The sequence below is a fragment of the Perognathus longimembris genome, chromosome 12, assembly GCF_023159225.1.
Source record: "Perognathus longimembris pacificus isolate PPM17 chromosome 12, ASM2315922v1, whole genome shotgun sequence".
NCBI lineage: Eukaryota > Metazoa > Chordata > Mammalia > Rodentia > Heteromyidae > Perognathus > Perognathus longimembris.
Window position 1 is genome coordinate 27,416,639 of NC_063172.1, and position 72,089 is coordinate 27,488,727.

Sequence of the window (72,089 nt, forward strand, 5' to 3'; positions counted from 1 at the left end):
GTGTGTGTGTGTGTCCTGGGGCTTGAACTCAGTGCCTGGGCTCTGTCCTTGAGCCTTTGTGCTCAAGGCTAGTGCTCTACCCCAGCTCCACTTCTGGTTTTTTGGTGGTGGAGATGAAAGTCTCCCAGACTTTCCTCCCTGGGCTGGCTTTGAACTTCAGTCCTCAAATAACATCCTCTGGAATAACTAAGATTACAGCCATGAGCCAAATGTCCAGCAACTTTCTTCACTTTTACAATACGACAATAGAAAGATATAAAGGACATCCAAATTAGGAAGAAGTCAAATAATCTTGATTTGTGGATTATAGTATCCCACGCTAGAAAACCCTACAGATTTCATCAAAGACCTCCTAGACTTGTTGAACACTTTGGCAGTGTAGTAGGATTGAATACTCTCTCTCTCTCTCTCTCTCTCTCTCTCTCTCTCTCTCTCAGTTGTGGGGCTTAGACTCAAGGCCTGAGTGCTGTCCTTGAGATTTTTCACTTAAGGTACTAGTTTTCTGGTGAATAATTGGAGGTAAGAGTCTTATGGACTGGGCTGGCTTGGAACTGTGATCCTCAGATCTCAACGTCCTGAGTAGCTAGGATTATAGGCAATAGCCACTGGTACCCAGCTTGAGTACATTCTTGAAAATGGGGTTGGGAATGGGGCTTAGTGGTAGAGTTCTTGCCTAGCACGCATGAGACCCTAGGTTCAATTCCTCAGTACCACATAAGTAAAAAATGATAATCAAATAGGTTAGAGTCAAATTGTGGGGGATGGGGTAGGGAGTAAACTTCACCCTGAGCAGGGTGCAATGGGAAGGCACTCAGTGTCACTTGTGGCTATAACAAGATCAGGGTGGTCGTGATATCAGAGGGACAGAGGGGAAGAGGAGAGAAGCAGAGAAGTCTTAAGTTTTAAATTCTCAAGATGAGAGAGAGCTGGGTAGTTGTCTCTCTATCTCTATGCCTGGTTGTTATGATTAGCCTCACTCTGCCTGGTACTGACCTTGGAGGAGGGGAGTAAATCTGGCACCAGAATATTCCATGGACAAGGATTCCTTAGACAAGTTGGAGTTGCTAATAAGGATGATGAGCCCACATGCCTGAAGGAGATCTATTAATTCAGTTATTTCTGGCAAACCTTCCAAAGGATTTATTCTGGAGGGTTCTGTAGGAAGCCTGTGATCACTCAGAATTAGGTAGCCAGAAGAAAGTTTCGTGAGGGATTGTGAACACGGGCGGGCCGAGTGAGGTTCCTGGTCATGCCAGGGTGCCCCGAAAGGATGATGGAGATGAAGTTTCTGGAGCAGCTCTGGGAGGCAGTTGAATGGAAAAGGCTGTGGGCAGGAATTGTGCCCCACAGCTGAGGAAGGCTGCTCTTCTCAAGCTGTGACCTGGCAGGGGGTCTTGCAGGTTTGCAGGTTGAGGAGGTCCCTAGCCACTCACTCTTCCTCTCACCCTGAGAGTACCACCCTCTTCTCCTACTAGTGCTTCCCCAGTGCTCAAAGTCACAAGTATATGTCACCTCTATTCTGGGGCTAGACGGAGCCTCCACCTTCCGTGCAACCAGAAGGTGCTGCTTTAGAACTCGGTTTCCATTCCCAGCTTGTGAAGCTTGCCACTGCCAGTCAGAGATGAGGGGGAAGGCTGCATTTGTTTCCAGTGGCCTCTGTAAGCAGCTGTCACTAACTCGGTGGCTTGATCCAGCAGGAACCTGTTCTGTCATGATTTTGAAGGCTTGGTGTCCAAGACAGAGGAGTTGGCTGTGACCTACTTTCTCTCAAAGCTCCAGGGAAGAAATCTCTCTTTCTTCCTCCCTCTTTCCTTCCCTTCCTCCCTCCCTCTCACCCACCCTCCATCCTTCCTTATCTATCTATCTATCTATCTATCTATCTATCTATCTATCTATCTATCTATCTATCTAATATTCTCTCTCTCTCTCTCTCTCTCTCTCTCTCTCTCTCTCTCCCTCTCTCCCTCTCCTGGGTCTCTATATTGCTCAGGCTGGTCTTGAGCTTTTAGACCCAAGCAATCCTCCTGTCTCACAATCCCAAGCTGGGCATCAAGCATGAACTTCCTTCCTTTGGCTTCTTGTCTCTTAGCTCCCAATGGCTGCCGGCATTAAGGCTGTATTGTTTTCAACTTCTACTCCATGATGGGATCACCACCTCTTCTTCTCTGTACATCTCTCCTCTGTATATATTTTCTAGGGACACTTGTCATTGAATTTAGGGCCTACTTACATAATCCATGATGATCTTATTTCACAGTTCCTCACGTACTTGCATCTGCAGACTCTTTTTGTAAGAAATAACAATTCTGTGACTCCAGAGTTTGGGACTTGGACATTTGGGGAGGAGGAGTGAGAGCATCATTCATTGCAATATAAGACTCAGGAGAGCTGGGGATATGGCCTAGTGGCAAGAGTGCTTGCCTTGTATACATGAGGCCCTAGGTTCAATTCCCCAGCACCACATATATAGAAAATGGCCAGAAGTGGCGCTGTGGCTCAAGTAGTAGAATGCTAGCCTTGAGCAAAAAGAAACCAGGGACGGTGCTCAGGCCCTGAGTTCAAGGCCCAGGACTGGCCAAAAAAAAAAAAAAAAAAGACTTAGGAGTGTACCCTAAAACTCTTGATTCTCTGCTTCCATTTTCTTTTGGTGGCACTGGGATTTGGATTTAGGCCCTTTTCCTTGCTAGGCAGACACTCTACCACTTGAGCCATGCTTCCAGCTCTGCTTCCATTTTGATGTCTGTAGATTTTATTCCTCTCCTGGATTCTAGTTTCCTAGTTACCATAGAGATTTTGGGTAAATGCTTTTGGGTTGACCTTTTGAAATTCTCTTTTAACTTTAAATAATAAAACAACAAATATTTAACGTTTACTATTCTTTATTTCTAAAGAAGGTGGGTGCTAGTGGTTCACCCATATAATCCTAGCTACTGAGGATTGGGGTTCAAAGCCAGTCTGGGAAGGAAAGTTCAGGGAACTCATCCCCATTTGACCACCAAAGAGCTGGAAATGGAGCTGTTGTTCAGGTGATGGAGTACTAGCTTTGAGCAAAAACAAACAAACAGACAAAACTCAAGGACAGTGCATAGGTTCTAAATTCAATCCCAGGCACTGGCACAAAATAAATAAATAAAATAAAAAGTAGAGGAACTGAAAGCAGCTGGAAGCTGATTGGCTCTTTACCCTCTATGAAAGTTTGCTGTATGTGGCTTTGCTTGGTTTTCTTGTCTTGGTTTTCTTCTGGGGCCTTGCCAAATGTTCTCATACATATACTCACTTAGAGGAAGGCTGAAGATGGAGTCTTCCAGGAAGGGCTGCAGAAGCAGTAAATGCACATTTCTAGGCTCTTAGAAGGCACTGGTTCTGAAAGAGTTTTTACAGATGCCGTTAGCCTTTTGCTCATGAAGTTTGAGTGCTGATTCCTAACTTGGGACCTATGTGTACCTGGAATGCCAGTGAGGTACAGGGAGCTCTGCCTATTTCCATGATTGTAGTCAATTTGATGACTGTAGTCCAGCAAATGGGATACTGTATAGCAGGAGAGTCCACTGCAGGGCATGAATTATTCTGTTTGGTTGTCTGCATTGATCATGTTAACTGGGGAAGAGCCCAAACCCATTCAGTGTGTGCTCTGGAGAGGCAGTTATAATTAAGGCTGGTTTCTCTGTAGGGGGCAGGGCCTTTTGGTTTCTCATCCACTTTGCAGTTTCACTTCAAACGACAGAAAGGAAAGAGAATAGAAAGGGTAAAGATGCCCCGGTAGCGTTTCATGTTCCATAATCTCCCGTGTCATTATTACTCTGGTTAATGTTACATCAGGATCATTTTACTTTGAAGAGGTGCATCTGGAATACTGTGATACTACACAGAATTCAGTCTCACCAGTTGAGGAAGAGGGTTTATCTCCCAGAGGACCAATAATGTAATTTGTAGAGGGCTGGGAGAAAAATGAAGACATGAAGCCCTTTGTTAAGGAAATATGAAGCACCCCAAGATGGCGATGGCAGAGCAGTGAGCCCAGAGCAGCTCTGTGCATGGGGCTCTGAGAGGGCCCAGGTGGTTCCTCTGCGCCGCTGGCTCAGCCTCACAGAAATGCTTCTCATCTCTCACAGAGATCCAAGGCCAGCTTGTTTGCTTCTGTGAGAGCACAGGTCCTCTGCAGGGGTAAGTGCAGCAAGGCCTCCGATGCCCCCACCTCACCCCAGCCCCTCCAACAGCTTCTTGTCCACTGGGATCTGGGCCTGAGAGATGACCTCTAGTCATTGCTAGCAGTGACCATGTTTGTTTCCAACTCTGGAGAATAATTTGGCTAATAGTCTGGCTGGAGGTGGAGGGTGGAAAGAGAGTGAGGGAGGCTGTTTCTCCACTCCCTCTGTTGGGTGGCATGCTGGGTTGGTTGTGGCTATGGTCAGAAACCACAGCTCTTGCCTCTGTTCCTTCCACACAGCCTTGCTCGACAAGTCCCAGCAGCCATTTCCTTCCCTAGTGCCTTCAGGTCCAAGGCTGGTCATGGCTTCCTGCCATGGGTAGCCTTTGAGTCTTGCACCATCTTCATCCTGAACCTTTTATTGGTTTCTTCTAATTATTTCCTCTCTAGGACTGTCAGTAGGACTAAAGAATAGCCTCTATGATTTCCTGATTGAGCCATCATCAACTCGGTGACTCTGTGCCAGGGTTTGATGCCACACTGAGCTGTTTGCAAGGAAGAAAGGGAAGGTGATGGATATGATAACAAGAAACTGGGAGAGATTGTCACCTAGATGGGTTGTGCCATTAGATCCCATTTTGTGTCACTGTCACAAAGTATCTGTGCTAACCAACTTATGAAGAAGAAAGTATTTTGGTTCATGAGTTTTGGAGCAGTGGTTTTCTGGCTTCATTGCTTTTGGGCCCATGGTGAGACATCTCAGGAAGCAAAGAGAGAGGAGAAATGAGCTGGGTCTCAATATCTCCTTCAAGAGCATGACCTAGTGCTTGGCTTTACTAATCTAATTTCTTTTTTTTTTTTTTTTGGCCAGTCCTGGGGCTTGGACTCAGGGCCTGAGCACTGTCCCTGGCTTCTTCTTGCTCAAGCCTAGCACTCTGCCACTTGAGCCACAGTGCCACTTCTGGCCATTTTCTGTATATGTGGTGCTGGGGAATCGAACCTAGGGCCTCATGTATACGAGGCAAGCACTCTTGCCACTAGGCCATATCCCCAGCCCCTAATATAATTTCTTGACCTAATAATGAGAACATCATAAGTAATGAAGAATATTTCTTGGCTAAATATAAGGTACTTATTCTTTTTTTTGGCAGTACTGAAGTATGAAGTCAGGGCCTAATTCTTGCTAAGCAGTTGCTCTGTCGTTTGAGCCATGCCCCCAGCCCTTTCATGCTTTAGTTGTTTTTCAGATAGATCTGTTTGTCTCGGTTAGCCTCAGACCACAGTTCTACCTGTGCTTTCCATAACATAATCCCAGGGGATGACAAGAGTGTCATTTTGGGCTACAAAAGAGCACTTTGTTTTTCTTTTTCACTTCTTTTTGCATTGTCATGTCTTACTTATACTGAAGAGTTTCATTGTGCTATTTTCTTAATTTATTTTATTTTTCCCTGGTCACGGGGCTTGAACTCAGGGTCTGGCTGCCATTCCTGAGCTTTTCTGCTCAAGGCTAACACACTGTCACTTTGAACCACAGCACCACTTTTGGTTTTGTGGTAGGTAATTGGAGATCAGAGTCTCACAAAATTTCCTGCCCTAGCTGTCTTCAAACTGTGATCTTCAGATCTCAGCCTCCTGTGTAGGTAGGATTACAAGTGTGAGCCAAGGGTACCTGGCTCATTGTGCTATTTTCATATACAATGTATTCTGATTCAGTTCACCCTCTCTATTATACATGGTAGTTCAACTGTTTCCCCCCATTTTTTTTTCAAACCATACATCATGGGGCTCCTTATACTTGCTGTCTTTATATATACAATATACTTCCAACCTCTTCACTCCCAGTACTCTTTCTTTTCTTCCTATCTTTCTCAATATCCAGTGCCCAGGTAGTTCTGCTTTTATTCTCATGTCCTATTATTATGGTTGTTATTATCATTTTTTTAAGGTCTAGATTCTGCATATGGGTCAAAACATGTGGTATTTGGCTTTTTGAGTTTGCCGTCATCAACCTGGTGATCTCCAGTTCCACCCACTGCCCTACAGATAACCATTCTTCTTCTGGCTGAATAGTATTCCATTGTGTATATATACCACCTTTTCTTTATTCATTCACTGGCTCTTGTGCACCTGGGCTGATTCCACAAGGAGTTTATTGTGAACAGAGCTGTGACAAGTGTCATGCCTGGGCACTTTTGAGAATGAAGGGGGACTGAAAACAGACTGTTGAGGCAATCCTGGAAAACAGATCGCCACCTTAGTTAAGCGGGACTTAGAAGGTAATTTTCCAAATATGCTTTTAAAATTTGCCAGTTTGTCTTCTTTTTTGTATTAGTCTATATTTGGTTTATGAGATTAAAAACATGACATTTGAAAAACACAGAAAAAATACATTTAACCCTCTTTATGCTCCTAATAGATATTGACTCAATTTTGAGGCAGTGGGCCAGAGTCTCCTACAGAATTAGAGTCACACTTTATACTTTATTGTGCTACTCAAGGCCACTTAATACCTATTAACAAACTTGCTTCTGTACTTACTCTCTTTTCTTACAGTCTTCTAATAAATTATTTTCTTGTAGTTCTGAGCATTTTTGTTCAAAAGCTGGCAAAAATAGATTTACATATACATATTCCCCCCCCCCCCAACATCTTTGACTTTCTGGTTGCCTGGGTGACATTTCCAAGAGAATCTGTGCTAATCTGCTATTATTAAAGCAGAGATAAATTGGAAACTATTTTTAGGTTCTTCTATACCTTTTATTTTCTCCACTAGTTAATTTGTTTCTATTATCTGAAGACCATACATAGCTTCCTCCCTATACTTTTAATTTGAGGGTTATTTAATTTTGAAAATGAGATAGTAATTAAGTATCTTGTTTATGCAGAATGATTAACTGTATATTGGTGTTTATTTTTTAATAGCCAACAGGTTTTATTTTAATTTTTATGTGTGCCAGTACTGGGGCTTGAACTCAGGGCCTGGGTGCTGTCCTTTAGTGTTTTTGCTCAAGCTAATGGTCTACCACTTGAGCCATACCACCGCTTCTGGGTTTTGCTGGCTAATTGGAGAAAAGAGTCTCTCAGACTTTTCTGACCAGACTGGCTTTAATCCACAACCTACAGATCCCAGCTTCCTTACTAGCTAGGATTATAGGTAAGAGCCACCAGTGCTAGACTTAACAGTTGTTTTCTCACAGGCTGTCCAGATCATGCTGAATAATGAATCTTTTTGGAATAAAACAAACTGAATGTGGAAGTGGTGTGGCCCATAGTTCTATAGACAATCCAACATGTTCCCCAGGGAGCCCGAGGCACCTGGTTTCCAGTCTCAGTTGTGGCACATAGTGGCTAAGAGACCCCCTGTATCTCTACAAGGTGAGCAGTAACAGTGGCTGCTTTGTGCTTTGCATGTGTGGCTTCATGGATTTACACATGAGCATACAATGCACTTGCTCCCATACAGAAGACATGTTGCTGCCCGTTCATATCCAAGGGACAGGGGCCTCCTACCTTTCAGAAAATAATTTTAGAAAATTAACTTTAGAACCTAATTTTATATAAGTTATCACAAATAGGCTTACTAAAGAGGTAAATTAAGGGGATTCGAATTTTCCTGACTAATACATTTTTGTTTTAAAAAACATTTCAAAGAATTCCTTCCTATGGTAGATAGCCTTGGGTATATTTACAACAGTATAGAAATGAAATATCTCTATTTTGCTCCTGTACTTTTAGAAGCAGAATGGTAGAATTATCATGTGTAAATCAATTGTTCAAGGGCAGCTAGAGTTAATACTTTGGGTACTTTTTGGAAGAGGGGGTGTCAGTACTAGGGTTTGAACTCTCTCCCTTAACTTTTTTTTTTTTTGGACAGTCCTGGGGCTTGAACTCAGGGCCTGAGCACTGTCCCTGGCTTCTTCTTGCTCAAGGCTAGCACTCTACCACTGGAGCCACAGCATCCCTTCTGGCCTTTTCTGTATATGTGGTGCTGAGGAATCGAACCCAGAGCTTCATGCATGCTAGGCAAGCACTCTACCCCTAGGCCATATTCCCAGCCCTCCCTTAACTTTTTTGCTCAAAGCTGGCACTCTATACCTGTCTCCATTTCTGGCTTTTTGGTGAGTAAATGGAGGTAAGAGTCTTACAGACTTTTCTGCCCAGACTAGTTCAAACCATGATCCTCAATTCTCAGCATCCTGGGTAAACAGGATTATAGTTGTGACCTACCAGCACCTGACTTAGGGTATTTTTAAAAATCATCTTTATGTAAAGATTAAAAAAATTATATGTTTATATAGTATATTCCTGTAGTGTTAAACAGATTTTAAAGCATATTTTATTTTAATTAATATATATTAATTGTATAAAGGAAGTTCATTACGATGTGTCCATCCATGCATGTAATGTTCTTTGATCAAATGTAACCTTCTATTATTCTTGTATTGCAGGTACTGAATGCCTATTTGATTATTTTGTGTGCTTGAAGGGTAAGAGCCTAAAGCAGAGATGGTGTGTGAAGTACTGTGGATAAGGATCTGAGATCATTAATTTGATTACCTGGAAAGTTTGGGAGGAGAGATGGGCTTTAGTGTGTTGTGTTTACAATTGTTGTATTGACAATTGAATGGTAAGGGCTCCTTTTGCATTGCTGTTTCAGTTTTTGAAGAACAGATTGTGGCCCTAGAGTTTATCTTGATACCCTTGAGGACAGGAGAAGGAGGAAACACACACACACACACACACACACACACAACACACACACACACACACACATATTATGGGCATAAAATCTTCAATAACATACAATAAAACATCTTTGGCACATTTGCTACAGTATTTCCCTAGAGTGTCACTAGCCTGTTGGTCACGGTTTGACATTGTTGAGTGGGAAAATGTTCCCCTGTGATTTCTTCCGCTGTCAGAGCAGCCTGCTCTGCCCTGCAGAGGCTGACACACACAGCTCTGCTGTGAGGTCCTTGATGGGATCTTGCTCTGTGGCTTGTTGAGGGCTGGGATGAGTTTCCATGGCCTCGCCCTTTGGAAGATAGACATGACCATCATTCCCAGCTGTACCCTAGGACACACAGTGGGATCAGAAGTCTTACTTCTTTCTGAAGAAAGCAACAGGAAGACATTTGAAGAAGACAGTCCCTAGCCTTTGGGTTCTTTTCCCACTGTCCGGTTGTCTCATAATTATGAATGTGCATAATACAGAGTCTACAAAATATAGAAAAGAAAAGAGAAGCTGGGCATTGGTGGTTCACACCTATAATGTTAGCTACTCAGGATGCTGAGATCTGAGGATTGTGGTTCAAAGCCAGCCCAGGCAGGAAAGTCTGTGAAACTTTCATCTCCAAATAATCACAGAAAAAGCTGGAAGTGGCTCAAAGTGGTAAAGTGCTAGCCTTGTGCAAAAGGAGCCCAGGGACAGTGTCCAGAGTTCAAGCCTGAAGACAAAACAAAAACCAAAAGAAAGAAAAAGAAAAGAAGAAACATAAAAAATGTCATCATAAATTAGATATTCAAAGGCAATTAGAGTACTTATTTATTCTATTTTTGGTGATATGGAGGATTAATCTTATGGCCTCATGTTAACCAGGAGGATTTCTTTTCATTATGTTATATTGAAAAATTTTTTAGTTATATAGCCATGCTTATATACATCTTAAAATTATGTTGTCAAGTAATTGCATGTCCCAAGCATTTTATACTATAAATTTTAAAAATAGTTTTTTGGATATATAATATTCCATTGAATGGATATACTTCAGCTTACTTTCCATTTTTGGACATTTTATCAAACATTAAAAATATTCTTACCAGTATCATTTGGTATACAATAACATCTTTCTATTTACATCCTAGGATGGATATATATATGTACATATACACACAACATATATATATACATACATACGTACATACATATATAGACATGTATACACATATACACGCACATGCTTGTACTGGGGCTTGAACTAAGGACCTGGGCAGTGTCCTTTAGCTGTTTTGCTTAAGGATGGCACTCTACCACTTGAGCCACACCTCCATTTCCACCATTTTGGTGGTTATTTGGAGGTAAGAGTCATGGACTTTACTATCCAGGCTGGCTTTGAACTGTGATCCTCAGAACTCAGCCTCCTGATTAGCTAGGATTACAGGCATAGCCACCAGGGCCTGGCCCTAGGATATATTTGTAAGCTGACGGTCAGGCATTTAGCACAGTTTGGGAATGTGCCGTCCAAATGGTTTAGATCAGTTCATGCTGGGCCATTGTGTTCATGTCCAGCCTCGCCTGTTTTCAGTGTGGAACATTTTTTACTGACTTTTAACCTTAAATATTTTCTTTTCATTTGTATTTCTTTGATTGTTAATGAGACCAAACATTTCTTTTTCAAATTATACACTAGTTGCAATGATTCTTTTCTTAATTTTCAGTTGAATGTTCTTTGCCCCTAGATACTTTTCATCAGTTAAAATTTAAACTCTTCCTTTCTAAACTACAAATGTAATACAAGGTTGTGATAACAAGAGAGACAATTCAGGATACAGATTCACAAAAGTAAAGCTCTAGGCCAAGAGCCCATGGCTCATGTCTGTAATCCTGTATAAGAAGTTGAGATCTAAGGATCTTGGCTTGAAGCCAGGGTGGGTAGACAAATCAGAGAAATTCATATATCCAATTAACCACCAAAAATCTGGCAGTAGAGGTGTAACTCAAGTGGTAGGTAGAGCACCAGTGCCACTGCCGGTATTTTTGGAGATAAGAATCTCATGTACTTTCCTTCTTGGACTGGCTTTGAACCTGGGTCCTCAGATCTCAGCCTCCTGATAGCTAGGATTACAGGCATGCGCCACCAGCGCTCAGCTGTTTTTCTTTTGAGATACATACACACTCACACACACACATTATGGGCATAAAATCTTCAATAACATACAATAAAACATCTTTGGCACATTTGCTACAGTATTTCCCTAGAGTGTCACTAGCCTGTTGGTCATGGTTTGACATTGTTGAGTGGGAAAATGTTCCCCTGTGATTTCTTCCGCTGTCAGAACAGCCTGCTCTGCCCTGCAGAGGCTGACACACACAGCTCTGCTGCCTGAGGATAATCAAAGATTCCCTAACTTAAAAAAAATAATTTGTTAATACAGCTATGATTTGTTTTGGTATAGAGTAAGGAAGATTCCAATGTTATTTTTCTTTTTTAAATTGTCCTTTTCCCCCCACCCCCCCCAATGATGCTTTTAAAGCAAATTATATAAGGCCCTTCCATTTCTATAGAGCAAATGACATCTCTTATTTGTGTATTTTTTCCCTGGACTATAAAGGAGGAGTTTTGTAATTAGGTGATCTCAAGGGAGATTTTGTGTTCATTTGGAACTAGGTGGTTATATAGACAACACACAGGTCTCTGCTTCACTCCGTGGTGCTCTGGGTATCTGCAGGCATGATTGCTCCATCTCTGCTGTCCTACCAGGAAGGGCCACACACAGAATCGCAATTCTCAGCATGAGATGCTGAGCCAGTCTCAGTGATTTGCTAAGGGTTCTTCCTGCTTTCCCATTCCATGGTTATTATTTTATATTGTATTTATATTAGCATACTATTTGCATGATTTCATGCTGTTCGGATCTCTGGATTCCCCTTTCAGTGATACCTTCATCTTTGAAATTTCTATTCTAGTTAGCTACTTTGATCACCATTTAGAAAAATTACAAAATGTTTGCCTAGAAGCGAAAGGCTTTCAGCCCTTATAAAGGCCTGTAAAGGCTTAGGAGAGCTTGTGAGAGCTCCAATAATAATAATTATTATTCTTTCTCAAACATTCTGTGTGTGTGTGTGTGTGTGTGTGTGTATACATGTGCGCGCGTACGCTGTTTAAGGCACCATGGCAGATATTGAGGGAAATAGAAAATGAATGAAGCCCTTCCCCTCTTCTTCAAGGCTTATTATACTCACTACTTTAGCATGGTTTTATTGAATTGAGACCTTACTGAGAGCAATCAATATTTTGTGTTGTACTCACTCCACCCTTGATACTAATTGAGAGGGCATGAGGTTTTCTGTCACTCATGTCTACCAGGGCCCTGAATGCTCTCTGCAATTCCAAGAACTATTGTGAGGTATTTAAGACACTTGAGAACTTGGCTGATGCATTCTTTATAAGCTGAGATGGCCTTGGAGATCTTGGTATCAGCTCTTCTGTTTCTAATGGCATTTTTCAGCCTCGACATTTGGGTTACACATTTGGTCAACCAGAATCTAAAAATAGACTAGAAACTTTGAGAGATTTTTCCCCCTTCCCTCTTGGCTGAGTGAAGTGTTTTTGTGTTTTCCAAACTGCACTGTGTAACTATTTACTTTTGCATTATGTATAGAACTTAGCAACGGAGAGTGGAAATGAAAGCCCAGAGCACAGGCCGTCCCAGCTGAGGTGGGAGAGTTGGCCAGCCAAGTTGCAGTGAATTTCCCTGCCCTCCCCCATCCTGTCCTCTGTGGCCTTTGGGTTGGCCTCGCTGGCCTCTAGTTCCTGCTTTCTGCCTTCTTCACTGGTGGCCATGTGGGGACCAGGAAGAAGGACAGGAAGGACCTGTCCTACCCTTTCCTTATCTCTGGAGGTTTCCCCTTGTGGGTCAGCTTGGGTGGGGTAAAGGGAAGGAGGGAGGCTTTGGCACTGGTGACAGTCCCTTAGGGCCAGAACACTGATATGCTCTCTCTGATTTGGAACTCTAAATGCATTTCCATAAGGAGTGTCTGGGTTGTGCAGGACCCATCAAAGCTGCGTGAGTTGTCAAGAACTGCCAGGTTAGAGCGCCCCCTATTGGCTGACCTAAGTCAGTGCTTCCACATATTCAGGAGAACCCATTTCAATTTCTCAACGTGGCAGGTTGAAAATAAAGTTAGAACAGGATCAGCTTAAAAGTCAAGCAACCAGCTCTGAAGTGAAGAACAAATTCCTTGGTGGAATGTTGTTGTGCCTGAAACCTGTGGCATGTGCTCAATATGTTCAGCCCTTCTTGCCACCACTCCTCTCTGCAAGCTAAGAATGCTTGAGTTCTCTGATTTCAAGAGGTGCAATTGTACTAAATAATTCACACCACGATTTCTTCAGGGGCGGGAGAGATGAGATGGGGAAAGACCTCGAGTGTAGTGTAGATTAATTCCTTCATCACTACCTTTTAGCAAAGAGTGCAAAACCAAATACATCAGGGTTGTTGGGAAAGGCCTTGATTTTTTTCCATTAAGAAACCAAACTTCAGTTTTTAGAATTACTTTATGTGCTCTCTCTCTCTCTGCTCTCTCTCTATCTCTCTTTTTCTGTGTCCTCCCACCCTACATGCTTTTCTCCCTCCTCTCCCCTCCCCTCCCTCTTTTCCCTGGGGATCAAACCTATTTAGTAAAACCAGTGTGTTTTTAAGGACTGGAAAGCATAGATGAGCAATTCAGAATGATAAATAGTGCTTATTTGGAGAGGGATAAAGTGTGCAGTGGTTGTATAGTTTTCAAAGAAGGGCACAAAACAGTTAAAGAGTAAAATTCTCCTGCTTCTTAGGTGAATTTTTTTTTCCAACCTCAGAAGGGGTGGGCTCACTGGAAACAGGAAGTAATCATAGAGTAATGAGAGAAGGGTTCTGAAATTAGCTGAGCTGTTTTCTTTAAACCAAAAAGACAAAAGGGTCAATGGAAAAACTCTCTTAATTCTAGGGTATTGACACCCCATGTGTGAGTGATATTGGGAACAGCTCTCCTCCAAGGACCAGAAGAGCTAGCTAGAGCAGTAGCATGTAACTGAAGAAAAGGCTATACTTGCAGCAATGGCAGAGAGAGGGAGGGAGAGAGAGAGGGAGACACAGGGAGAGATGGGAGGAGGGGAAGAGAGAAATCTCAGAAGTTAGCTTGCTAACCCTGGTATATGCAAGTAATCTTGAGAGGTCAATGTGGGATTTAAGAAGCCCTGGACATTCCCAACAAAAAAGGAGAATGAGAACAGGGTTATGTCCATACATCTGAATACACAACACACGAGAGACACTTTCCTGAGCCATTTCACAGCTAAGGATCTTCTCCTGCTGAAAAGAATTTTACACTGTAGCCTTACCTGTATGGAACCAATTTGTACATATTATATACAAGTATATTGATTTCAGTTCACCATGCAATAAATTAGTGCTATAGATTGGGCTTAAAGAGGAGCACTAAGATATTACTCAAATTAATTCCAGTAAAAGGGCCATTGTAACAGTGATTGGTTTTTCTGAGGGTATGATCTCAGAGAATTTTCTCCTCAACCTTCTTCCAACCCCTGCAGGTAGTGTGATGCTCTTTCTGTTCTACTCAGCCAAAGCAGGTTTAGACAATGTGTCCCACAGTGTGTGTGTGTGGTAGATAGGAGTCAGGACTCCCATCTTGGAGGTGTCTGTGAAAGCCTTGTCTGCTAAAGTCTGGATAGGACTCCATGACTGAATCAAAGAGAGAACCTCCCATGAGGCTTCAAACAACGGACTGGGAAATCCAGAAATGCCTTTCTTTTGGTAAGAAGTCATGTGCTTCCTGTTCAATTTACTTTTCTCTTTTTCTCTCCAATCATTTCCATCTTACATGTGGGCCCTGAATTATCAACCAGACCTATAAGGCCTGAGCATTTCTTGCCTCAAGTCAATAAGCATGAGATTCTGTTGGTTCAGCTCATTAACTAAAGTCACCTGAGCTGTTGGAACTCTACCTTTGGATGGTGGTTTGTTCTTGGTCTATCTTATGTTACAGACTTCCTTAGGGCCATTTTTCTGAGCTGGGGATAGTGGATATGGCAATACACTTTGGGATGGGAATAAGTTTGTGGCCATGGCCAAAATTTAACATCTTCAGCATAAACTCATTTTATACTGTGATAAAATATTTTTGTTATCTTTATAAAATTTGTACTTAAAAGTATCAATATCTATAATTGAATCTACTGTCAATGGGTTGCAAGTAGATTAAAAACTTAATTCCAAAGATCTTAGGAAAATGTCAGATTGGTCCATATTACTGTAAAGGCAAATCCAGAAATGATACCATCACAAATCTCTCCTGCTATCTCTTGGCCCTGTGCTCTCTTAACTGGTTTCATTCTTAAGTGGGCCTTTACTTTGTGATGTCAAGATTCGATCAGAAACTCCAGGCTTATCTGTTAGCTGAGCCTCCCAAGTAAGAGATGTGCTTCTCTGTAGCTCCCAGCTCTTAAGTTTTATTATCATTGAATGAATTGGTTCTATGCTTATCTCTCAACCAAACATGGTTGCCACGTGGATTGGCCTGGGTGTTGACTATCCTTTGAGAGTGGTTAACTCCTCCCTCTGTAGAGCTGGAGAATGTAGTCTTCAGTAACAATAACTGTGATATTAGGAGCAGAAGAAAAAGAAATGGATACTGTCCAGGCAAAAATAACCCTTGTCACAAGTAAACATTTTCAGGTTTATTTCAAGCAACTAGACATTCATAATAAAGATTGTGGATCCCAGGAAATTTAGGCTGGTCCATAGTTATCTTCTTATTTGTTTGTGATAAATTGCTAGAACCAGAATATACCAATGACTGAGAAAAGTCTAGCTTCTGCGTTTCTCAAGTTGTGATCATGAGAAAGTGCTGCGAAATGGCATCTTTCTGAGAAAGCTAGTGGCAGAATAGTCTTAATATATTTAAGTTTGGATCAAATAGTAGGATAAGACTTGAAAGGCTCTTGCTAAATGCCTTCTATTTGAAGTCTAAAGTGTTCTGGCACAGAAATGACTTCGGTGAATTACATGCAGGCTTTGTGCAAAGCCTTAACAGAGCTTCAGACTTAAGACCCAGTTTATCCAGCTAGTGATTCAAATGCCATGTTGATATATTAATGATCTTAATGCTCACTGGGAAATAATTACTTCGGTTTTGAAAGTACTTCATAAGTCAGGAGTTTTGAATCCCATGGAGGTAGCAGTAGCAGCAAATACAAACTTATTCTACGCAGTCTCAGGTGTTGAGTAGGTGTGTGTGTGTGTGTGTGTGTGTGTGTGTATGAGTGTAACTTTGAGCTAATGGAATTGTTATACTACTTTGTTTCCTCTACCTGATGCAATGATCCCAGAAATCCCTTGGGATAAATTATTTATTGCCTGCTGATGTTTTGCTAATGGTTGTGTCTTACTTTCACTTATGAACATTGAATTTATCTAATTAAAAAAAGTCTCTTCTATGCCATAATATGTTTTTCTTCTCTTGATTTTCTGGCTTGGTGTGATTTAAAATGGGGCTCACTCTGGCTAGGGTAAGCCAAGGTATGAATGCTACTAGCTACAAATGGAAGCTTTGTCTTGTTCTGTTTTGTTTTGCCAGTCCTGGACCTTGGACTCAGGGCCTGAGCACTGTCCCTGGCTTCTTTCTGCTCAAGGCTAGCACTCTACCCCTTGAGCCATAGCACCACTTCTGGCTTTTTCTATATATGTGGTGCTGAGGAATGGAACCCAGGGCTTCATGTATGTGAGGCCAGCACTCTGCCACTAGGCCATATTCCCAACCCCAAATGGAAGCTTTGCAGACAGTCACTGGAGTTTTCCAATGGTACTGTTTGCTTGCTACACATGTAGCCAAAGCTTGTGGAACAGGGGGACTTGGGGAATGGTGAGGACACATCTGGCCAGATGACCACTAAAGCCTCCCCAGGAGAGGTGTCTTGTGTGAGGCATCATGGGGGCCAGAGTGCTGCAGGCAGAGTGGCTGATGGCCAAGAACATGAGCTCTTCCAGAGGACTATCTGATCCTGAGTTCTCTTACTGGCTTGTTAGCTCTGTGATGAAGGACAAATTATTTAATACTTCTGAGCCTTTGTTTCCCTCCCTCCCTCCCTCCCTCCCTCCTTCCTTTTCTCTCTCTCTCTCATTTTTATTGGTCATGGGGCTTGGAATTCCGGGCCTGGGCCCTGTCCCTGAGCTTGTTTTGCTCAAGGCTAGCACTCTACCACTTTGAGCCTCAGCTCCACTCCCAGTTTTTTAGGTGGTTAATTGAAGATAAGAATCTCATAGACTTTCCTGCTTTGGCTGGCTTTGAATTGTGACCCTCAGATCTCAACCTCCCGAGTAGCTAGGATTACATGAGCCACCAGTGCCAGCAAGCCCTTATTTCTTAGAAGGGAGATAGATGAGAGCATCTGTCTCTCAGTATTAAGTGGGGTGGGGGGAATGAGACCATGCATGTGAAACTTACAGCCGAGCAGCCTGGAGCAACTGGGATTACAGGCAGGTACCACCACACCTTGCCCATGTCTGTATATTTTAAAAGAAGTCTCCCCTTATTGATTGGATTTCCCAAAGGTGTTTCAAAGTCAAAAAGAAGCATATCCGGATCCATGTAATAGTGCGTTGGTCATTGTCCACAAGGAAATGAGCTTTGTGCTTTATCAATCAGTGCCTTGAGCATCTGAGTTAGTGAGTCAGTTCCCCAGAGACTCATCACCCCTCAACAACTGATAAAATCAAATTCCTGAATGTGCCGAGCTGAGTACCAGACGCTGGACCCATGGTGACCCCTCCAGGGTGTGGACATTGTGGGGTGTAGCTAGAAACAGAAAGTTGGCCCATCGCTTTCTTCCTCCTTAGCCTTGCCTTTAAACTTTTATAAATGCAACAAATTGGATCCCAAACATCTTGTGGGATCAGAAAGAGCCTGGGATGCCCAAGAACAGCATTTATGAAATGATGCTTCTTCTTCACCCCCTTCCCTTCCCTTTCTTCCTTCTCGTTCTCCTCTTCTTCTTCTTCTTGTCCTAATTTATTTAGTTCATTTCCTATATCATAGTTTTTGTCAGAAATTCAGGAGCAGCTTAGCTAGGTCACTGGTCCACAGTCTCTCATGAGGATCCACTTCCAAGATGGCTGCTCCCCCCATGTTGGTGGTTGGTGGGGAATGAAATGATTGTTGTGAGAAGGGTGCTTTCTGGTGCTGGCACCGTTCAAACAAATGCCTGGGGCAGGAAGGGGCATGGGCCTGCAAATGGGGCTCACGTTCCGAATCCTGCTTATCATCTGCAGGGAGACAGATCTGTTTACTGAGCCCCAGATGTCTTCTCTGTGCGGGGAAGATGGAATCTGAAGGTGAAGGCTGCTGAATGGCTTCTGGCATCTCTGACAGCTCAGATGCTGAGATCCTAACAAGGTTACCCCAAGTGAAGGGTTGTGCCCGTCCTGGCACAAATTGTTTCCTCCATGCAGAGCTGTGTGGCTGACTCCGCTTCCTCCTGGGCTCCAGCTGTTTCACATGTGCACTTCTTGCTGCTCATTTGAAATGTAAGCTGGACAACACTTGTGCTGCTTATGGAACCAACTGCTGCTTTATTCTAGACTTGAAACTAAAGCCAGGTAAGAGTTAGGAGATGAAGAGGAGGAAAGGAAGAGAGGCAAGTTGGGTTGTTTGAGTTGAGAGTTAGTTGTGGAAAAGCAGACTGCGCATACTCTCTCTCTCTCTCTCTCTTTGTGTGTGTGTGTGTGTGTGTGTGTGTGTGTGTGTGTATACACCAGTGGTAGGGCTTGAACTCAGGATCTGGGTGTTTCCCCTGAACTTTTAAATTCAAGGCTACCACTCTACCACTTTTGCCACTGCTCCCCTTCCAGTTTTTTGTAGTTAGAGATAAGAGTCTCAGGGACTTTCCTGTCTAGGTTAGCTTTGAACTTCAATCCTCAGATCTGAGCCTTTTGAGTAGCTAGGATTATAGGTGTGAGCCATTGGTACCTGACATACTCTCTTATTTTTAAAAATTAACTTTATGAGTCAGTTTCTGAGTACAATGCAATGCATCTTGATTGATATCACCCCTTCTGTTGTCCTCCTCCATCTTTCCCAACACCTCTCCGGTCCTACAGATACAATTCTCTCATCTTATCCATCCTGGGGCCTTTCACACTACTGTGCATTTGCAAGGTGTGTTGAACTAAATTGACAATAATGAATTCAAATCCCATACTTACTCTTTTTTCTCTATATGTATTATACAGTATACAAATAATATAGACATAAACCAAAAATTTCCATTTATTCTGAAAAATGGATAATGTGTTTTAAGAGCTAAGAGTTTTCCTGTTGCATTTATTTAATAGTGACTCATGTGAGTTCATTCTAAGGTGATTTATTATTTAGAAAGGTCACTGCCTCATCTCCAACTTCAACTTTGTTTTATAGAAAATGCAAACACAGATTTTCTTTTAAGATCAATCTCCCACAGCCCCATCCGTGAGAGTGAAGGGGGTTAATACTACTTAGTTGCCCCCCCCCCCCCCGCCGTTAAGTTGGAGAAATGCTGCTCGCATTGTCATTACTGTATGTTCTTCAATGGGGCATTCATTACTGGTCTGAAACTAATGTGGGAATCTGTTACACTGGCGAACAATGAATAGCCTCTTCTACAGTGTGTACAAGAGTTCTAAAGGTCCTCGTTTTAAGTAAACAAAAGTAAAGCACACTGATATCCTTCCCTCCTATTTCCCGAGTTATAGCTCCCCAGCATAAGGTCATGGTTGAAATACATCTCTATGTCTGCCTTCATGAGTGCACAGGATACTGATAAGGCTGGAAAGAATTCCTTTCTGTTCAGGATGTGGCTTTCTCTTTGGGATCCAGTGCCATCGATCCACTATGTACATTGCAAGATATCAGCCAGCACCTAGCCAACATGCTTGCTTTGACCTAAAGTATTTTAAAACCTTTACAATTTGTTGCCAATTTAAAAAAAAAAGAGGACTTCTTCAATATGTATTATTATTATTTTGGTGTCAGTACTGGGGTTTTAGTTCAGGACCTCATGTTCGTGCTTAGTATTTTTTTCTTCTCAAGGCTAGTGTTCCACTAGTTGAGCCACAGTGCCACTTCTCGCTTCTTGCTGGTTAAATGAAGATAAACATCTTGGGGATTTTTCTGCCTCAGCTGACTTCAAACCTCAGTCCTCAGATATCAATCTCCTGAGTAGCTATGATTTACAGGCATGAGCCACTAGTGTCTAGCTAAAGGATGGGATCTTATAAAAAATATGGCTTTCAGTCTTTTGCAAAATGACATACAGGTGGTGCACACCTATAATCTTAGTTACTTAGGAGGCTGAGATCTGAGAAGTGTGGTTAGAAGCTAGCCAGGGCAGGAAAGTCTATGAGACTTTTTTTTTTTTTTTTTCTGGCTGTGGGGCTTGAACTCTGGACCTGGGCACTGTCCCTTAGCTATTCAGCTCAAGACTCATGCTCTACCACTTGAACCACAGTGCCACTTCTGGTTTTCTGATGGTTAATTGGAGAGAAGAGTCTCATAGACATTCCTGCCTTGGCTGGCTTTGAACTGCAATCCTCAGCTCTCAGCCTCCTGAGAGGCCTTACAGGCATGAGCCACGAATGCCAAACATGTAAGACTCTTATCTCCAATAATCTGCTCAGAAAAAGCTGGCAATACCACTCTGGCTCAAGTGGTAGAGTGCTAGCCTTAGAGCAAAAGAAGCCCCACAACTGGTACACACAGACACACACATACACACACACACACACACACACGAAATTCATATAATACTGGAACCAATTCCTGGATAGCAGTGGTTGGTGAGCTGAGCAAGTCTTGTCCTCTTTAGAGGGGCCATATGCACACTTTATCCCCATTAAATAACAGCTACTCCTCTCATGCCCTTAGAAACCACTATTCTACTTCTGTCTCCCTGAGTTCAAATATTCTAAGTGCCTCATCCAACTAAGATCAAAGCATTTACCCCTTTGCGATTGGCTTTTTTCACTTAGCACAGTATCTTTAGCGTTCTCCCTATCATAGCATGTGCCAGATGGCTTCCTTTGTAAGGCTGCATAATAGACTAATAGTTCTCCTACATACATACTGCATTTCACTGATTCATTCATATTGTGCCAATGGACACTTTTATCTTTTGGCAACTTAAGACATTATACTGTAAATAATGGTGGTGTGAGCGTAGTGGTGTGAGCACACCTGTTTGTATTCCTTAAGGATTTGGGAGTTCCTTGGCTTTTAGTTTTTAGTGATTTTTTTTCTTCCAGTTTTCTCAGTAGTTTTCCAGCTGAGCTCTGGTAGCTTTCGCTTTTCTCACTGGCTCTGTAATGGGTTTGAGCCAAATAGGTTCACTTTCCGGAAAGTGCCACAAAGTATTCATCAGGACATGTCAGGAAAATGACTTAGATTCTTCAACATTGTAAACACTAGCTATTGTGGGATTTTCGAGATTTAATATATTAATAAAAATGTCTGGAAAGAACATTTTGTGATTTGTGTAACCTTAAATTTAGTTATGAAAAGCTCCTATTTGAGAAAAAATATTTTGCCACATATTTTATTTTCTTGATCTGAGTAGAGCTTATTTATCTTGTTTTGGTGTACTATGTATGCTAATGTGAGCTTTGTGTTGTAGGTGTTGATAAATGGGAACTATGAAAATAATCTGATCTTATTTATGAAATTTCAGGTTACCTTAAGCTAGGAAATGTAATTTTTTTTCACTGACTGAAAGTTCAACATAGAGATTTTGTTCTTTATCTGGAGAAATTGTTATTTCTGATTTTTTTTTTATTAGGAGCAGCACTAGCCTCAATGTCATTATCTGACACGGGCATATGGCAATTCGATTTAATTATTATGTAAACATAATCATGATGTCAGCTCAGTGTTTTAGATACCTAGGCATTAGGCTAGAAGTGTCTTTGTTAATATTATTTATTTACCATGTTGAACTAATGCAATTGGAATATAGCTTTTGTATTTTTTTTTTCTTTTGGGACAAGATCTTCCTGTATAGCTGAGGCTGACCTCATACTTGTGATCTTTGTACCTATGCCTGAGTGTTGGGATTATCTATACTTGTAATATAACTTGTTTGTTTTTGTTTTTTGCTGGTCCTGGGGTTTTAATTCAGGTAGTCAGAGCCTAAGTGCTATCCCTGAGCCTCTTTGTGCTAAAGGCTAGCACTTGAGCCACGGCACCACTTTGAGCTTTTCCTGAATAGTTTATTGGAGTCTCATAGGCTTTCCTGCCTGGGCTGGCTTCAAACCAGGATCCTTAGATCTCAGTGTCCTGAGTAGCTAGGATTACAGGTATGATCCACTGGTGCCTGGCTTAACTTTTTTTTTTTTTTTGTCAGTCCTGGGCCTTGAACTCAGGGCCTGAGCACTGTCCCTGGCTTCTTTTTACTCAAGGCTAGCACTCTACCTCTTGAGTCACAGTGCCACTTCTGGCCATTTTCTGTATATGTGGTGCTGGGAAATCGAACCCAGAGCTTCATGTATACAAGGCAAGCACTCTTGCTGCTAGGCCATATTCCTAGCCCCTGGCTTAACTTTTTGAAATGAAGACTGCAACTAACATTGCACAGAGACCACTTACGTGCCAAAACGAATCAAGTAATCTTCAAGTAATTACAGAAAATGGAAAGTGTGAATATACAAATAATTTGTCAGATAAATCAAATCACAAATCCTTTTTCTAGTTTTATTAAGGGTGGACTTTCACAAGTGCTCTTCCACTATGTAACATTTGTTTTTGAGCCTGACTCCAGCTTTACTGTTTCCTTAAAAGCCTTGTGGTTATATTTTCTTTAAAAAAAAGTTTATAACCCAGTCTTTTAAAGTAATGCAACAAGCCTCCATGTGAATGACTGAATTTCAGCTATAATCACCTTTGATTATTTCCCATGTACTTGTAGGTATGAGAAAGCATGCTAATTTCAATGTAGGGGAATGTTTTTATCTCAAATTAGCTTAACTGTCAATTGCCTTATCACAATGCTTTCAGTGTTCTCCATATTGTAGCATGCATCAGGCTTCTGTCTGACATGTGTGGAATCATAGGAACATTATACTTTTATAAGTACATATTATCTGCTGATAAGGGTTTGGGGTTTCTATTTATTTGTTTTAGAACTAAAATACAGGCTGGGAATGTGGCCTAGTGGTAGAGAGCTTGCCTAGCATACATGAAGCCCTGGGTTCCATTCCTCAGCACCACATATATAGAAAAAGGCAGAAGTGGTGCTGTGGCTCAAGTGGTAGAGTGCTAGCCTTGAGCAAAAAGAAGTCAGGGACAGTGCTCAGGCTCTGAGTCCAAGCCCCAGGACTGGAAAACAAAACAAGAAAACTAAAAGACAGTAAAAAAAAAAAAAAAAAAGATATATAGAGGAAATCCCCTAAAGTTTAGATCTAACATTCTCAGCTCATCTAAGCATTTTGTAATTTAGAATGTTCCCTCTGTATCCCCAAGATCCTGTTTTGTGGATGTATAAAGAGATTCATTTTCCTGTGTTAAATGTTGGATTGAAGGTGTAGCATGGACTTAGAAAAGGAGGGCATTTTTCTCTTCAAAATGGTTTTGTTAGCAAGTGACAGATATCTGACTCAAATTGCTTAAACAAAGTAGCACTGAGTATTAGTGGCTCACACCTTTCAATCTTAGCTACTCAGGAAGCTGAGATCTGAGGACTGCAGTTTGAAAGCCAGCCCAGGCAGCAAAGTTTTGAAGACTCTTATCTCCAATTAACCACCAAAAAGTTGGAAGTAAAGCTGTGGTCCAAGTGGTAGAGTACACTTAAGGATAGTGCACAAGCCCTGAGTTCAGCCCCAAGACTGGCATAAAAACAAACACAAACAAACAAAAAACCCCATGAATTTCTGTTGCCATGATGAGGGGTGCTGGGAAAGATGCATGCAATAAGAAGACTTCTCTGGGATAAGGAAGTCTGCTAACTCTATGAATGAGTTGGGATTTGATAGTTAGGTAGAAAATAACCAGTTGAAGGGGATATGGAGGTAAATAGCATTCCAGTAATTCCAGACATTCCAGGAAGAAGAAATAGCACAAAAGGAAGGCCAGTGATGGGAGGAGCGTGGGAAAGTCTTGTCAGTGTAGTGGGAGCACAAAAGAACAAGAGGAAGCTCATTGTGAAATGAGCCTGGGACTAACCACTCAGGGATTCTACTCTCTCTTCTAAAAGCAATAGGACACTACAGAATTTTAGAAGGGGCTGGGGTTGGGGAGGGCATGTGAAAGAATTTCATTTAAAAGTATGAAGGATAGGAGGACAGGAAATGGCTAAAAAGAGTATAAATTCTTATAGTAAAGGAATATTAAGAAAACAGGAAGTTAATGAAAATTAAAAATATGAGTGCCAGACCCAAATGGAAGGATTAGAAAGTTAAGTTGAAGAATTTCTGATAGTTAGAGAGAAAGAATAAGAGATGGAGAAATAGAAGAGATAAGATCGGGAAGAAGAACAACTCCAAGGAATTGATCTCTAATATCCTCAAAAAAAAATAATAAAAAAAGAAAAATAAGAAGAGACAAAAAGAAAGAAAAATTTCCTAGACTAAAACAACCCACTGTGTATTCAGTATAAAAAGTGCAGTCATTTATACCAAGAATAGTGCACTACTAGAAGGAAAAAGAAATTAGCTTCCAGGGTTACGCTGGCCCTTCCAACAGAAACAATGAAAGCTGAGAGATGATAGAGCATTTCCTTTGACATTTTGAGGGACACATTATTTCCACTTAGCATTCTGCTTTAACTAAGATGTAAAGGTGGCATAAAGACAGTTTCAAAGCTACTGACTGGAGAAATTGGTCTCCTATGTTCCTGGTCTTCAGAATATGCTAAGGATGCACTCTGTCAAAAAGGAGTGCTGAGGGAGAGGGAGGAAGGCACTGATCTAGGTCACGGATCAACATAGTAAAGAGGAGAAGGAAAATGCCAAGTTCAAGTATGGATCAGGCCCAAGGAATCTGGATGAAACCCTCCCAGAAGTAATATGTCTTCAAGGAAAACAAATACAAAAATGTGACTGTTAGGTTTTTTAAAGTAGGTAGCCGGTAAAGGAGAATGCCACGCGGTATTCAGGCAGGAGAGAAAGTTTATTACCGAACTGCTGGCCTGTGGCCGAGGTGATCCATGGCCGGACAGAAGGGAGAGAGAGAACAGAGAGAGGGGGAGAGAGAGAGAGACCCCCCCACCCAGCCCTGCCTCATATCTAGGGCAGGGGCTAGGGGCAGGTAGATTAGGATGTGACCTCAGGGAAAGGAGAGGTAACTGCCTCCAGGTCTGCAGGTTACCCAGGTAACTGGGTGGAGACTTAATGAGGTGGGGGCATCTACATGGAGCCCTCACGGAGAGGACCTAACAGTGACATAATAGTTTCTGCAATAAGAGGAATTTTAGAGCCTTGTGGGAGTTTGGGGGTTCATAAATGAGTTATGTAGAAATGTAAATAAATGAAAAGCAAGGCAAAACCAAAGGGAAAAATTGAACAAGGAAAGAAATTCCAACTCTAAGGTGTGCTCATTTGATGACAGCACTGCATTAGTGTCAGGATGTAATTACTCATCTAACACTCACCGTGCCTCAGGAGGTAGATGAGAATACGGTTTTATTTTTATAAATATATGAACTGATGTACAAGTTCATCTAGCCAGTGCCTACTAGAGGCAGATCTTGAACCAAGGCTATCTGGGTTTGTGGTCATAATAATGTAAACACCTTATTTCTTTAATCAAAATAGTGGCCATACAATATGGAGGGGAGGTGGGCTGGGAGAGTAAGGCGATGCCACAATGGCTAAATTATACTTTTGAAAGTAAAGTAGGAAGTGACACACACTGTTCAAATGGAAAAAGAATATAATGAATAGCAAGGAAGACTTTCACTTAAAAGTATGAAGGCTAGGAGGACAGGAAATGGTTAAAACGAGTTAAGTGTAGTTGCTTATAGGAAAGGGGACTAGAAAAGGCCACTCTAAGTGGGGGTGATGGTCCAGTCTTTGTTTCAGCCTTATAATCCCATCTGACATTATAAAACATCATACAAGTACATGTGTGTTCATTTGGTTGAAAAAGAAAAGTAGTGAAAATGAAAAGAATAAAGGAATCTTTTCTGCTAGATGTGATGTAAGCTTCTCTCCATAGTAAACTTGATCTTCATCCACAGAAGCAGTTGCTCCTCTTTCTTTTGTATTCAAGACCAAAGTCTTGGGTTTTGACTGATGGAGGAAGGCTTTCAAGGTGTTCCAGAATATTATTTATTTATTTTTTATTGTCAAAGGCAAGTCCCAAATTATGCTGAGCTGGTTTGAAATGCTGGTCTGCTATTTATGGATTGTTTCAATGCATGAAAAGTGTCTTTTTGGTTTGAGTTTGTAGATTTGATTAGGTAATTTTAGAGTCGAAGTTCTGGGGCCAGTTGCCATTTTAAGATTGGGTCAGGGCTGGGGATATAGCCTAGTGGCAAGAGTGCCTGCCTCGGATACACGAGGCCCTAGGTTCGATTCCCCAGCACCACATATACAGAAAACGGCCAGAAGCGGCACTGTGGCTCAAGTGGCAGAGTGCTAGCCTTGAGCAGGAAGAAGCCAGGGACAGTGCTCAGGCCCTGAGTCCAAGGCCCACGACTGGCCAAAAAAAAAAAAAAAAAAAGAAAAAAAGATTGGGTCAGGCTTTATGATCTCATGAATGGGCAAGACACTGCAGTTATATTTCTCTTTTATGAGTGTTGCCTCCTACAGTTATTTATTTATGCTTTATAGGCACTGAAAGAAAAGTCATCGTTAATCAATACAGAGAGTGAAATAAATGGTTATTTCCTTTGCCTTTTTGGAAGTGGGAGAGATGGTTACATCTCAAAGGCAGTTCCTGTTTTTGTTTTGGATCCCAACTGCATTGTCCACCTGTTGCCTGGCGATGGATTTGAATCAGAGCCACAGCTGGAATGGCCTGAGTCAGGGACTGAGGGACAACCCCATCTGTCCTGCATACATTGTGGAAGAGAGCTTAGCCTCTTTCTGCCAGGAACAATCTTCTGAAACCATAGGCTTCTAGTTAGCCACATAGTGTCTGGAAAACACTGCCATAGAGGTTTATTTTTAAGCTGGCTCTCTCCTAACTGATGGTCTAAAAAAAGAAAAACAATGATTCTAGCAGTGACAGAGGAAATATGTGTTTCAAGCATTAAAGGATACATTGGGGTATGCATTTTTTCATTTGTTTTGGTTCTGGGGCTTAAATTCATGGTCTGGGTGGTGTCACTGAGCTTCTTTTGCTTCACTTTCTTCTTCTTCTTCTTCTTCTTCTTCTTCTTCTTCTTCTTCTTCTTCTTCTTCTTCTTCTTCTTCTTCTTCCTTCTTCTTCTCCTTCTCCTTCTCCTTCTTCCTCCTCTCTCTTCTCCTCCTCCTCTTTCTCCTCCTCCTCTTTCTCCTCCTCCTCTTTCTCCTCCTCCTCTTTCTCCTCCTCCTCTTTCTCCTCCTTTCTCCTCTTCTCCTCCTCCTCCTCCTCCTCCTCCTCCTCCTCCTCCTCCTCCTCCTCCTCCTCCTCCTCCTCCTCCTCCTCCTCCTCCTCCTCCTCTTTCTTTCTTCTTTCTTCTTTTTTTCCCCTTTTTGATGGTTAACTGGAGATAAGAGTCTCACAGACATTCCTTCCTGGGCTGCCTTCTAACTGAGATCCTTAGACCTCAGCTTCCTGAGTAACTAAGATTACAGGCATGAGCCACTGGCACCTGGCTGCCATATGAATTGTGGGCATCTGTAGAGGTTGCCTATTTGACGGTTTGGAATAGGTGGATCCTCTACATCTGTTTTGGTTTGGGAGGGATTTGGGGAAGAGCTACAATTTCAAGAGGCCCTTTTACATTTCTATTCATTTCAGGCATGGACAGAGATTCATATGTCCCTCCATAGAGAGCATTACTTCACAAGTAAACTGTTCATGAAAAGGCTATTACTTGAAAGTAATAAGCACCAAGAGACAGTCTTAGGACAAGTACAGTCACCTTTCTGCCCTTGTAGAAGTAGAACATAAGCAGCTTGCTTGGCTGCGGATCTTCAGGGAGGGCATGAGGAGTTACTGGGCTGTGAAGCCAGAGTTAGAAAGGAAACTTAAAGACAACACTCGACTCTCCTTCCTTTGGTGTGATGTCATGAGACAGAGCAGAGGGTGAGGATCACACAGAGTCGGCCTTCCTGCCACTCCTGGCTCATGCTTTCACATGTGGGTGCCAGTACTCCAGCTGGAGGGCTCCATTAGGCGGGCACAGATTGAAGCACCACCCCTGATCTGCCCAGTTTCTCCAGTGCCTTGAGAAGGACTGCTGGTTGAACTCTTTAATTTTTATTCATGAAGGTAGTCCATTTTTTTTCCTCCTCCACAGAATACGTGGAAAAGTAGTGCCAATTCCAAAGAGAAGGGAGGGCACGTGCATTTGTCAGGCAGATGTACTTCTACCTACTTTCCCATTATCTGAGAGTCTCTGGTGGACCTGAAATCAATAATGGCATAAGTGGGTTAAATTGGGTTTAAGCCCAGCACTGTTGGTGCCACAGCAGAATCTTGTTTCCATCAGCATGATACCAACAAGGTTAAGGAGTCATTTTCTGTGTGAAAAGGGCTCTGTTGAGACAGTGAAAACAAAACCACTCATTAAAGAGGGTTAGCCTCAAAAAATAATGTGCTAATTCATTCAAATCCTAAGCAGGCAGAGTTGTAGGTGGGCCATATTTTGTTCTTGTGATTTATTGACATTGTGGTAAATAATTCATTTTCTGACCTTAAAAGTACCAACTCTGTTCCTTTGTTTTGTTTGGTTTGTGACAATAAGGGAAAAGATGCCAAGAGAAGAGTCATAAGAGGGCTCTTTCGTGGCTTCTGTTCTTAGGAAGTACTTTTCTAAAACACTGAGCCCTCAGCTTCTAGAGGTAGGTCCAAACAGTAAGAACACAGGCTTCTGAATGTGAGCAAGTGGTCTGGAAAAAAGACCATCAATCCCTCTTCCCATTTTTCCCCAAAATTTAAACTTGTCACATGTTGTAAACCCTCAGGTCCTTGCATTTGATTAAGCTAGAGACCCACAACTCTGGAACTGCTAGGAGTCAACTAACAGTGTGTATGTTAAGAACCATTGATGAAGTATGGCAGTGAGTCTTCTGTGAGCCTTTAATGACTACCATGTCACGTGCTCACAGAACTTAGTGTCCCCAGAGCCCGCTCTGGTGTTTGACTTTGTTCCAAGTACAATGAATCTCCAACACTTTCCTTTGATGAGAACACCTGTTAAGTTTCCTCTCCACCTCACCCCTGACAAGAATAATTTAATCCAGTGAGATAAGGTATTCTGAAGTTTGGTGACCAGCCCTGACCAGAACACAACCATGAGCTGTTCACGAATCAGGCCTGAAAATCTGCAATCAAATGACTGGCTCCCGAAAATCTGCAATCAAATGACTGGCTGATCTTCCCCTGTGTCTGCATCATCAGCAAGAATGTACTATCACATGGTTATTGTTTTGAAATAATTCTACAGGCCAGTCTTGAAATTAATGCTTATTGGAAGCTGTCAAAATGAACCTAGCATTAGACTGTAAAGGTCGGTTGGGGGTGGTTTAAATAAAGGTCTTTGCTTGGGGTTGTGCAGAATAATGGAACTCTTAAGTGAGAAGTCAAAATAGAAAACACTGCTGGCTGCCGACAGCGCACCATGCCATTAACCTTTCATGTGAAGTCATTGGAAGAGCGATGAATTATGTTTCCCTGGGTGGATTTTTTTTCTAAGCAGGTGGGTGGCAGCAGTATCTATTTTTATTAAAAAGGCTTGAGATGTGCAGCGAAATGGCTATGTGTTTGCAATCAGATCTCTCCTGTTCCTTGACAAGGTATGAGTAATGAAGCGGAAGAAGCAAGAGCTTTGCCTCTTTGCTGGATGTGCTTTGTACTATTTGAGCAAGTTTGCCATTATCCTTGTGTCTTAATTTCTCACTTCCTTAAATATGATTTAACGCCTCATAGCATGATGGGATTTCCTTAAATGTTGGCAGGTTGCTTTACATGTTCTGAGTGTGCAAAGGGAAAGTAATCCAATTTATTAATTAGGCACTGCAGTTAATATTCACTTAGGGCTGTCAAGTGATTAGCTGCAGGAGGTGCCTGAGAATAGGACTGTTCAAACAGCAGCTGTTGCTGCTATCCATAGAGCTCATGGCTGCTAGGCCTGTAACCTTAGAGCCAGACAGAGTGTCATGTTAAGCCTTCCCTAGTAGTGAAAATTGAGATCTGAGCAGCAGAGTTGTTTCTGTTTCTCAGCCCCCAATTTTTGGAGAGTAATGGCTGTTATGATCAATTTCCAAAAGACTGGGCTCTATGAACAAGGTATAGACGTCTCATGATAGGAAGTTGTAATCCATTCTCCTCTTCAGCTTCTAACTTTGCTAGGAACTAGTGAGTGTCATGAGAAAGATGCACATAACTACAGGTCTTACTTTCTCTTCCTGTATGTAAGATGGAAGAGACTATGGTGCCCAGTGTCTTCTCTTGTCCAGTTTGCTTCCCCAGGAGGCTATTTTGGGGATGAAAAAGGAACAGATGAACAGAGGTAGCAGGTAGCTTTGCAGTGTGTGATTTAAGCTGGCATTCAGTGCTGGTGGCTGCAGAAACAGAAGTTCACTAAGGCTGGCTCAGAAGAGGTTGTGTCAGAGGAAGGATGCAACAGAAAAATCACCAAATATAGGGACTGAAAGTCAGCCAGGCTCTATGGGAACAGGACAGAAAATGCCTAAAATGAAGCCATGGTCTCCATTGGCAGACCTAGCCTGGCTTCTTCCACCTTGGCTTTTCTCTGTCACCGTTCATCTTCCTCCACTAGGTTCACGATAGCATGTCTATGACCCATGTAGTCTCACCATCATGGCCAACGATGTGTGGATGCTAACACTCATCTGCCTTTTTAATCAATGATTCATAAATACTGATTATGCTCAGGCAGGGTTTCAAGCTTTGCCCCTAAGTGGGAGGTTCAGACAATAATGAGATACACAAACCAATACATGTTCACAACTTGATGAGTAAAGAAAAGGTGCCACAAAGATGGGTGGTAGGAAGTGATTAGAAATGAGGAATCCCAGGGGTTGGGGATATAGCCTAGTGGCAAGAGTGCCTGCCTCGGATACACGAGGCCCTAGGTTCGATTCCCCAGCACCACATATACAGAAAACGGCCAGAAGCGGCGCTGTGGCTCAAGTGGCAGAATGCTAGCCTTGAGCGGGAAGAAGCCAGGGACAGTGCTCAGGCCCTGAGTCCAAGGCCCAGGACTGGCCAAAAAAAAAAGAAATGAGGAATCCTGTGCTGCTTTAAAGAAAGTTTATGCACATTTGCATAGATCTGGGGAAGATGACTCCAGGCAAAGGGGTCAAAGCCAGCCTGGCTCAAAGTCCTGAGTCAGAATCACTGTTGTGTGTAAAGGGACAGCCAGGAGCCACAGTGGCTGGTGCACAATGCATGTAGGATGAAGGATGGGATTTGAGGGCTGAGAGAGGTAAGGAGAGCTCACGGAGAAACTCATAGTGTGGCCAAGGGTTTGAACTTCTTTTTTCCTCCTATATTATTTAAAAGATCTTAAAACTGAGGAATTATGGGATCTGATTCATATATTTAAAAGATTGCTCTGGTGGCCATGTGGGAAATAGACTACAGAGGGCAAAAATGGGAGCTAGGAAGGTAATGACTGAAGCAACTCTCCCTGAGAGGTGGCGGTGGCTTGGGCCATGGGTGGCAGTGGGGTTGATGAGAAGGAGCCACCTAGAGATGGTGCAGTGAGTTGGGTGTTGGGTGTTCCAGGCTAAGATTTTGCTAGAGGAACTAACTGACTGCATGGAATTTTCATTTGCAGATCTGTGGAAGATAGGACAAAAAATATCACAGGAGATGGGGGCTTGAATATATGTTTGGGTATGCTAAGTTTTGAGCTGCCTACTAGATAGCAGAATGGAAATGTCACACAGAGAGTTGGATATGCAAATGAGGAGAAGGGCATGGATAAGGATTGGACGTTATCTGATTCTAGCAAGGTCTAGTGAAGATGGCCTACAGAGCGGGCATTTACAGGGAAAAGCAGGGGCCTGGGACTACTTCTTGGGGTACACCAACTCTAAGGGTAAGGAGATAGAGGGGACTCCCCAAATAAGACTGGAAGAGATTCCATCCCAGAGCACTTCAGTGATTTCGGTGGATATTTTACCCGGCAGGGTCTTGAGCTCCTTCATTTCTGCTCTGTGCGCTGGGCCTAATCAGGATTGGAAACGCAAGGCTTCCGTCTACTTCATCTCCTGAGCAAGACCAAATGTCACTAAAAGAAAGAACAGGATAGGCATTCTAAAATATGCCTATAATATGGTTGACATTTGTCTGTAGGCTCTTAAGGACTTTCCCCCTATACCTTCTTTGGATTTACCAATGTCATTTTTATAGACTTCGTATTAATTTTGTCAGATATCTTGCTTTTCCAAGAACCTTAGAGGTACTTGATATCACTAATGTCAGAGGTTCTTCCCCCCATTTTGTTGACTCAGATTTAAAGAAAAAAATACTTCCCATATCTATGTATTCAATCCACTCTCTAGACCCCACATGTCTCGTACCCCATGGAAGGACTATGGAATGAAATAACCATTATGTTGAATATGGCTCCAGGAAGTGATGAGGTGGTCCTTCACCTTCATGTCAGTCTAGTGGAATGAACATTTCACTCAAATCATGCATCCCAAGAGGTTGTGATGAACAAGTCCCCTCAAAAGGGAGACAAGGAAAGACTGGAGTGCACTACCTAATGTGGGGAATGACGTGAATAGATGTGGATTAGAAACTGGACCATTTCAAGATGGTCCTGTAAGGGGAGGGATGTGTTTGGGAAGATTGCTTCCCAATATTGCTCCATTCCCTTCTCTGTCCCTCATGTGGAATTTTCTATCCTGGCCAGAGGGTCACTGTGCAGAGGTTAGTTGTAGGTGGGTCACGGGGCCAGTAAGAGGATTAGTGTATTTTCACCACCACCACTAGAAAAACAATGGGAAGTGTGACTATCACTTGAAAAGGAAAGCATGCCTTCCATCTCATGTACCCATCATTATCTGGTCTCTAGCATTTGAGGGACACACTTAGAAACATTAGCAGGGAGCACTTCTTCCATTCAGCAGCCTTGTAGAACACACAGGCATGATTTTGTATTAGTTTTCAACTGAGAGGATGCATTCTCGCAGGAAAGTCATTTTGAGCTTCTATTTCTCGAATGTAAACTGTGGATAATAGAGTTGACCTTTCTCTCTCTAATGATTGAGTTTAATGTCCTTGAAATGGTAGGTGGTAAATGTTCTGCGATTGCAGAACTCTTCCTCTGTTTCCATCCTTCAGCTCCATTTTTCAGGAGACATTCTATTTACAGCCAGGACAGCAGGTGGTCTGGTGAGAGCCACGGATTTCTATGTCTGCCAATCTGTGTCACTGGTTAGCTTGACTTGGTGACTAACAATAATTTATTTATTTATTTCTAAGCAGAGAATCTTACAGTGTTTTCAAAGGTATTTAAAATTTGAGGAAAGAAAGATACCAAACCTCTTAAATCTTTCTTACTAAACATGTTTTTCTTACCACCTTCCCTTCTAGTCTTTCTACTATATTTATGTACTTAAAAATTTTAATTACAGCATATATAAACCAAGATATTCCTTCATAACTAAAATGATTTAATCATTTCACTCTTTCTGTGTACTTACTGTTCCATAGATCAGAATGACTGTGGTTTATTAATGCTTCTCGTCTTTGGTGATGTTAGCTTCACTTTGAGTCTGTGGTACTCTGTCAGTTCAGTGTCTTTCCCTTCACTGTGTATTATTTCCTAAGGATTAAGTTTTAGGGATGGGAATATGGGGAGAGTTGCCAGATGAAACACAGGATGTCCAGTTACTTTTGAATTTCAGGTAAATCATGAATATTTTTTTTAGCCTAAATATATTCCACATAATATTCAGGACATACTTGCACTAAAAAAACATTCACTTCAAGTTTAACTGGATGTCCAATATTTTTATTTTAATTCAGTTCCTAATTATAGTTCAAAATATAGAATAGTTTTCATGTGTCTGAACTTCTCTCAAGTGTGTCATTAATTCTACTGGTGATTTAAATAAGAGAGACAAGTTTCAGAAGGAAAAAATATAAAGGAGGAAAGAAATAATAAGTAATTATCCATGCTGTGCTTTTAATTTCAGCAGATCGACATAATCCTATAATACCTTCCCCCTTCTTTGTTTTGCCTGCACTGTAGCTGTGATTCATACAGGCATGGCTGCCTTTTCTGTAGAGAAGAAAGCAATGGATAAGAAATGGTGGTGTAGTAAAACATGACTCACAGGTGAATGTGATTATAACTGATGCACCTCTAATTGTTTAAGAAGCCCGCCATTTTAGTTTGTTGAATACATTTTTGCAACCTTCTTCAAGTATTTTGTGGAAAAAAGAAGATGCATATATATGTATATATATATACATGTACGTAACTACACGAACACATATATGTATATATAATATTTTGTGGAGGTAATGATATCCACAGCAGGAAGTGAATATTCATGGTTTTCTATAGTATGGACATGAAATCTACTGACAAAGTGCATTCATTGTTGCTAGTCATTAACTTCATTCCTGAAACTTGAAGACTAGTGAAAATATTATATACATGACATATATGTTACCAGTGTGGGTTTAGAGCACAAGGATCAAGATCTCATAGGAAGTAAATGTGGCAAATAGGAAGTTACTTCCAGTCCCTAGTGGTTCAGAATTGTCACACCAGGGCCATGAGCTTCTGAGAGATGGTAAAGATCTAAAGGACTTGCAGTTTAGAACAAGAATATTCGCAGGTAGAGCAACAATGGAGAATCAGCCTGAACAGACAATGTCATTTCCTCCACTTAAAGTTACCCAACTGCTTAAACCTCTACCAGGTACTGCCAAAGTCCCAAAGTCTCAAAAACCTGGGTGCAGATGTCATTGAGAACCAAGTCTTCTGTTATAGCTTTGACAATTGGAAGATTGTTGCACGGCTAGCTGCCAACTCTGCCTATTTTACACTTTGTTTCTCTCACATCATGTGGCTTAGCAATAGAGTGCTTTTCTAGCATGCATGAAACCCTGGGTTTGATTCCTCAGCACCACATAAACAGAAAAAGCCATAAATGGCACTGTGACTCAAGTCGTAGAGTGCTAGCCTTGAGCAAAAAGAAGCCAGGGACAGTGCTCAGGCCTTTAGTTCAAGCCTCAGGACTGCAAAAAACCAAAACCAAAACCAAACAAAAAAAAATCCCTAAACTGGTTCAGCCACTCTGGCAAGCAATATGGAGATTCCTCAGAAGGCTAAATATAGAACTCCCCTATGACCCAGCAGCCCCACTTTTGGGTATCTATCCAAAAGACCACAAACAAATTCACAGTAAAGCCACCAGCACAACAATGTTCATCGCAGCGCAATTTGTCATAGCTAGAATCTGGAACCAACCCAGATGCCCCTCAGTAGACGAATGGATCAGGAAAATGTGGTACACATACACAATGGAATTTTATGCCTCTATCAGAAAGAATGACATTGCCCCATTTGTAAGGAAATGGAAGGACTTGGAAAAAATTATACTAAGTGAAGTGAGCCAGACCCAAAGAAACATGGACTCTATGGTCTCCCTTATTAGGAGTAATTAGTACAGGTTTAGGCAAGTCACAGCAGCGGATCACAAGAGCCCATTAGCTATACCCTTATGAACACATAAGATGATGCTAAGTGAAATGAACTCCATGTTATGGAAACGATTGTTATATCACAGTTGTAATTACTTTCAACGTACCATGCGTATCTGTAGCATCTATTATAGATGATGTTCTTGTATCACCTTCTTGTGGTTGTACCTACACTATCTCTGTAACATTATCTGAATATATTGGAAACCATGTATACTGGTATTAGAACTAGGAAATTGAAAGGGAATACCAAAATTGAGAGACTCAGGGTAAAAAAAGAAAAACAACTACAAAAGCAGTACTTGCAAAACTGTTTGATCTAAGTGAATGGAACACCTCATGGGGGGAAAGGGAAAGGGGGTGGGGGGAGGGGGGTATGAGGGACGAGGTAACAAACAGTACAAGTAATGTATCCAATGCCTAATGTATGAAACTGTAACTCTCTGTACATCAGTTTGATAATAAAAATTTGAAAAAAAAATCCCTACCTGCATCCTTCCAATAAAAGTCCTTAGGAATTGTTCTTCTGGCAAACACACTGGGCAAATTTGTACAGTGGGTAGTAAGGATATTCCTGAAGGACCAGAAGTGTCCTGAAACTTAAACTTTGTACACTCATCTTCCTAAGTTGCTGTCAAGAGTGCGCTCTCTCTCTCTCTCTCTCTCTCTCTCTCTCTCTCTCTCTCTCTCTCTCTCTCTCTGTATGTGTATACTCAGGTGCATTGGACACTTTGGGCCTAATTTGTAAACATCATCTACATATACCTTTCTACATGGTCTTCATTACAAACATAATACATTCCTAGGATAAATTCCTAGAAGTGAACTTACTGAGTTTGCATCCCTACAAAACATGAAGGATGTGAGGAATTTTCTACATACAGATCAGTTAGTTGCTCTCTAGTAATTCTGTGTGAATTTATACTTCTGAAAGAAATATGTGAGTATCTTCCCAAGTCTTGCCAGAAATATGTACTACTATTATTATTTTTTAATTTGGAATTGTCTCTCATGTTTTTCCTGCTTACTCCTCTTATCAAGATATCCAGTACTTCTCTTGTTCTCATTTTGGCTTTGGGTATATTCTGTGTCTTTTCCTCACAGGTGAGTGTTCAATTTAATGAATTAAGGTGATATGTTTCTCCTTATTTGTGGACTATTAAAGTATTGCATTACTGTGCTTATTTTACTTTGTTTCTCTTTCTCTTCTTTTGCTGGTTTCTTTTTCTCTCTAGACAGAAGAGTGACCCAAAGCAGCAATCCTTGACCCCTATTTTTTTCTTTGTTAGGCTGAGTCATCTGAAAGTGCCACTTTTTGTTGTTGTTGTTGCCACTCCTGGGGCTTGGACTCAGGGTCTGGACACTGTACCTGAGCTTCTTTTTGCTCAAGGCTAGCACTCTATCAACTTGAGCCACAGCGCCACTTCCAGCCTTTTCTGTTTATGTGGTACTGAGGAATCAAACCCAGGGCTTCATGCATGCTAGGCAAGCACTCTACCGCTAAGTCACATTCCCAGCCCTGAAACGGTCACTTTTTAAAGATTGAAAAATGGTTTAATATAAGAAATTTGCTCTGGTTAAACTTGATATATTTCTTTGAGTAGTTTGATTTAATTTCATTCTCTTCCTAGATTCAGACCCCTTAAATACCATGTTAAATAAAATACTTGTACTGAATTTTTCTCCCGTCCTTCAGACCACATTGTAACATCTACCCTTCCTTTAGCTCTTTATACATGTGTCTTTTCTGTAACATCTCCTACCATCTGATCATTCCTAAAGAACTTTTATTATTATTATTTTTTTTTTTGGCCAGTCCTGGGCCTTGGACTCAGGGCCTGAGCACTGTCCCTGGCTTCTTCCCGCTCAAGGCTAGCATTCTGCCACTTGAGCCACAGCGCCGCTTCTGGCCGTTTTCTGTATATGTGGTGCTGGGGAATCGAACCTAGGGCCTCGTGTATCCGAGGCAGGCACTCTTGCCACTAGGCTATATCCCCAGCCCCCCTAAAGAACTTTTAAAATATTGAGACATCAGGAATTTTGCAAATATATATTCTCATACAACAGTCACTTAGATCAAGATGTGGAAAGTTTTCTTTACCCTAGAAAATCCTCTTGTGTTCCTTGCTGGTTGGTTAATAACACCTGCCGGCTGCTGAAGGTGGTGAGCATCCTGATCTCTGCTGCCAAGACTGTTTTCCAAGTCCTTGAACTTCAAGTAAATAATGGCACACAATATGCCTGCAAGGTGTCTGGCTACTTTTTCTCAATTGAATTGTTTTGAGTATCACATATATGTTTACTAATAGCATGCTCTTTTAATTTAGTTCCTGTGTAGAATTGTATGACTATCTAGTCATTTATTTATGTGTTCTGCTGATGAATGATAAAGCTGTATAAACATTGTTAAACAGATCCTTCCTTTTCTGGGACATATATATAGGAAGGAATTGTCAGCTCATAGGCTAGGCATATGTTGGACATTATTAGAAACCACCAAACAGGGAAGCAGTGCTGTGGCTCAAGTGGTAGAGTGCTAGCCTTCAGCACAAGGAAGCCTGGGGACAGTACTCAGGCCTGAGTTCAAGCCCCAGAACTGGCAAAAAGAAAGGAAGATAGAAAGAAAGAAAGAAAGAAAGAAAGAAAGAAAGAAAGAAAGAAAGAAAGAAAGAAAGAAAGAAAGAAAGAAAGGAAGAAAGGAAGGAAGGAAGGAAGGAAGAAGGAAGGAAGGAAGGAAGGAAGGAAGGAAGGAAGGAAAGAAGGAAGGAAGGAAGGAAGGAAGGAACCACCAAGCAATTTTCTAAAGGTACTATTCAAATTTATGTTCTCACCAGAAATATGTTGATTTATTTGTGTTAGAAGCTAATTTGTTAATATGATCTTTTCAATATCCATCTATTCTGTTCATGGTACACTTTTAATTTTACATTGAAGATATTCATAAGTGTCTCACTTGCACTATGAAAGAATCAGGGCAGATATTGAGTATATTGCACAATTATTTTTGCAGTACTGGGGTTTGAACTCAGGGCTTCATACTTGTTAGACAGCCACTCTACTAGTTAGTTGAACCATGCCCCCAGCCCTAATATCTTTTGCATTCTACTGTATATTCAATGGTACCTCATGGTAATTTTGATGAGGTATGTGAACTTAACTCCAAGCCTACTGTCTGTCTTCTCTTATTAAGTGCTTGGTCTAGCTTTTTGCCCTTTGTCTTATTTGTTTTGGTTTATGGTAAGACTTTTTAAAAAACAAGCAAGGTTTATTTTGCTATAAGAGTTATAGAAGGGAGAAATAGAAAAAGAGAGATGAGAAACATTAAATGCTCTCTAGACAAGAAATAGGAGATAAAGACTCATTATGGAAAGTCTTGAAATCTAAAGGGTTCAGTCTGCCTCTTGAGTAGTTTGGATTACAGGTGTGAGCCACTATGCCCATAGACTGCTAGGATTTTGACTGTGACTTTATTGAATTAATCAGTCAGTTTGGGTGAACTGATATCCTAACAATTCATATGTGTAGTGTTATCTGTTTATTTGACCATTCATTATCTTAGCAGTATTTTCAATGCAGAGATTGTATAATCTTTTATTAATATATCCCCAGTTGTTCAATATTTTATGATTTTGTAAATTGTTTTTTATTTTTTGATTTCTAATTGCATGTAGAAACAATGCATTTGGGCATACTAACTCTATATTTTGTTTCCTTCTTAATACATGTTAGACCTTGTAGATGCTTACAGATCTTTTTGTAAGTGTTGCTAGATATAGAGTTATGTCACCTCCTCATAAAGATGTTTTATTTTTCTCTTATATTGTTTTATTTTTTTCGCTGTATGGCACAATTTCTGTAGATGTCTTTTTTCTCCTTCAGACCATAACATAAACCAGTTAAGGGGAAAATCCTTTGAGACCAAGCCAAGCATGGTGCTTTAAACATGAAAAAGAACAGGAGGGTTGTGGTTGACTGTGAATGATGATGGGGAAAATCATGAAATGAAAGTGTGAATTACTATTGCACATGATTAGTGAGCTACTACCAGGAACAAAGGTGCTGGGAAGAACCATTACTTTTTTGAGTCAGTGCATCTTGATTTGCAAGGGTGAGTAAAGTGCATTGAAGACTCGTCCACATTACTCTTCCTGGTTGCTGGTTCTCAATGCCTGATCCTGTACTGATCTTGGTAAGTTTCTTTTACATTCTGTGAGACTATTGCTAAGCAGTTTGAAACATCCAAAATAGCAGTGACTACTTTTCCCTGGGATAGCACAGAGCAGATGGATGCCTGGACCTCGTTGCCTTAGTCCCAATTCCCCAAGCTTCTGTTCATGTATAAAAAAAAAGAAGAAGAAAGAAATCTACATTTTCGATACTGCTGGAGTGAAGCCTGGGAATTTTTCAGCTTTCAGTCTTTTAATTCCAACAAGCGATGGTATTTTTAGATTTCTGTTATGCACTTGGAGTTTGTGAGTAAAACCGAATTAAAGAGGCAGAATAAAGACTTGGTTGTGGGGGTGGAGGTCTTTCCCCCGTGTGCATGTCCCCTTGCCAGTTCTGAAGGTTTCATGAGCTGAAGTTGCCACCTGTGAGTTGTAGACGACTCGAAGGCCAGGACAAAAATTGGTTGGTCTTTGATATCTGCTTTTGTATTTGCTTGCAGTAGTCACTCTGCTTTTTATAGATTTCATTGTCTGCAAGATGTGTGACGAGTTTGTTTCTAAGGGGGTATTTCTAGTTTCTTTGCAAGCTGCAGGCATGCTGGTAGGAAATTGAACAGCAGGTCAGCAAGTATTTAAAGCAATTTTGACTCTTGGGCCACAGGCGGCTCTCTGTTTTCCCTTTCCCTTTCATTGACCTTTTTCTATCCAATTAGGGTCACATCAATAAAGTGGTGGCTTATGAATAATTATTCTTTTCCTGTTGAATGAATTGGATCATTATGAAAAATTAAAAATGACAGGAAAATAATAGAAAGGAGAAAAAATCAAAGAATGAATACACTTGTATATTAAATTCAATAATACAAGTGCAGAATGATTACTTTTAGAGAATACTTTGATTTTTAACTATTTTATAGATGTGGTTCTCATATTGATATGAAAGCTTTGTTCTGTTTCAGTTTGGAGTAATGTGACTATGTTTTGCCAAAACAATGGGCATTTTTCTCTAACATTGAATTGCTATTCAGAAATAATTACTGTTTGCGATTGTTATGAAATAATTTCAATTGTTAGAAAATAATAAGAATCATTTTATAGGCTTCAAAAGTATTGTATATGTTGTTGGAAAACTTTTTTTTTTCACTTAACAATTTATAATATGTCAAAGATATGAGGCAACTTTTTTGTGTGTGTTGGTACTGGGGCTTGGACTCAGGGCCTCTTAGCTTTTGTGCCCAAGGGTGGTACTTTACCACTTGAGCCACAGCTCCACTTCCATTTTTTTCCATGGTTAATTGGAGATAACAGTCTCATGGACTTTCCTTCCCAGGCTGGCTTTGAATTACCAGTACTCAAGTCTACACATCCTAAGTAGCTGGGATTACAGATTTGAGTCATCAGTATCCAGCCAAAAAGGTTCTGTTTAAGTCCATTAGTAATGGAGAGTGGACCAATGCCATCATAGCAGTCAGACTGAGCCAGGACTTGAGGTTAATAGAGGTGAGTACCCTACAATGAGAGTGATAAAGAGATTTTGTGTCTATTCACTCAATAACTGCTTTTCAATACCCTGGTATGTGTCAAACAGGGATCAGGACAGATGCAGTCTGTTCCCTTTTGAAACTCATAGGGAAAACAGACAAAATACAGACAATTGCACAGGTACTCAATAACAGTCACTATAGTTAGTGCTGGAAAGGAAAGTTAAGTATACAATGAAATGGGAGCACAAGACCTCATGAGAAGTGTGCTGAGAGGTCAGGGGGGCAAACCTGAAGAATAAGAGCTGGCCAGCCTGGAAAAGGAAGGGGCAGAGCAATCTGTGTCAGAGATACTACATAGGTGAAGTCTGAGATGAAGATGAAAACCTTCCAGAAACTGGATGGGGGTTGTACAGAACATGATCAAGCTAAAGGAAGGCAGCGATAGTATAGTTATTCTGGACTTTGTCCTTGGGTTGCTGGGAACCAGAGGTGCTGTTGGGATGGAGTGGTTTTGGAGAGGTGTTGGCTGTGGAGTTGAAGAGAAGTGCACTGATGCTGAAGGGATTGAAGGGAAGGAGTTACTTGTATCCAGGACTGATTGTATAAAGTGAGGGAATGAATGGAGAGGAATGACTCGGTTGGTTCCAGGTTTCTGTGTGGGTACTGAGGTCATTGGGAAAGCAAGGAAACACTGAAGGGCATGTAGGCTTGGAGAGCCAGATGATGGCCTTGGTTTGGGGCTTGGCAAATCTATGCTTTTGTGATGCATTTGTGTGGAGTTGTTGAGTACACATCTGGATATCTAGATTGCAGACTTGGGGTCTGACTGAATCGTAGAGCTGGAGTCCTGTGGTTTATTTATTTATTTATTTTTTGTGAGGGACAAGTCCTGGGGCTTGGACTCAGGGCCTGAGCACTGTCCCTGGCTTCTTTTTGCTCAAGGCTAGCACTCTGCCACTTGAGCCACAGCACCACTTCTGGCCATTTTCTGTATGTGTGGTGCTGAGGAATCGAATCCAGGGCTTCATGTATATGAGGCAAGCACAATTGCCACTAGGCCATATTCCCCGCCCAGTCCTGTGGTTTAAATAAATGTGTTACCCAAGGAATCATGCATTGGAAAATGAATCCCTAAATTTATATATTAAAGGTATCTGGGATGTGGCCTTTGAGAAGTAATTAAGATTAGATGAGGTCTTGAGAGTGGGGTCCCCATGATCACAGTGGTGGATTAGAAGAAAAGGCTGAGCTCATAAGCTTTATAAGCTTTCTTTCTGTTATCATGCCCTCTATCATATTATGATGTATGTTTGTGTATGAATTTTTGTATACAAATGCATATTAAGTATGTACAAAAGTACTCAGGCACAGAAATTCTGGCTAACCCTGAATCGAAAGTGTTAGGAACACAGATAAAGGTATTAAAAGATGTCAGCATACTTCAATCAGCAGATACTGCCTGATGGGACTTTAGATGGCTGGTTACACTGATTTTACATGTTTTATTCAGTTTTTCCTTTGGTATAAGTATTTTGTTTGTTTCTACTTTTAGATCTTTAGAACTGTAGTCTTTATGCTTTCCATTTATTTACTCAAGCAATATAGCAAATATGAATTTCAGTCTAAAAGTTTAGGCATGCAAGCAATATCCGTTATTATTTATTTTTAATTAGTTTAAATTTGGCATGGAGTGCTTATCTTTCAGAATGCTAAAAATGGAATATCAGCTGTTTTTGAGGCCTCTTTCCTTAAAAGAATGAACCACAAGTTAGGTTGAAAGGAGAGAGGGCCCTGGATCTGAGCCCAGGATCCAGACTTTTTAACTATACCAGGCATGTCTCTTGCTATATTCTCAGGACACTGCTACCAAGTAGTACATTGTTTCCCAGACTCAACCAGCTGGTACTAGCCAACCATCTAAATAACCCATGAAACTCAAGTTTAATATAAGACAGCTAATATACTACATGCTATTTTCCCTCATGCAACACTGAGTAAAGATCTTCTAGTAGGACAGCTTTCCTCAAGTCACTGACTTGGGGACCTAGGCTGTTTCTAGCATCCTCCATGGCCTCAGGGTATTTGGCTTTAACCATTTGGAAAGAAGAAAGAACAAAATGAAGAATGAAGCTTTTGGCCTGCTAGGCCAAATAGCGCTTCCTTTTGCTTTCCATTGGTGAGGATTAGTCACATGGCCTCAATTAGGGGCAAAGGGGACTGGGAAATGTAGTCCCTTGCTGAAGAGCCACTTCCCAGCCTCAGCCCTACAATGTGAGAAGAGCCTGTGAATTTTTGAATATGTGATGCGTCTTTGTGATCTGCTCAAAGCTCTGCTCATACATGCCCCTTTGTTGTTTTTAAGTTGGTATCATTGGTGAACTGAGGCATTAGGAAAAGATATTAGGAAGGAAAATATTTTAGTAGCAACATGGCTTTGAACCTTGAAAACCAAATTATTTCCAATAGGGGTTACCTTGGTTGCCTTCATGAGGCAACAGAGAAATAAACAGATAGAGGAAATACACAAGCCAATTTTAAAATTAATTTTCTTGCCATGCAATTTGTTTTTTATCAGTTGTGGGGCTTGAAATCTGGGCCTGGGTGTTAAGAACTAGAAAATGATGCTTAGGCGGAGACCCGAGACAGCATTGTGACTCTAGTCTTACAAAGAGCAAAAGGAAGAACACTTGAGGCAAATGCAAAGGCTTCAGCTTACACCAGGGAATTGGAGAGGTCAAAGTGGCTTGACCATGAAGAGAGAAACAATGAGAAAATGACTGGAGGTGAGAGTTGGGGTGAAGGTAAAGAGCATCCAGGTTTAATTAGAGGTAATGAGATGTGTTTTTTTTCCCCCTAGATCACTGGCCAGCCAAAGGACAGGGGAGTATGAGATTTCCCTAGTCACTCTTGGTGCAGACTCTGCTGCATCTATTGCCTGTCTGTAAACACATGGAGGGTCATTTTCCTAACTTTGAAATATTTTGAGCTTTAAGCTCTTGATAGACCACAGAACTAGCTTGCACATGCATCTGTAGACAAAGCCCTAGAAGACAAAATTAATCATATACAAGAAGATGGGCAGAGTATACAAACACAGTTCAGCAGAACAGATCAAACATAGAGCATGTATGAAAAGGGCTCATTTGGAAACTAGTATTATTAGAACAAGAAAAAGAAAGACCGAACAGGTCCTGGGATGATATGAAAAGGGAAGTCTGTTCGCTAGATGTGAGCCAGGAAGTTCTTTAGTCTCCACCCTGCACCTTCCTTTATTATGCAACTGTTTATTGCTGCAGGATTGTGGGTGTCAATACAATAATGTCTGCAATGAAGGCTTGAACCATCAAGTTCTGTGATCACGAGGAGAGGATGTAAGTCATGCTGTTTAGGCTGCCTAACAGGTACCATGTTCAACTTTCTGACTCTGCTGCTTATTTGTTCCATAAGTCAAAAGTTACTCATCAGCTGTGGTAGCAAGAGGCAACTATGAGTCAGAAAGATAATGCTTTTATGAGATTCTGTCCTGGAAAGTCCTTGCTGGAAGGAAATTATATTGAAGCTATATAAAGGTAGGTGTGTGTGTGTGTGTGTGTGTGTGTGTGTGTGTGTGTGTGCATGCAAGATGCATAGGGCAAGATGATTCTGTATCATTTTACAAGTACAGAATGGAAAAAAGCCACAGCAGAGCTTATTGTATGGGTAATGTTTTTTAGTGTCTCATTCGAGTTTGATAGTTTGACACAGGTTGCAAGTTTAGATTCTGTTTTTGTTTTAAAATGGCTTCCTGTGTTTTCCTGTGACTTAAGGCACTCCTGAAACCAGGGCTACCAACAGCATAGGTAGAAATGTCACCAGCCAGGTTTGCATAGAAGTAGGGACCCATTTCTCCCTGTGGGGACTGGTTAGGATGGCTCTCTGGGGTGATTTGACTGGTCAAACAGATAACATAATTTTACCATTTTGATTTCTAGGAACTGAAAGATTTCTTTCCATTGTTGAGGAACTTTCTTTTAAAACACAATTCTGAATCAGGCCAGTTTTAGCCAGTGCCACTGCCACTGGAATGAGTAGAAATGAGCTTGGGGATAGGAAGTCAATGTCAAAGGGATGCCGGGGTAGGGATGGGGTAGAAATTAGAGGAGGTCATAAGGTGACAGGAACCCTCAAGGTGACATCAAGGACAAACATCACTCCAACCAGCCACCTGCTCCAAGAGTCAGGGTGGAACCACAGGAAGGCTTTCTTTCTGTAATGTTCTTTGAAGGTATTTCCCAGTGTTTTGAAGGTATTTCCCAGTGTTTATGCATTTTTACATTTTGCACAAATGATTTTGGATATCAAGCAATGTCCCTCGTGTGTGTGTGTGTGTGTGTGTGTGTTTGTGTATGCGTGCGCATTTGTGTGCCTATGCGTGCACACGCTGGTCCTAGGGCTTAAACTCAAAGCTTGGGTGCTTTTGGTGAGCTTTCCTGCCCAAGAGTACTGTTCTCCTACTTGAGCTGCATCTTCAGTTCCAGCTTTTTGTATATTTAATCAGAGATGTGAGCATCATGGACTCTCCTGCCCAGGCTGGCTTCAAGCTGTAATCTTCACTCGGATCTCAGCCTTCTGAGTAGCGAGGATTACAGGTGTGAGCCACCAGCACGTGGCGGGAGTCTGTGCTTTTCAGTAAGAGCAATTTCTAAATAACTATTTGACGTGATGGCTTTGCCTCATGCGATGCCTCAAACCCCACAAAGACTGAACTGAACTTGTCCTCAGTGGCTTCTCTCATCAGCACACCAATGCTGTGCCCATTCTGCAATTTCAAAGCAAGTGCTTAATGCCTGCAAGGAGGTACTGGAGATGGGAGCCTTCTCTCATCTTGTACAAAAGCATGAACTGATCTTTACATCTTTATATCCAATGAAGAAGAGCCTAGGAAATCAGAACTCAATGCAGTAAGCACATTTCAGGAGAGTGAAGAGGGGAATAGGACATCCTGGGTTAAGAAGTAGCTCCAGGGCTGGGGATATAGCCTAGTGGCAAGAGTGCCTGCCTCGGATACACGAGGCCCTAGGTTCGATTCCCCAGCACCACATATACAGAAAACGGGCAGAAGCGGTGCTGTGGCTCAAGTGGCGGAGTGCTAGCCTTGAGCGGGAAGAAGCCAGGGACAGTGCTCAGGCCCTGAGTCCAAGGCCCAGGACTGGCCAAAAAAAAAAAAAAAAAAAAGAAGTAGCTCCAATTCATTATTACTGTGACCACTTTAGAATACAGGGCTAACACATTTCTTTGGGGATTTACTTTTTGATCATATGGGTGCTTGTTGGCCTCAGAGCAGGGAGAAGGTGGCTTTTTGGAGATTTGCTGGGTTTTCTTTTCATTTGAAGAAGAGCAGTAGCAATGTGTATGTGTGTGTGTGTATATTTATTTATATGTATATGTATATGTATATATATTTGTTTATATTTTTATTTATATATGTGTGTATATTATTTATATTTTTGTGCTGATACTAGGGCTTGAGCTCAGGGTCTGGGTGCTATCCCTGAGCTTCTTTGCTCAAAGCTAAAGCTCTACCACTCAAGCCACAACTCCACTTATGGCCTTTTGGAGATAAGAGTCTTATGGACTTCCTTGCCTGGGCTGGATTTGAACCACAATCCTCAGATCTCAGCCTCCTGAGTAGCTAGGAGTGCGGGTATGAACCACTGCCTGGTTTTCTTAGCTTTTCTTTTTCTTTTTTCTTTTTTTCTCAACACTGATGCTCTGCCATTTGAGCCACAGCTCCACCTCTGGCCTTTTGTTGTTATTGGTAGTGGCTACTTTTGAACTGTTCAGGCTAGCTTTGAACTGAGATAGTTTTATCTCAGTCTGCTGAGTAGCTAGGGTTACAGGTGTGAGCCAGTGGTGTCTGATGGCAGTGGTGTTATTCCTACCTGACTGTGGGAGCTCAGGCAGGGGTGCATGTTGGCTGTCAGTCTGCCCTGAGCTAAGTGGCAAGCTGCAGATCACCTTCATCTGGAGCTAGGCTCATGTGTGGGGCAGTGGAAATATACATAGATATATTTGCGAAATAAAATACAACACAGATTCAATCAGGACCAAGGAATGTGATTTTCGAGATCAGCAGATGGGGATCTGTTGTATGTGTTCAACAGCTCTATTTCCAGCCTGGAGAACATGTCCCCAACTGTTTCCTTCTTTCTCTAGCCCCACTTCAGGCCTCAAAGCCCCTCTGCATTTAGCTTTCTATTTTGCTAATGTGAGGGTTCCATGACTTGAGGTTCCTGGTTGTTGGCAGGAGTGAGAACTGTCCAGTCACATACTTTATCACAGGCTACACCCCACTGCAGAATGCGTGGAGAGGAGGTGGGCTCAGCTAGCTGCAAATGCTGATGGGTGAGTGAGGGTGTGAGTGGATGAGAAAACACACTTAGGCGAACATAGCACCAAACAATAAAGCCGGGGACCTTTTGAAAAAGAATTTTCCAGTGTTGGGCACTATGCTAGGGCATTTCCCACTGCCAGCACTTAACTTTTGCACAGTGGCTCAAACATTGCACAAAGACAGATTGCGTTCCTGTATTCTGGGTGGGTTTTATGTGTTTTGTATCATAGGAATGCTGGAACTCTGTTTAGTTGCTATAGACAACTGAGGTATTCAGTTATCTTACTAAGATGTGTGTGTGTGTGTGTGTGTGTGTGTGTGTGTGTGTGTGTACATGAGTATGTTTGATCTCCCTGTCTCTTTTTCCCTCTCTAGCTTGAGCAGCTGTGCAGATGTGTGGCCATTTATTAGGATGCGATAACTAAGAGATAATACTTGGAAGTGGCTGAATTACATTTTATGAGGAAAAATGTAGAGGCTCTTTATGGTATTTTAGGCAAAGATCAAGAAATAAAATACTTAGAATTTTCGACACTTTTGGAGAACACTCAAATTTCAAGTGATTTCTTTATCCTTCCTTTCCCTTTTTTTTCTTTTACTTTACACATAAGAGCTAACTTTAGTGAATCTAAACATCCTAGGACCATATATATCTAGGTGGAAATGTAGCTATCCATTGTGCCTGGTTTTCTGAAATGGGTTCTCCTTTAGTTGGTTAGTTACAATGGCAAAGGAAGTGGTCACATGGAAGTTTCTGTTGCAATTTCCATCCTTGGGCACAGTTTTCCTGCATGGAAATCACCATTGTCCTCCCCATCTCACTGGACATGTTTGTGTCTATTGTTAGATAAAAGTTTTTTTTTTTTTTTTTTTTGCCAGTCCTGGGCCTTGGACTCAGGGCCTGAGTACTGTCCCTGGCTTCTTTTTGCTCAAGGCTAGCACTCTACCACTTGAGTCACAGCACCACTTCTGGCCATTTTCTGTATATGTGATGCTGGGGAATCGAACCCAGGGCTTCAAGTATACGAGGCATGCGCTCTTGCCACTAGGCCATATCCCCAACCCTAGACAAAAGTTTTAAAGAGATAAATATTCTCCTGTTAGCCAAAGATATTCCAAGAGTGGCTCTGCTTTGGCTTAATGCACGAGCTTTATTCAGTCTCTCTGAATGGACTTAGTTCATGTCTGTCATTAATATGCAACTAGATAGCAAGCAAGACATTCAGGACAGAATATGGTTAAAATATGAAGTGATAATAATCCCTTTCCCATGGCCTTGGTAGCAGTGCTGGAAAGGATGTGAGTTAATCTGTGTTCTTCTAGAACCAGTCAGCCAACCAGCCCTTGTCCCATCAGACGCTATGGGGGTAAAGTCAGAGTCTCTGATTTCTGGGAATGAAGTTTTCTGGGAACTTGGTCTGGAGTCTTCTTGCCCTTTGAGAGGCAAGACAAGGTAGTTTCTGAGTGCAGAAACTCTGGGGATCAGCTGCTTCGGTCTGAACCCCATTTTTCTCATGTACTAGGGAGTTTAACAAGTGACTTACCTGGTCTGCATTGCTTCCTTGGTGTAAAATAGAGCTGATGAAGATGGGCGCCAGTGACTCACACTTGTGATCCCAACTACTCATGAGGCTGAGATTAGAGAATCGAGGTTTGAAGCCAGGCCAGGCTGGAAAGTCTGTGATACTTTTATCTCCAATTAACCACCAAAAAAGAGTGGGAAATAGAGCTGTGGCTCAAGTGATAGATTGCTAGCATTGAGTTAAAAAGCTCAGAGATAGCATTCAGGCCCTGTTTAAGCACCAGGAACAGGAAAATAAAATTGAAGTGATAATAGCAGCTACCTTCAAGGACTATCAAGAAGATTAACTAAGCCAATTACGTGCAGATTATATTAAAACATTGCCTGGGAGATAGTGCCAAGTCCAAATTTGCCTCTACTGTTATTACCATTACTAATTTCTGGAAATGCCTGTATATATTTTGGGACTGATTGAGGAGTCCATCCAATCTTCCATCACAGCGAATAGGTTCAGTGAGCAGTAAGTACCACACACTGGCATTGCTTTGACTCTGAAGCTTTAGAGATTAACGGTTAGGCCCTGTCGATAGTGGGCTCTCTCTCTATGATGATTTTTGTCTGAACAAGTATCTCAGAAAGGGAAGGAACCAGGGAAGAATATGAAGTGGCCCAGCATGTATGGTTTGGGGCTTGTGGACTGGGACCTAGTTGTGCTATCCAATGGGAAGTCATCCATTGGTTGTCCTTCAGTTTTCCTTGTGTTAGTGGCATCTATTTGAGGGGTGATAGGTCAAATCTGCCTTGTACAATCAAGCATTGACCCTTGCCCGGAGCCCTGGCTGAGTGATGTGGAGAGACTCCCAGAGCTCTGGGGCTAGAGGATGGAAAAGGAAGGGTTAAATCCAGGGCTGCAGCAGCTGAATGTGTGGCATAAACAGCATTTGGGGATGAGATCACTTCTGTTTTGGGAACCTAAAGGCAAACACAGTTGCATTTGTTCCTGTAATCATTGCCTTGTTTGAGATTGTTTATGTTTAGAAACTCATGTTGGAATATTTATCAGTTGGGGTGCAGAAACCAACTCTGGCTGCCTCTGCCAAAGAGAAATCCACTAGAAGCCCGAGGGTGGCGATTCCTGGGATTAAAGGGAAGGTATGGATTGTGTGTGGACCCAGCCTCAGATGGAAGTTGAGCAGTTTGTGGGTTTGGAACACTAGGACTCACCTCAGGATGAATCATTAGTACTGTTTTTTCCATTCTTCTGTTCTTCCCTGGAGGTTCGAATTCCTGGAAAAGAGTGTTGGCTGGGTCAGGAAGGCCCACCAACACTGCAGACAGCTGAGCAGAGCTGGTCCCCAAAGGAAAAAGAAGTGCGTGGATTCTGGGAAGGTAGAAATGGACAGATATTCACTCCTCCCTACCAATGGATGCTTTATTTCTTAGGTCACCCTCTTCCCAATCTTTCTGGCTTATTTGGTGTTCGACAACAATTGGAATGTTTGGAGCATAGCTTGGAATTGTAGTGGACATGTGGCTGATGGTGGATCGAGAAACCAGGAGAACAATATGGACGCCATAGATGGAACTGCGAATCTTCAAGCATAGCTTTGTGCTCAGTGTCTTCACTGTGCATTGTGCGAAGCCAGAGCTTGGAAAGAGTGACATTTTCGTCCATTGTGCCATTGTAACGTAATACCACAGACTAAATAATTTATCAACAGCAAGGATTTATTGGCTTACACTCTGGAAGTTAGGAAGTCCAAGATCTCAGTTGCCTGCAGGTCTGTGAGAGCTCCTCTCTGGTTTCCAAGATGGTACCTTGTTGCCATATCCTCCAAAGAGGAATGTTGTGTAGTCACATCATGGAAAGCAGAAGAGTAAGCTAGCCAATTGAGTGAAGCCAGGAAACTGCTTCAGTGAGCTTAGTCTCATCCTGGAGGGAAAATGCCCTCAGGATCTAATGACCTTTCAAAGGCCCCACCTCTTAATATTATTCATTGGCTGTTAACACCTGAGTTTGGAGAGGGAGAATTCAAACCATAGCAGTGGTCTCAGTAATTCTCAAACTGGTCTCTGTTTCTTGGGAGATATTTAATGAGAAATTAAAAAAAATCTTTAAGTAGTTATACAAAGGAGTTCCCATTTAACAAAGTCTCACTGAGAATTATTTTTTATGTTTTCTTGCCAATCAGGGCCTGGGTGCTGCCCCTAGGCTTCTTTTTGCTCAAGGCTAGCACTCTACCACGTGAGGCACAGCTTTGATTCTAGCTTTGGTAATTTATCAGAGATGAGTCTCAAGTATGTTCATGCCCAGGCTGGCTTTGAACCATGATCCTCAGATGTGAGCCTTCTAAGTAGCTGTGGTTACAGGTGTGAGCCACCAGTGCCTGGCTTCAATGAGAATTTTAAATGAACTTTTATTTCAATAATAATCTTTTTTAAAAAATATTTTATGGTAAAGGTGGGGTTACAGCTACATAAGTAAGGTAATGAATACATTTCTTGTCAAACAGCGTTACCTCCTCCCTCGTCTTCTCCCATTTTCCCTCACCTTCGACTCCCCTACCCCCCAAGTTATAAAGTATAAATTTCCAACATAGTGTCTTGTGACTACTGCTGTTGCATTGGTTCACCCTTTGTCCTTTGTCTCACCATTTTGTTATTTCCCTTCCCTCCCCTAAATCAGATAAACACATATACAAGACATGGGGTACCAAAAACAAAAACAGTGACAACGGGATAAACCAAAGGAAAAAAAAATGAAAGAAAAAAGAAATAACCTCACACAGTACATTAAAACAAAAAACAAAAGCAACAACAAAACCCCCTTGTGTCCATATCTTGGAGATCATTTTAATTAGCATCATCTTATATAGTCATATGTACATAGCTATTGAGCTAGTGTGATCATCTGCTAGGACTATCCTAGACATATGCTAATTATTACCAATGAGGGAAACCATAGAGCCTATATATCTTTGAGTCTGGCTCACTTCACTATGTGGTGTATATATCCAATGGAATTCTATGCTTCCATCCAAAAGAATGACATCACCCTATTTGCAGGGAAATGGAAAAAAACTTATATAGTAGTATTTAAAAATATATCCCCCTTTGTCCACTTACTCGGGATCATCTGGATAATAATGCCCAAAGCATTTATTCCATTCTTCATTTAGATTGGTTTTTAGGAAGCACTGAAGTAGGAATTCACTAATTATCATGCTCCAGTGAGGAAAGAAAAATAGAAGCAAGTTTAATATAAAAATAATGCTTTGTGTCAAGGGCAGGCCAAATAATATCCAAGTGCTATTTTTAGAAGAGAATGAATGTTTGGGAGTGGGGTCTTTGCAAGCATCATGTCATCAGGGAGTCTGGGCTGTGGCCAGATTCAGACTGAAGGCAGAAATTTAGGTTCAGCAAAACAATACAGCCCTTCACACGGTACTTGTGTTAGTTTGAATTTTATTGCCTTTAAATTCTTGACTTTAAGGTGTATGTTTTTTATCATGATATGAGACTTCCAGCAGAAGATGTATTTAAGTCATTTTGTGTTTCTATATATTCAAGTGATTTACAATAAAAATAACTTCAGTTGGCTCTGGTGGTCCTCAGGCATTTTTTTTCTCTTCAAAGTGTAAAGTGCTTTAAGTGTTGGAAATGGTAGCCTCACCGTGGCTTAAGTATACTCTCTTACCACAGGGATGCTGCATTTGACCATGGACTTGCTCAGCTAATTAGACCTGAAAGCAAGGCTGGAGCGTTTACGGCTTGGCTTGTACCCCAGCTTCCCTCTTGTCTTTGGGAGAAGACCACGCCTCTAGTGCTGTGGATGGAATATAGAGCTGACCCAATCCCAATCAGCCAAACTCTAGCCATCTAACTAGTGCGTGAGGAAGAAATAAGTGCTTTCTACTGGGTGACACTGAGACCACATGCCACCTACCATTACTGTGGGAAGAGCCAACTGACATGTCTACACCATGGTTGATGAACTGCACACTAGGGCATGGATGCAGGGGATTTTGTTGAGCATGTATTCTCTGTGTGTCATTGTCATGGATGTTATGGCTTATGCAGTGAAAAAGAGACCATGACTCAGACCTTCAGGAGCATAAATTCTTGTGGATATGCATGAGCTTTTGCTTGTTTATGCATATTACTAGAGATTTATTTTTCCTCCCTTTCTCAGAAAAGGCCAATCACCTCGACTCTGACATCTATGGAAAGTGATAGCTATTGAGACAAATGTGGTCTCATCTGACTATGGGTTTTATGTTGAGCAGGAAAGCCACGGAATAACTTGGCCACTGATGTTGCCACCGTTAGCATCAAAACTGCCATCGCGAAGGCAATTGCTACTCTTGACTCATGTTTAGAAATGTCTAGAAAGAACATAAAAATAGATGGAAAAAATCAGAACATCATCACTTTGTCTCCTAATTTTACTCTTGGTTGATTTTGCTTTATAGGAAGTTTTGACTGGGTTCCACAGCTAAAAATAATCTCCCCGTGCACATGAAGTTTCACCAGGGTAAATGGCTGTATATGTGCTGATCCTTATGCATGTCTGAAAATTCTGCCGACTCTGGAGGCCTGCGGCAGCTGATCTGGAACGAACATACAGTCCTGGGAAGGGAATTTGAATGTAATGTGGAATACGTTTAAAATGTTATTCAAATGATGGCAGAAGTTCAGTTTTGAGAAATTAGAACTGCTGGGAATCAGTAGCAACAATTCTCATTGCTTGTTTCATGAGGAGCTGGGTTGAAATGCAGCTGGATACCCCAGTTCTCAGAGGACTTAAAGCTGTACCGGTCCATTTTAAGATTAACTTGAAGGGAGGAAGACTGGAGTGGCTGGCTGGGTGGGTAATCACACACAAAGGGCAGTTAAAAATTAGTACATTGTAAAAGAATGGGCAGATGGGAGTTTCACTTGCATATTAGCATATAGCTAGCATGTATTTTTTCTTTTTCTCCTTCCTTCCTTCCTTCCTTCCTTCCTTCCTTCCTTCCTTCCTTCCTTCCTTCCTTCCTTCCTTCCTTCCTTCCTTCCCTCCCTCCCTCCCTTCCTACTTTCCTCCCTCTTTCCCTCTCTTTTTCCCTCCCTTTTTCCTTCTTTTCCTCTCTCCTTCCCTTTGTCCCTTCCTTTTCTTCTTTCCTTCCTTTCTTTGTGTTTGTAATACTGGGGTTTGAGCTCAGAGCCTTGTACTTTCAAGTGCTCTGCCACTTGACCCATACCTCCAGCCCTTTTACTTTTTAGTTTGTTTTTCAGATAAACTATCCTATCTTTACCTGGGCTAGCCTTGGCCCATGATCCTGTACCTCTGTCTCTTGAGTAGCAGATGTGTACCACCAAAGCTGGCCTATAAAGTACTTTTCTATCTTGTTTTACATGTATGTTTTATATCATTCAAAAATATTTTTCTTGATCGAGGAAAAACTACAGAATGCAAAATATAAATTTTGATTTTTGAAAATTGCTAATTACTTTGCAGCACTTTATTATCTTGGGTGTCTGTTGTATTGGGTTTTTAGTTTGCTAAGGAAGTTATTTATTAGGTACTGTTGGATTTAGTTGATTTTACATAACTTTCACTTTAATTCTTTGGTTCTTTGCTGTTTCTATTTGCTCACATCATTAATTTAATACATGTTATAATATTAACCTAAAAAGATAACAGTGCATTTTGGAAGACAGTGGAATTTAAAATGTTTTGCTTTTATGACCAGGTTTTAAAAAATATTATTTTGTTTTGATTGAAGTACTGAGGATTGAAGTACACTGTGACAAGTACTTTTGCTTTTTTTAGTTTGTTTTTTAGAGCTTGTGCTAAGTTTGCCTATATTGGCCTCAAATCAAGATCCATTTTCCTCTACCTCTCACGTAGTTGGGATTATGGGTGTACATTAGCACACCTAGACCAACTGGTTGTTTCTTTTTTTTTAATCTAGGCCCAAATGTTAGTGTTCTTGGGCTGGTAGGGGAGCCCTGTGGATATAGTTCTGCCAGGTATTCTCCATCTGCCTGGGACACCTGTTGTCAAGTTAGTGTCAAGGAGAATCTGCTGCTTCCTTTCTGCCAATTCTGAAGAAATAACCTGCAATACTCTTCCCAAAATTCTGTTTTCCCTGCTTTAGCTTTCACTTTGCTAGACTTGGGGGAGGAATGGACTGTTTTGTGTATGGGGTACATTTGGAGGCATTTGGGATGTCTGAATCTTATAGTGGAAAATGGTGGAAAGGAAGGTGTGTGTGTGTGCGCGCGTGCGTGTGCACTGGGCCTTGAACTCAGGGCCTGAGTGCTGTCCCTGAGCTGTTTTGCTCAAGGCTGGTACTCTATACCTTGCGTCAGTCACAGCTCCTTTTTTAGTCTTTTGGTGATTAATTGGAGATAAGAGTCTCATGGCCTTTACTGTTTGGACTAGCTTTGAACTGTGATCCTCAGATCTCAGGCTCCTGAGAAGCTCTGATTACACAGTTGAGACACCACACCGATGCCTGGCTTAGAAAGGCCACGACTACCACTTTATTTCAAGATGTAAATAATGTAGCCAAGGCACTTGGAATTGGGGGAGAGTCTTTAGGTATATTTAAAAAAACACTCAGCTAGAAACTATGTTTTATTTCTGGTAAAGACATTAATTTTTTTTCTTTTTCTGATTGAATTAAGCCTTGAGTACTCGGGGCCCAGATGCGCAATGGTAATGCGATCTCACTGGCTCTGCTCTCAGGGTTGTTGGATTTTCCATGCTGGTCTGGCAGCCTCATGATTCCCAGGTCCCAGATGCTGTGGCTGATCTGTTTTAATTAGCAGAGCTCTGGGTTTCAGGCAAAGGAGAGGTGTTGCAATCATCGTGGGAAAGGATCAAGCACTGGGGTTGCTGTCAGCAAGGCCTCCATATGGGCTTGGGGAAGCCATTACATACCTGTCCCTGTTCCTAAAGGCCTAGGGCGAATCATGTTGGTCATAGGGACCTTTCTCTTTCTCCCCCACTAACCTAGGATACTCTAACTCTCTTATAGTTAACTTACACTTGCAATTCTCCTTCACCGTATGTAATAACACATTCAGCATTAGGGCTTGGGAACTTTTAGGGATCATTATTCTGACAACCATGGGCATGTATCACGGGTAGGACTAGGGGAGACTATTCTAGAATCAGAAGGCTTCAGAATCAGAAAGTGCCAGAGCCAGAAACCAGGAAGCCAGCACTATTGAGAAATAAAGCATGCACATGGCCAAATGAGACAGGGATACTCTCATCAAAAGTCCAAGTTTTAACACTATTAGTGGCTGAGATAATTCAGTCAACTATTTCAGAAAAGAAATTCCTTTTTTGTAGAGGGAATTGGAGGAGGGCAGAGGAAGGATGGTGGCCAGGGATAGAGGTAGGGGCTATAGAGACATGCCATTTCTTCCTTTCTAGTTTTTCATATGTTGTCTGTCTCACTCACAGATCCAGAAATGTATTTGGTAAGCCAGTGTGAACTAGAAGTCTAGCCATTGATGCAATGGAATTGCTCTTCAGCAAAAACTAACCATGAAGTTGCTATGGCAATACACTTTACATTCACGACATGTGAAAGGGGGAGGACGCATGCCACTCCATCCATGATGGAGAATGTCTCTCTATTAGTAAGTCTTGATCATCCTTTTCTTTAACCACATTGTTCAGCCTGTGCTCTTATTCTTTTATCTGCTTTCCTAGTCAAGAAGGGTATATCATAAAAGGAGAACTGACTGGCTATTTTAAGGCCCCTACTTATAACCCTCAGCTGCGAAATCATCTTACTTAGTGCCCTGGGATACGTTTCTAAATGGTCATATAGCTATATCTATTGAATAGAGTAATAATGGGATTTAAATTGGCCATAACCTGCATACCCTCTTCCAATCCAATCTCCATGAAAGGTTTTATTGTATTAATAGCTCAAAAATTTTAAAAGCTTAGTATTCAAGAGCTTCATACTGTAAGAACTGTGACCATATATAAGCAGGTTAGGTTATTATTATTTAAAGAATGTTCTCTTTATTCTTAAAACAGTGAAGGAATAAAAGGGAAGGAAAAGCAGGCAATGAATGTTAGATGACTATAAGAGTTACATAGGAAGGGTATGGGATAAAAAGAAGTAATTTTTGGAGTTGAGGAGACAGGGTCTTGCTATGTAAACTGGGCTGGCCTCAAATCATGATCCTCCTAAATGTTGAGATTTCAGATCTGTGCTACCATGCTTGGCTTGAAAAAAAAAGTAAATTTGATGAAAAAAGAAGAGGAGAGAGAATGTTGGGGTAACAGAAAACTTATAGTGATGTAGAGTAAGAATAGGAGCTTTGGATACATACAGACTTGAATTGAAATCTTAGCTTGTCAGAAAAGGTAGAAGTGGAAAAAGGAAACTTTTTTTCTAGTAAAGGCTGAAGTCTGGACATGTTATCACTTATGTTTTTAACAAGAAAACTAAAATAGAGTCAACCTTAACCAGGGACAACTTCTATAAAATATCTGGTGTGTGTTCTTATAAACTTCCTTTAGTATACTCACAGATGTTGAGGATGTAAGTTGAGGGAGTCTATAAATAATGCTTTTCCTGCTTGAGTTTGGAACTAATTAAGAAAAAGACAAGGGAGCCAGACAGATGAGGGTAAGTTATATATATCCTTCATCAGCTTTATTTCTGATAAGAGCTAGAGAATGAAGCTTTGTGAGGCTGATCCCGCTCCCCAAGTTGCTGGCAGAGCTAGCATGGGAATAAGCCTACCTCAAAGGTCAGAGAAAAGGCCTGGAGAATACACACAACACATGGACAGTTATGCAGAGGAGACAGGCAGAGCCAGCTGGTCTATCAATCAGACAGTTCCCTGATCCTTTCAGCGAAGATAACTTGAGTTGGTTGTCCCCTGGCAGGGCTCTGCTTTGCTTCAGGCCCACCATGAAGCTGGACTTTCTTACTGAAGATTTCGCAATAGAATTAGGGAGAGTTACATCACATTGCCCTGCAGGAATTTTTTACTCAAAAGAAAAAAAATACCCACAATTTATTCGATATTCACCTAGAACTCTACTTTTCACTTATTAGTAGCTTATTATTCCTTCTGCTGTTCCTTTTGCCTGTTTTATATCTTTCTGTCTCAGCCTCTCCTGTTTTCTATGCAAGGTGTGTTTGCTTAATCCATCCTCTTTTATTAGGTTTTATATTTTTGTGCATTGGAGATGGAATCTAGGGCTTGCATGCACCAAGTTACCACTCTATCATTGAACTTCACTCCTGGTTCATAGTGTTTTGCAGCAGGGTCTCCCTATACAAAGCAGGCTGGCCTTGAACATACTAGGTAACCCAAGCTGTCTCAGACTCACAATCCTGGTCCTCCCACCTGTGCCACTGGAGAGAGCTAGGATGATAGCATCACTCTCAGCTCCTTTAATTTTGTAAGCTAATACTTGTCATTTTGCTCTTCAGGCCAGAGAGGTTCTAGGCAAGAACTACTGAAGATCCTTTGAGGCAGTGGGATTTATAAATAACAGATTTTTTTATACCTATGTGATTGTGGGATGTTAAGTTTTACAGAGAAAGACATATAAATTAAAGCCTGGAAAGCTTATTTTTTCCCTTTTCCTTTTGCTGTGGCTTAGGGTCCATTAACAATGCCATGAAATTGTACAAACTGAGCCATTCCATAGCATCACTGGGTGTCATGGTTTTGTTTTGTCTTTAAAAAATGGTCCCTGGAGTTGGCTTAACTCAGTGGCAGACAGTCACAGGAAATTAGATTGGCTCCTATACCACCCAGGCTGTGCCATGTGTTTTAGACAATTCTTGTTTAGTTTTGGTGTAATTAGTTTTTTTTTTGTAATAATGAAGGAGAATGATGAAGGGGTAAGTGCGATCAAGTTAACATTGTACATGTTGTATGGACATGTTGAAATACAATCACCATGTGTGACTAATTGATATTAATAAAAAAGTCAAACAAACAAACAAGAGCACCAGTTGCAAAATGTGAGAATGAACCAACATAACTGGCCTCAGAGAAAACAGAGCTAATTCAGGGTAAAGGGAACTTGAAAAGGGCTGCTATAAATGTGAATTAGTCTAGACATATTCTCATAAAATAGAGAGTGTATTAAAATAAAGAGTGGACAGAAGAAATTGGTCTCCAGGAATCTTGAGGAAGGCTCTTCTACCTTGTTGTGTTTGAAACATGTCTTTCTTACCTTCTTGAGGCTAGGATGATTCCAATGACCCCTTGAGAGGTGGAAGATCTTAGGGTGAATGTGTTCTTTTCCACTTTCTTTTTCTCTTCTGCTTGCAGTGTGTTGTCATTTACTCATTTCAACACATATTTAGTTTTGGTTTGTACTCTTGGAGGGCTGACTTAGAGCAAGGGGCTGCGAGAGGCACTGCACAAGCTCCCTTCCCTTTGTCCAGGTTCTTCAAGAATCCAAAAGTATGATCTTGTTACTCTTGCAGGCCTTCTTGTCACTGGCTTATGGCTTTTTGGAAAGAGCTAGCTTTTGGTAATAATCTGGAAAGAGTCTACTTGTAGTCTCTTCTTCCTGGCTCCTCACTCAGAGCTTCCATTGGCTTCCTTTCAGTTAAGCAGAGGAACTTTCTCATTCCTTCCTCGTATCTTAGGACGTGTGGCCATCTCTGTGAAGCACTCATCTTGTTTATGTTGCCTTACATAATGCTGCTGCTCATGAGGCTTCAGCCTCATGTTAAGCACCCACCTATAAGAAGGCTTCTCCTTCCTTTTCCCTAGCAAACACCTGTGGAGCCTAGACAGTAACCGTTGCCACTCGCCATGGATTTGCAGCCTCTCCTCCTCCCAGCACTATGGAAAGCTATATCCACAATTCATTGGCACTTGGTGATTTGCAGATTTTTTTCCCTACAGTTGGATAGACTCGGGATTCTCCAGAAAAATAAAACCAATAGTGTGTGTGTGTGTGTGTGTGTGTGTGTGTGTGTGTGTGTAAGACAGAGAGAGAGAGAGAGACAGACAGACAGAGACAGAGACAGAGTGAGACAGAGAGACAGAGAACAGTAGATAGAGCTGTCACTCAGTGTCCACGAGGGAGATTGGTGTGAGGACCCCTTTACAGATACCCAAACCTGAAAATGCTAAAATCCCTTACTAAAATGATATATCATGGATATATAACCTAGGTATTTCCTCCCTTTTACTTTATGATCTTTAGATTATTTATAATGTCTAATATAAATAGTGGCTAGATTATATTGCTTAATGAATAATAACATTTTGAAATACTATGTATGTTCACTGGTTGTGTGGCTTGTGCCTATAATCCTAGTGATGTAGTAGGCTGGGATTTAAGGATTGTGGTCTGAAGTGAGTTGGGGCAGGAAAGCCTATGAGACTCTCATCTTCAGTTAGCCACAAAAAAGCTAGAAGTGGAAGAGTGGCTTCAGTAGTAGAGGGTTGGCATGGAGTTAAAAAAAAAACAACCACAAAACTAAGATGTTGGGGTTCTGGACACCCCCTTTCTCCCCCCACGGGGAGAATGGTAACCACAAACTCTATGAAAGAGCACCCAGCCTGGCCCTCCGCCAGCGGAAGGCCAAAGGCGTGCTCACATGGGCAAACGCTAAGTTGAGGACGGGTTGCTGAAGCTTCCCCTCCCCCCAGTTCCCCCCACATGTTACCGAGGGCGGAGGCGAAAAGGAAGGCATCAGGGACACGCTGCGGTGGTGAAAAGCGTCTCAAAGACTTTAATATGGAAGGGCACTTATATAGAAGTAATGGCGGGAAAGAAAGGGGGCTGGCCAAAGGGTCAGTCATAGGCTAGGGGTCACGTTCATCAAGTGACATCACGAAACTTCCCTTTGTGGGCGGGACAACCCCATCATGGTGGCACGCACGTGTTCACCTCCCAAGGGGTGGAGGTCAAAAGGTGGGAGGGGCTTCTATTGTCCCAAGGCTGGTGGAAGGGCAGTCTTTCCCAGGCCATAATAATCCCCAACACTAAGAGACAGTGTCTGTGCCTCAGGTGTAAGCACATACGTGTGTGTGTGTGTGTGTGTGTGTGTGTGTGTGTGTGTGCATGCACAGATGCAATTTTTGGGATTTTTTTTGGCCAGTCCTGGGTCTTGAACTCTGGGTTTTTACACTGTTTGTGAGGTTCTGTGCTCAAATCTAGTGCTCTACCACTTGAGCCATATCTCCACTTGTGACTTCGTATGTGTGTGTATCTGATTTAGTAGAGATAAGACTCTCATGGACTTTCTGCCCAGGCTGGCTTCAAACTGCGATCCTCAGATCTCAGCCTCCTGAGTAGTTAGGATTACAGGTACGAGCCACCAGTGCCTGGCTTTGGAATATATTTTTTTATTGGGGTTGTGGGATTGAAGAATGCAGAATCTATCTCATGAATATGAAATATGTATGTATATACAGAGAGAGAATGTTAATGTGTATTTTCTATATGTTCATGTATATTTTTTAAATGGCTGGAAAAATAAAAAAGAAGGGTAATAGTTCATGAAACACTGATGTGATACAAAGTTCCAATTTTAATGGCCTTAATTTTATCAGGATGCTGAGTCACAGCTTTGGGGCACTGTTCATGGTTGCCTCAATTGTAGAGCTGAAGAGTTTTGTCAGGTATAGTGTGACCTTCCCATCATAAAATACAGTACTCACTATCTGGTCTTGGCAGAAGAATTTGCCAAAGCCAGTTGCATGCTCACTGTAGGAAAAGAAAGTCTAATAGGTGAGATTTGGCTTAGTCCATTTGGGAATGTGGTAGCAGGTGTAAAAAGACAGAGCCTTTAAGTTCAGTGCAGTTTCCAGATTAGGTGAGAATCTAACCACTTTAAGTCCCACTCCAGTATAATATTGGGAGGATGAAAGTAAAGCCAGTGCATGCAGAGCTGTTACCAAAAGGTCTGGTGGTGGGTGTGGCTAGCAAAGTGACAGCTGAGAGATCCTGTGAAGGGAGGGCTGCCATTCATCATTTTCTTTAAGCTCAAGTGCATTGGATGAAAAGGGCATAGCTCAGTGGGAGGGGTTTTCCTTTTACTTTCAGCACTCTCAAATGCCTCTCATCAGGATTCATCTTCTGTAATTACTGACATCTGAGGTACATCTTCTCAACGTGTCGGAAGAACTATATTATTTCCTTCAAAAATTATCTTGAGCTGCCATCCATGAAAGGCTGAAAAATTAATTCTTTGTATAGCATTATAAAATGCTTCTGAGCAATTCATCTTGTTTACCCTGCTGCTTCTGAGAAGCCAAAGAACATGAAATTCACTATTTTTGTAGGTTAGAAAGTTGGGCAAGTTGGAATTCAGAAATGTTCCTCTTTTTCTGCCCATTTGAAGTCCTTGAAAGTCTTCCCTTGAAATTTTTTTTCTTGGACCTAGTTCCTTGTTGTTGTTTATAATGCATGTCTTAGAGAAATGCCATCTTCCACAAGTCTCAGGGTTGAAGGATATAGAACTAACAGAACATTGTGCCCACCCAATCCACGGGAGTCTGCGCTTCATGCAGCACACGGCTCTTGCGGAGCTCGAATTGATACGATCCATTGAGGCCTATCCTCACCCTTTAAATGGAACTGCAGGTACATAGAGGTAAAACAACTTCCCCAAATTCACGCAACTCCTAGGGGTGGAGTTAGGACATAAACCTAACACCAGGCTGTAGAGCATTGATGAGGTTCAAACAAGACCTGGGGGAATGGATGCCTATTTGGGAATGGGGTGGATGTTTGGTCGAGGATGGGGTGGTCAAGGATGGCTGGAGCATCATAGTTAGGACATTGACATTGCTTCCAAATGAGTGTATATAAATTCATTGAAATTATTTTTGGCATTTTTATTTCAAATACTATTTGTAGCCAGGTGCTGGTGGATTATGCCTCTAATCCTAAGACTTAGCAGGCTGAGATCTGTGAGTCATGGTTCAAAGCCAGCCTGGGCAGGAAATTCCAGGAGATGTTCAAAATCACATCTGATAAAAGACTAACATTCAAAATGTACAAAGAGCTCTTAGAATGCAACAGTATGAAAACAACCTCATTTAAATAAATGGACAAAAGCTCTGAATAGATGCTTTGATAACTAAGACATGTTTGGCATAGAAGTATATAAAAAGATGCTTACCATCATCTGTGCTTAGAAATTATGAAATAGGGCTGGGAATATGGGCTAGTGGCAAGAGTGATTGTCTCGTATACATGAAGCCCTGGGTTCGATTCCCCAGCACCACATATATAGAAAACGACCAGAAATGGCGCTGTGGCTCAAGTGGCAGAGTGCTAGCCTTGAGCAAAAAGAAGCCAGGGACAGTGCTCAGGCCCTGAGTCCAAGGCCCAGGACTGGCAAAAAAATAAAAAGGAAATTGTGAAATAATCCAGGCACTGATGGTCACACCTAGCTATACAGGAGGCTGAGATCTGAGGATCATGGTTCAAAGCCAGCTGAGGCAGGAAAGTCCAGTGAGACTCTTATCTCCAATTAACTATCAGAAAACTGGAAGTGGTGCTGTGGCTCAAAGCAGTTACGCACTAGCCTTGAGCAAAAGAGCTCAGGGACAGTGCCCAAATACTGAATTTAAGCCCATGACTGGCAAACAAACAAAAAAAAACAGAAATTATAAAAATAAAACAATGATGATGTACTGCTACACATCTAATATTCAAAACACTGATGCCTTCAAATGCTGGTAAAGTGCAACAGGAACTCTACTTCATTTCTGATGGGAATACATAATAGTACAGTCATGTTGTAGGTAGTTTGGCAGTTTCTAACATAGCTAAACATATTTTTATTATATGATCTAGTATTCACATTCCTTGATATTTGCCCAAATGAACTGAAAATTTATGTACACTAAACTCCCACTTTTGGGCATTCACCCAAAGGATCACAAAGAAGGCTGTACTAAAGCTATGAGCATAACCATGTTCATTGCACCATTATTTACCATAGCTAAAATATGGAACCCAGATGCCTCTCAGTAGATGTATAGGTTGAGAAATTGTAGTATATATAGACAATAAAATTCTATGCTTCTATCAGAAAGAATGACATTGCCTCAGTCATAAGGAATGGAGAGACTTGGGAAAAATCATACCAAGTGAAGTGAGCCAGACCCAAAGAAACATAGACTCTATGTTTTCCTCATAAATATTAGTTACTATGTATCTAGTATAATCCTAGCAGATGATCACAATAGCCCAATAGCTATGTACATATGATCACATAAGATGATGCTAAGCAAAATGAGTTTCAAGATATGGAAATAAGTGGTTTATCATTGTTGTTATTCTTAACAAACTGTGAAATTCTTTCTTTTTTTTGTTTATCTTCCCTGTGGTTTAGTCCCTGTTGTCACTGTATTTGATTTTGGTACCCTGTGTATTGTATATATGTTTGTCTGAATTAGGGAAGGGAAGGGAAACATCAAAATGGTGAGACAAAGGGTAAAAGGTGAACCAATGCAACAGCAATACTTACAAGACAATATGTTATAAACTAACTGTACAACTCAGGGGGTGGATTGGGGAGGAGGGAAGCTGTGAGAAAAATGAGGGAGGAGGTAACAAGTTTGATAAGAAATGTACTTACTTCCTTACGTATGTAACTCACCTTGACAATAAAAATTAAAAGAAAAGAATAAAATAAAGATTAAAAAAAGCCTACGTGTGAATATTTATAGAAGCTTTATTTATAAAACTTGGAAGCAACCAAGATGTCCTTCAATAGAATAGATAAATGTGAATAGATAAAATGTAGTGTATCTGTATAATAACAATTAGTCAGTGATTGAAAAATGTGTTATAAAGCCATGAAAAGAAACTTAAATTCATAAGTTAAAACCAATCTAAAAATATGTATTCTATCTTTCCAGCTATAAGATATTATAGAAAAAGCCAAATAATAGAGACAGTAAGAAGATAAATGGTTGTAGTGGGGAGGTGAAGAAATAGGCGGACAACTGGAGAGTTTCAGGGCAAAGGAACTATTCTGTATAACATTGTACCCGTAGATGCGTGTGATTATATATTTGTCAAAACCCCTAGAAAATACACTGCCAAGAGTGAGCACAGTGCAAGCTATGGTTTTTAGACAGAAGAGAATGTATTATCAAAACAATATTTGTTCTTTAATTATAATACATGTCTTGCACTAATGCAAGTAGTATAGGTGGCAGAAGGAACAGTAAGGAGTGGGGAAGAGTGTAGGCAAGTTTCTGCTTTGTTATTTAGTAAACCAAAGAAAAAGCCTATTGATTACAGAGATTATAGCTTTAATCTATTATCCTTCTTGTTAATATTCCTTATTTTTTGAAACTGTCAATCTTATTTACACAAGAGCCACGATTCACTCATTCTTAAATAACTAAAAGGCATAGTTCATTGGAAGTCCATGTCCACTGTCACATTCTGATGAAGTGTTGGAGAAGGGGAATGGGACAACTGAAAGAAGAACGTGGAGCCCTTAGATGTTCGTGTGTGTGTGTGTGTGTGTGTGTGTGTGTGTGTGTGTGTGTGTGCAAGACCTCAGCAATGGATGAAAGACGTTTTAGTAATCCTATTCATTTCAAGCTTTTAATTTAGAGCAAACATATGGCGTAACCCAAAGAAAGGGGTGTGGGATACTGGGAGTACAATAAACATTCAGAAAGCCAGCCAAGATTTGCTGAATGCCATGGGCCAAGTCCTACTATACAGGTATCCAAACATACAGGGTCCCCCTATCAAGGACTAACCCGTCTAGTGACTGAACATGAGATCGGGCAGACAACTTTGGTTTTGATTCTAGTTTTGATGTCTGTGAGCTGAGGCCGGATGGTTTACTTCATGACTTTCATCTTAAAATGGAGATAGAGATGGGATTAATGCCTATAAATATGTTTGACCTAATATACATACAAGTTATAAATTCCTTTCCTTTCCTGTGGAACTAGAGTGATGTTCATTAGGCTGTTAAAGGCCTTGTGTTCCTTGATTCGAACTCTGCCATAGCTCAAGGCATGAAGTAAGGAAGAGGTTGTGTTAGAACTGTCTCTGGCATGCCTGAGAGACTGTCTCCTCACCCGCCTAGGGATGGAGGGGCATTCCTTGAGACTGGGTTGTAGAAGCCCAGAGAAAGTTCTTCATCCTGTGTACTGGAAAAGACAAGCCTAGAACCCAGTCTGTTTCCACCTCATCTTCCTTGAAAAGTATACAACCAGCCTTGCTCCTGAGTATACAGCCTTGCTCTCCTCAGCTCTGAGCAAGGCTGAGTGGAGAGATGCCCATGCCCTGTGGATACTCTGGACTCTAGGATTGGGGCAGAATTGTTTTACTCCTCCAGGATACTTCACCAATGGCCTCCAATTCCATGGATAAAGCCTGCATCCCCCCTTCTCCATGCCAGAGATTATAAACCTACAAAGGGAAGATCAGGGGCCCAAGTGCAGAACTGGCCAGTGGAAGATGGAGCACATAAACTTTCTGAAACTCTAGCCCTCATGGTCACAAGTGTATGACAGATCTAGGATAGAAATTGGAGGCGAACTTCTTCAATATGAGAAAAAGACAAACTCAATATGTCTTCAGTATGAGAAAATTGTTATTAATACACAAGATCCAAGGCCCATTCCTGAAAGGGCTATTTCTCTAGAGATCTGATAAGGTCTTCGATGTAGCTTTGAAGTCCTGTATAGTCACATTATGATCAAAGGCAAATATAAAAGTTCACTTGAGATCGGTGACTCCCTGTGTGAAGATAGCTATGATTCTCGTTGAGATGACAGGACTGATCTGGGGGAAGTCACTAAATGAAAGGAAAAATAATTTTTAAAAAATTTTGGAGACAGCTTGTCTTGAAGAGTAAAAAACTCCTTTAATTTTGACTTCTGAAAAAGCTCCTCTTCTGAATGTTCTCATGAAAGTTATTGCTATGAGTAGAAAAAAGTGTGTGTGTGTGTGTGTGTGTGTGTGTGTGTGTGTGTGATTATTTCTCTTCCCCAAAGAAGGGGGAAAAGAGGCAATTAAAGAAGCAAAACCCATAAACAAATTCAAAACAATGAAACCTCTACTTTCCCTTTTCCTCTCCTTCTCTCTCTCCCTCTCTCCTCGCGTGTGCATGCGCACACACACACACACACACACACACACACACTCTGAGCCCCATTACAAATAGATGACAAAAGGCAGCTCTCTTTAAAGATCTCTTATTTAGAGATGAGTCAGCTTACACTTTGAGCCAAGTGGCTACTTTTCTTGTCTCCTCTTCTGCTCTGGAGCTAGAGGAGGCTGCTAACCCGAGTCCATACAAAGTGTTTCTGAGCGGTCAGCAGTGATGATGGCCACAGAGATCATTCAGAGAGCAGCAAGCAGGTGGCCACATCTGAGTCAGACAGAACCCTATGTGCTACAGAGAGGTAGGCTGGGGAGATATGAATTCTCTCCCCACAGAGCTGTGCCTTTACTGAGTTACATGGGCCGGCTTCTATGGAAAAAGACAGGAATTATTTGAACATTTTGGTGAGACCTAGGCACCTGTTTGGTTTTTAAAATTTTGTAAAAAAACAAAACAAAAACCACAGGGGCCAGGAGTTTGGCCCAGTGGTAGAGTGCTTGCCTAGCATGCATGAAGCCCTGGTTTGATTCCTTGGTACCACATACACAGAAAAAAGTGGAAGTGGCGCTGTGGCTCAAGGGGTAGAGTGCTAGTCTTAAGCAAAAAGAGCTCAAAGACAATGTCCAGGCCCTGAGTTCAAGCCCCAGGACTGTCAAAAAAAGGAAAAACCTGGAAAAAAATAACCAAAGATTCTGTGTATCACCAAAAGTCCTGATGTTGTTAATTTGCTAGTTATTATTATTTTCCTTAATTGGAAAGTTCTCTCTCTCCCTCTCTCTCAGAATTGGATGCTTCTAACCTCCCTTCTCTCAGTCCCCCCTCACACCTGCAAGGTATTTCTGTTCTTATGATCCTTAGATGTCTTTCGTAGCCTATAAGCTGCTTAAATCTTCTCTGAAGCAGGCAGGAATAAATCTTCATATAAAAATAGTATCATAGTCTCACACGGACAGTCTCCAAACCATAAGTATAATTGAATTTGAGTTCCCACTTTGATCCCTTCCCTTTTATTTGAATCACAGAGACATTTGTTTTTAGAGCCAGAAGGATCCCCTCCTTCGATTTTTCATTTCTTCAGTGATAGAGGTTGGACATTAAGTTGGAAGATTCTTTTGTAAATGTTGGAGAAAATTCCATTTCTTTCCAAGTTTCTTGTATGGCTATATTCTTATGCATTGGAATTGAACACACACACACACACACACACACACACACACACACACACACACACAGACACAGCCAAGGGATATAGTTATGGGAAGGGACACAGCCCACTCTATGCTCTGGAGGCAGAGCTTGATTCGAATCTCAGTTTCATGGCTTGATGGCTATGTGATCTCAGTTTCTTTAATTGAAAAACCAGAAGAATAGCTAGTAGGATACTTGTAAGAGGTAAATTACACAAAGTGTGGAAAAAGGTCTTAGGCCTCTGAAAAAGGCTCAAGGAATAGTGTATTTTATTATGACTTTCTCTATCATGAAGTTATTACCACGTCCTATGATAAATGCTTGTGATCCATAGTAGTCTACTAGCTACATGTCACACATGGCTGACTAATTTTAATTAAAAGGAAATAACAGCAAATTCAGTTTCACAATTGCATTAGCTGTATTTCAAAGACTCAATGCCACACATGGCTGCCATGGTGGAGAACAAAGATACGTCGAAGACACACGAACACCTTGAGTTCTCACAGAGCCACCTCATAGTTCCTGTTAGCATACCCATTTTACTGTGTTCAAACCAAATCCGAGAAAGGTCCAGTATTGCCCAAGTTCACATAGCTATACATTGACAACAGAAACAATTTAATTCATGTAGCTGCTCCAGAGCCGCATGTTAACGGAGTCCTTCTTAAATTTTCTTCATTCAGTTCTCTTGTCACCTCCCCCAGTCCCTTCTGCTTGCCACTGAAGTGCTTTGAACTTGCTGAAATGTCCACTCAATATAACAATAGTAGTTCAACAAAGTCGGGCTAGGGTTTCTATCAGCCCAGAGGAGCAGTCAAGTGATCCCTGTGTGCTCAGAGTCCTTACAGAGGATTACAGAGGATTATTTGTTTAATAATAAGCAATAACTTTACTGCATCTCCAATATCTATTCAACTTCTTCTTTATCTCTTCTAGGCTCTGGCCAGACACAGGTTTATACATCTTAAGTTCTTAGAAAAGAATTATTTTAGGGGGTTATGGCCTAGTGGCGAGAGTGCTTGCCTCCTGTACATGAAGTCCTGGGTTCAATTCCCCAGCACCACATATATGGAAAACGGCCAGAAGGGGCGCTGTGGCTCAGGTGGCAGAGTGCTAGCCTTGAGCGGGAAGAAGCCAGGGACAGTGCTCAGGCCCTGAGTCCAAGGCCCAGGACTGGCAAAAAAAAAAAAAAAAAAGAAGCCAGGGACAGTGCTTAGGCCCGGAGTCCAAGCCCCAGGACTGGCCAAAAAAAAAAAAAAAAAAAAAAAAAAAAAAAAAGAATTCTTTTAAAATAATCTATGTAGTGACTTTCTATCATTTGTTTGAATGAGTCCTGCCTCACATGAAGGCTATAAAGAAATTCTAATTGTAGGTGCTCCAGGCAAACTGGAGTCTTTAACAGCACCCCAAATTATTTTTCTCCCCAGTAGACATGCAAGCAGAGTGCTAGAACTTAGGGGCAGTCACCAGATGTCTTCTTTCTGGCATGGCCTTCATTTCAGGTGGGAACAAGAAAGCAAAGAAAGTGAGCAATGATGTAATTATCTCTTTACAACTCCTCCCTCAAATTCCAGCCTCATGTAATATACCATATGTAGCTTTAAAAATTTATTCTGTCTGCATTGGAGGAGAGCAGCTGTTTGCTACCCCACCCTCAACAGTTTATCTTTAATAGTGTGCATCTGTGTGTGTGTGTATGTGTGTGTGCGTGCATGCACATGCACATGTTTGTGCTGGTATTGGGGCTTGAATTTTGAGTCTCATACTCTCTGCTCAGGGCTAGCACTCTACCAATTAAGCCATACCACCATTTCTGGTGGTTTTTTTTTTTTTTCATTCATCACATATATTTTATGTATATCACATATCACTTTTTTTTTGCAGTATTGGTCATTGAACCTAGGCTTCATGTATAATAGGCAAAGATAAACCATTGAGTTATATCCCCAGCACCACCTTGTGTACACATTGCTCCTTTTCCTCACTAGTATGTAATCTGTCATTTACCTCTATCTTGTTACTGAAAGCAACACAATGCTTTGCCTATTGTGGGGGACCAATATCTATATAAATAAATTGTTCATTAGCTATACTGACGTTTTAAAATCATAACTTAAGTTTTTAATTCTAAGCTGGTTTCATTAAGAGAAATTTAGAACCTACTAAAATTTAGTTGCTTTTCCTTATATTTTATTTTTTTGTCTTCTTTAAATGATTGTTAACACAAAATAAAAGAAACAGCCAAATAATGAATCAATTTTTTTGTAGCCTTGTCTGTGTCAATTAATTTTGCTGGAATAAAAGCTCTGTTTTTTTGAACATAGATCAGATCTCTATCATGTCTTTGAAGACTACTCAGAATCACAAGGGAGATTATTCTGGGAAAAACCCAGTACTCTAGATATTTGGACATAGGTATAAAAGACAGACCTTAACATTTAGGACGAAATGAAATAAAATTTAAAAGAGGATCACATATTTTTTGCTGGTTAATTGGAGATAAAAGTCTCATGAACTTTTATGCATGAGGCTGGCTTTGAACTGAGATTCTCAGATCTCAACTTCCTGAGTGTCTAGGATTATAGGCATGAACCAACAGTCCCTCATACCTTTTGCATTTTATATTTCGGTCTACTCCTTAATAATCTTACCTATTGACTTTTCCCAGCCCCCAAACCACAGCCTATATTTTTATAGTGTTTGGCTCACATCTAGATTTTGAACCTATGACAGCTTATTAATGTTTAAGTAAGAATATAGATACTTGTTGCTAGGCTAAAGGCAATTCTATGAGAAAAATTTTAGAAAGCTTCAGAAAGAATACCAAAAATCCCATACCAAACCAAACCTCCAAACTCAAACTCCTTTCACTGTAGATGAAGGATGATGAGGGAGGAATCTGGCCAAGATATGTTAGTAATATTTTAATTTTTTTTAGTCAGAATCTCATAATGTTTCCCTGGTTAGCCTTGAGCTCACCTCAGCCTTTAGATGGCTGAGACTACAGGTGTGCACTACCTTGCCTTACCCAGTGGCTCTTTAATGCTACAAAAATGTATTGTGAAAGTACACCATCCTTTAAGCTTTTATGGAGTCACAGAAATAGCTGAGAACAAAGACCACCAATGGACTGTGATTAGCAGGTGTCATTTTATGATTAGAAAATGTCATTTTATAACATCTCATGTTATAAAGATGTGAATAGTAGGGAGCCCTCCTTTATGCAGTCCCAGTAACAAGACCATTATTGTCTCTGTCACATTTGGCAGCTCCTCAGAGGCACAGCCCGTTCTCCTGTCCTTGTCCCATCTACCTGGAGGGCCTCAGGAAAGCTGCTTTTCATTGTTTGCTAGGACAGGTCCACTTTGAGCTGATCAGTGTGTGTCACACAGGTTGTGTGATGGCGATCATGGCAGCAGGACTGAGGGTATCCATGGTGTCATCTCAAACCCAGGGAACTGTTAGGACCGAGGTTCTATTTTCAAAAGGACAAAAAGGCAGGCCCCACACTCCT